This window comes from Camarhynchus parvulus, chromosome 9 (genome assembly GCF_901933205.1).
Source record: "Camarhynchus parvulus chromosome 9, STF_HiC, whole genome shotgun sequence".
Classification (NCBI taxonomy): Eukaryota; Metazoa; Chordata; class Aves; order Passeriformes; family Thraupidae; genus Camarhynchus; species Camarhynchus parvulus.
Window position 1 is genome coordinate 997548 of NC_044579.1, and position 68348 is coordinate 1065895.

Sequence of the window (68348 nt, forward strand, 5' to 3'; positions counted from 1 at the left end):
GCACGGCATTAACGTGTTAACTCCCTCACACTCCGGAGCACAGCGATTTTCCTCCCCCTCCCCCTATTTTTTTTTCTCTTCCTTTCCCCCATAATTAACCCATTTTAACAGCGGATTGCTGCCCGCTCTAGAAGACCTCGCCGAGCGATGCCGGCAGCGATTTTTCCGGGCGGATCTGCCTGAACGCCTGCCTTCCCTGCGAGCACAAAGGAGGCCCGTGGCTCGCATCCTCCCATCGCTGCCATCCTTGCCATCCTTCCCGCAGGCTCTGGCGGGGGATCCCGGGGCCGCTGCGGAGCCGCTGCCAGCGCTCGGCGGGCTGCCATGGGTGGGAGGTAGCGCTGCTGCGCCTGGGCGAACGAAGGAAGGAAGGAAGGAAGGACACCGATGGATGCTGCCGCTTCTTAGGGACGCGCGGCGAGGTTCGGGGCTCGGCTGTGCCTGCTCAGCACTCGGCGCTCCAGCGCTCGCAGGATGCTCGCGGTGATTTAAAAGCGGCGGCCGGGAGCCCGCAGCGAGGCAGAGCGGCTGCGGAGCGATCAGCATGAAGGAGCGGCGCTCCGGGAGCACCTGACTGGATGGATGCTTCTGGCTGAGCAGCAGCGTCGCCGCCGAGAGCCCGGAGTGAGCCCCGAGCCGCTCCCGCGGTCGCCGCCGCAAGTTCGCGTTCGGGGGCCGGCGGCAGCGGGGGCGCCCAGCGCGGCTCTCCCGGAGCCCCCGGCGCTCGGGGGGTGCCCGGTGCGGGCTTTGCCGGGCAGCTGCAGCCCGCGGGGGGCCGGGGGTCCGCCCGCCACCCGGCCGGGGCGCCGCGGGCGCGATGCAAGTGTCCATCGCCTGCACGGACCACAACTTGAAGAGAAATGGTGAAGACAGGCTCATCAGCAAGCAGAACACCACGACCCCGAACGTAGTGAATGCAGCCCGGGCAAAATTCCGGACAGTGGCTATTATCGCTCGCAGTTTGGGGACATTTACCCCGCAGCACCACATTTCATTAAAAGAATCCACCGCAAAGCAAACGGGCATGAAATATAGGTATGGGCACGGTCTCGGTCTTTGTTCCCTTGCAGTGTAATAGCTCTTTACTTTGCCTGCCTGGATGCACCTGGTTTTGCAGAGGAGCTCTCTCCTCAGGTTATTAATAGATTTTTGAACTCGGGCATAACTGGGAAGCTTTAGGGTGGTTATGTGTTTGCAGGCATATGCGTTCGTGGTTTTGTACCCAAAACCCGCTTGCTCGGGGAGATTCTGTGCAACGCCGTGAATTTGTGACAGTGGTGCTAAGATGGTTCCTATTAAGTGTTCGGTGTAACTAATATTGGTGCTAATGAGCAGAAGAATCGATTAGGCAGGCATGCCTGGGGCCGGGCAGGGAAAGTTGGTTTGCAGGGCGCTGTGTGGAGCAGAGGCGTGTGCCGTGGGTATCAGCCCACCGCGGGGGCGGCTCAGCGACTTCTCACCTGGTGCACTCGGGCACGATGAGATCAAAGCCAATTTTAGGCAAATGCAGAAAACCAAATCTCGGGCATTCTTATGGAATGCCTCCTGCCTCTCACAGGTTTTTATTCCTCCTAGCCTAGGCAGCAAAAATGAAGAATGTCTGTGAGTTGGGTCTGAGGTGCTGAGTGCGGGCAGCTGATCAGCTCCTCTGTCCTGCCTTTGGCTGCGAGTGAGAGGGATTTGTGTGCCCTTGGGGCTGGCTTTTGCCCCTTCAGGGTGTCCCTTCCAGCCACCAGTGGGGGAACAAGGGGACAGCCTGGGATCTCTGCACCCTGTGCCCGAGGAGGAGCTGCGCATGGGGCGGCAGCTGGTACAGGAGGGCTCCATGGGCAGACTGAGGGGCATGGGGCTCCAGGCAGCTTTATCCTGCTAGCTCCCAGCCCATGGGATACCAGCCAGAGCTCCCGTGCCCCCAGAGCTGCCCTGGGGAGCTGCGGGGTGCAGTTTTGTGTTAATGCTGGCTTTGGGGTCCTGGGACGGCTGCAAAGGCACTCTGGGCTCAGCAGGCACTCCCGGATCCAGGCGTGCTGCAGCCAGGGCAGGGGGATCCTGCAGCTCGGGAAATGCCAGTGCTCACTCCCCAGGGGCTGCAGGGGTTGGAAGCAGCGTGGATGGGGCGCTCAGATGTCATTTTCTGTGTTGTTTTGGAAGGCTGATCAATGACAGGGAGGCTTTGCCCCAGTGGAAGCCCGGCCTTTCCAGCTGCTGGTCCCTGTCCTTCAGCCATGACCAACTTCCAGCAGGGACGTGGCACCTCCTGCCCTGGTGTGGGCAGCAGAAATCCTCAGTGAGCCCGTGGCCAGGGCAGAGCTGCTGGTTAATAAATGTCTCCTGGGTGAGGGGCTGGGCTGGCAGGGCAGGGGCAGTGTCCAGGGGGATGCTGGCAGGGGCAGTGCCCATCCAGGGGGATCCTGGCAGGGGCAGTGCCCATCCAGGGGGATCCTGGCAGGGGTATTGCCCAGGGGGATCTTGGCAGGGGCAGTGCCCAGGGAGATCCCAGCTCCCAGGCCGTGGGGAGGGCAGTGCCTGGGGCATGGCAGAAGGCCTTGTCCAGAGACAGGACACACAAAATCAGTGTAACTTGTCTTTAACCATCTTCCCACTGGAGCAGGGGCAGCCAGCAGCTCCTGTGACCCCTGACCCCTCTGGCAGCCCCACCCTGCCTCAGTTTCCCCATCTGTGGGAGACAGGTCTTTGATGATGTCCCTCAGAGACAGCACCTGCTCCCAAGCCACGCTCGCTGGCTGCAGGGGCACTTTGTGTTAATTGCCAGCACTTATCTCCTGATTTCCCCGGGCTCCCAGCTCTCTCCCAGAGTACCAACACCCCGGAGAATCGCAATTCCTTGCTCCTGCAGCCTCCAGACTGGGGCCTTTGGGAGTCCTTTCTGCCGTATTCCTGGATGAGGTTTGGGAGTGAGGGTGGTTTGTCCCACCGGAGTTCTCACAGCCCCGGCTCCGTCTGCCCCAGACCTGGGAGCTGCACCAGGAATAGCAGCTCGTTGGCGACAAGGCTGAGGTTTTATCTTTATGACTAATCTCTGTTTCTGCTCGCGGATCTCTCCGTGCGCAGAGCTGATTTCTCCCCAGGAGAAGCAGCGCAGGGGGATTTGGAGGAATGGCTGAGTAACTCTCGGGCTGAGCTGTGCCCTGCCAGTCTCGGTAACCTTTGGGTGGGGAGGCGCCAGTGGAGCTGGAATTCCGTGCTCACCTTGGGACCCGTCCCTCAGCCCGAGGGGAGTCCAGAGCCAAAGGCTTTTCCCAGCGGCTGCAACGATAATTCTGTGAACTCCTCATCTCCCTCACATTTTGAAGCTGAAGTCCTTCCCAATTCATTTTCTGCCTGAATTATGTCCTTGATGCTGAGCTCTGCAGCGCGGGCTGCTCCAAATGCCATCCCAGCCAGGCTGGCCCTCGACTGACGCTAAAAATATCGAGAGCCGCCCCCCCTTGCCCCCGGTGCTCCAGGGCTGCCCCCAGCCCCGCTCCGCTCCGGGATGCTCCGGGCCCCCGAGCTCCAGGGCTGCCCCCAGCCCCGCTCCGCTCGGGGATGCTCCGGGCCCCCGAGCTCCAGGGCTGCCCCCAGCCCCGCTCCGCTCGGGGATGCTCCGGGCCCCCGAGCTCCAGGGCTGCCCCCAGCCCCGCTCCGCTCCGGGATGCTCCGGGCCCGGCCGCCTCCCCCGGTGCCAGCGCTCCCCATCCGCTGCCATTATGTAAAAGGGAGAGACAGCGACTACGCCTGTGACAGGGCTGGGGGCGGGAGAGGAGCCAGCTCGGGGGCTTTTCACCGAGTGACATGTTTCTGGCCCCGCTCCAGCTCGGGGAGCGAATTGGAATATGAAAGGCAAAAGTTTACGGGAATAAACGCGTTCGCCGGGAAACAGCTGCAAGTACGAGGGCTCAGGTGCGTCCCCGCGGCGCTCACCTGAGCAAACCTCGGCTCTGCCTTTGCAAAACGAGCTTTGCGCTCGGCACCTTCCCCGGGCGGCTGTGGCAGGAGCCGGACAGGGGCTCCCAGGCATCGCCATCCCCGCCGGGCACAGCCCCGCTGCCGCCCGCTGCACCAGGCGAACGGGCACAGGGCTGCTCTCCTTTATCCTTTGTGATGCCCCAGTTCGCTCCCACTGGGGGCCTGGCCGGGTGCTCGGGGGGAATATTTGGGATCACTTCAAGCCTTTCTTTGAAAAGGATGTAGTTGCAGCGCTCGGCTTGGGAAATCGCAATCTGCCGCACCGCTGCTGGAGACAAAGGATGAGCCTTTGCTCCCGAGGTGATGCCCGGCGGGGAGCAGGGACGGCAGCCCGGCTCTCCCCCTGCTTTGGGCCAGCCTGAGGGCACAGCCCCGGCTCTCCTCTCTCCTCATTCGCCGTATCTTCCTTAAAATTCTTAGTAGAATGGATCCAGCCCCGCTGCTGGTGCTGGGGGCTGTTTGAGACGTGGCGCTGCTACCGCAGGGAACAACTTCTCAAAGTGAGACTGGCACCCGCCTGCCTGTTCTCAGACTTTAAATTGCATCTCAGCAAGAAGTTTTTACAATGAGGCTGCGGATGCCCTGGCAATGGGTCTTTAAGGTTCTGTGCAGCCCAGGCCACTCTGGAATTCCCAGATTCTTTGATACCACCCGTATCAATCGCAGCCGCAGCGCTGCAAACCTTGCCCAGAGCACCCCATGTACCCAGGAGCCTGCTCTGTGCCCAGGGTGTGTCCAGAGCTGGGATGTGATGGGAGCTGGGCTGTGCTGGAATGTGATGAGAACTGGAATGTGCCTGGAGCTGGGATGTGCTGGGATGTGCTGGGAGCTGGGCTGTGCCCGGAGCTGGGATGTGCTGGGATGTGCTGGGAGCTGGGCTGTGCCGGGCCCCGCCGCTGCGGGGCCGATTTGGGGCCGTCAGCAGTTCACAAATAACCCTTTTTGCCGAGCCCTGCCCGCGCATGGGCACGAGGGGCCCAATTTACAGAACACAACTATCTATTTGTGCTCATCCATAATTGATGGAGGCAGCTTTGACCATTAACTGCGGCGCGAGCCTAAACAAAAAATTTTATCTGCAAAGGCGAAGTGGTGGAGTTCACATTCCGGGGAGCCTGGCCAGGGTGAGGAGAGGCCGGGCACCATCCCCCGAGGTGAAACCCATCCTTCCCACCCAGGGGGTGAGAATCTTCCCTCATTGGAGAGGTGTTACTAACGTTTGTACGACAAGAGCTGAGAAACACGGGAATAAAGCAGAAGGGAGGGCAGAAAAGGGTTGTGTCCCTCCCCAGCATTGTTTGCAAATCTGAGGGCAGCTGAGCGTGTGGGGAGGTGAAGGTACAGGAGGAATCTGAGGAACAGAAGCTGCTGACATTGGAATTACGTAAAGGTGATCTAGGCAGATAAACCTTGAGAAGTAAAGTTTGCTTTCTTCCTCGTCCCCTGGGGAAGAGGAGAGATTTAGAGAAGGTTTTATGAAGGAATTGTTCTCTGTGAGGGGAGGCCCTGGCACAGGGGGCTGCCCCTGGATCCCTGCAGTGCCCAAGGCCAGGCTGGAGCAGCCTGCGGCAGTGGGAGGTTGGGGTGGGTGGCACTGGAAGGGCTTTGGAGTCCCTTCCAAGGCTGTGATGGTTCTGTGGTTGCGCGGAACATCCCTGAGCCCTTCCTGGAGGGGTTCCCGGTGCGGCTGCCGAGCGCTGGCAGAGGAGGAGGGACCGCAGCCCGGGAGGGGCCCTGCGCAGCCCCGGGCGGGTCTGAGGGGCCGAGCACCACCGGCCTCCCCCGCCCTGAGCACGCCGGGCTCTCCCGGGGCTGGAGCAGGAAGGCTTTTGTTAAAATGCCAATTCCCGCTGGCATTGCGGAGCTGGAGGGGCCCTGCAGAGCACGCGGGGTCCCCAATCCCTGCCACGGACCGGGCTGGGGGAGCCCGGAGCAGCCCGGCTGAGGGGCTGGGACACGCACTCGGGTCACCTTGGGCTGCGGAATTCCTTTGGGAATTCTGGGCTAAGTCTTGTGCTTGCCAAGGGGTGTCAGTGGAAGCAGGTATTTCCTAGCAGTGTTCCAGGAGCTGTGTCTTCTTTTTCCCCGCGTTTCATTTTCCAAGCATTAACCATAATAACTACCTCACATATTTAGGAAATCGTGGCTTATTTAAGTCTTGCTGCAATTACGAGCAGTTTTAAACTCTCACATGCAAATGGCACAATTATTTTGGTATCAAGTTCCATATCGTTTCAGTACTCTCCACATCAGGCTGACTTTTATGGCTCATCGTCTGATCTTCATTTTCCTGCTGCAAATTAAGATTAATCCAGTGAACAGAATGGATTTACGCTGAATTCACAATGCTTTTCCCCCCAGGACTGTAGCTTATAATGGCTACAAAGGAGGCAGGAATAACTCAGAGGGGAAGGAAAAGGAACCATTGAGTAAACAAAATCTGCTGATTTGTGCTGCTTTCACCTTCCCAGGGGCTCCCGGGAGTCTGCAGCTCCCAGGTGAGGCTGGGGTTTGGAGGGGTCTGGATTCCTCTGCTCCCATCACACTGCAAGGTGAGGTTTGGACACACATTTATCCACCAGCTCCCCATCAAACCCAGGGCAGTGCCCGGGGCTGGGCAGGGCCCCTCTGGCTGGCACTGCTGCCTTGGGGCTGGCTCTGCCATCCCCCAGCTCTGCCCAGCCTCGGCAATTCCACAATTCCATGGCAAATGGGGCCTTCGCCGGTGCCTGCGCTGGTGTGAGCACTGCAGGAGGATCTCGTGTTCCAGGTGCCACGTGAAGCTAAGCTGGCTCTGCTGGGTGGTGCCTGCCCTGCCCGGCTGTCCCTGCCCTGCCCGTTCCCAGCCTGGTGTGGCCCTGGGGACAGCCCTGGGGGCCTTGTGGGTGGCATGGGGGGCACCGGGCACCACTGTGATCCCGAGGGGAGCTCGGGAGAGCAGGGCTGGGTTCCAGGGCACGGCTCCCATGCTCGGCTCTGTGTGAGGAAAACGATGGGATTGAAGGAAAGTTTAAATAACGAACTGGGGCTGCGGGGGCTCGGCTCTGTGTGAGGAAAACGATGGGATTGAAGGAAAGTTTAAATAACGAACTGGGGCTGCGGGGGCTGCGCCGTGGAGCCGCCCACGGCTGGGGGCACAGGCGGGACAAGGGCACGGCTGGGTGTCCCTGCCACCCCTGGGTGTCCCTGTCACGCCTGGGTGTCCCTGTCACCTCTGGGTGCCCTTGTCACACGTGGGTGGGTGTCACTGCCGCCTGTGAGTGGGTGTCCCTGTCACCCGTGGGCGGGTGTCACTGTCACACACGGTTGGATGTCCCTGTCACCCGTGGATGACTCTCCCTGTCACCCACAGGTGCTGTCCCCATCACCTGCAGCTCTCTGTCCCCATCCCCCCCGAGTGGCTGTGCCAGCAGTGCCGCTCGTGTGTCCCCAGCCCCGTGTCCCCTGTCTGGGCAGTGGCAGTGGCAGTGGCAGTGGATGGCTGTCCCCTGCATGGGGCACCTCCAGGACCTGCTGGGGCAGGTCCTGCCCCACGGCTGCTCAAACCCAGCCTGCTCCACCCTCCTTCCCTGCAGCCTGGTATTTTCCATCTAGAGGCTGCCTGACAGCTTTAATCTAATGCTTAAATGGATGGGAGAGAAGCTGTCGTGCAGGAAGGCTGTAATTTAATTACTTGGGAAGCGCACAGTTTAAGACATTTCAAATGTATTATTTTAGCCTGGCTGCTTTGGCAAAATCCAATTGGAATTTTGAGCGTGCTTATTTTTATTTCAGGCTAACGCTACAGAACGCCTCCTGTAGAATGTGTTTGTTAAGAAATTAATTGTCTTTGAGGAAAGGAAAATGCCCTGGGTGGGACTTGCTCCTCGAAGCATCCAAATGAGTTTGAATTGTTTCTCAAACTACATTTGTAGCACCATAAACCCAGCTCAGGCAGGAGGGGAGCAGGGCCTGGTGTCTGATCCCTCTCTGGGCTGGCCCTGTGCTCCCTCAGGGCTCTGCAAATGAGTTTTGGGAGATGTTTATTGGCAAAGCTCTGCCCAGAACAGAAATAATCAGTGGGACACGGGGTTTGAGGAGCAGGAGAAGCAGGAAGCTTATGGAAAATAAGGTCCTGAAGCGCCTGGATGCCCCCTTTGAAGCCCTGGTGCCCTGTCCCTGGCAGCTCCTCAAGAGGGAAGCTGGAGCAGGTTTATCCTTGGTTTTGGTTACAAAATTCAGGATTGGTATGAGAGTCTGTGCAGGGCCCACAGCAGCTGGGTGCAGCACGTGGAGAGCCTTGGCTGCAATGGGAGTATCTGTGCACGGAGGGTGCAGGGCAGGAGGGCTGGGCTGGGCTCCTGGATCTCCCCTCAGAGCTCCTGAGCCACCAGGGAAACGTGCCCTTCATGTAAACAAGCTGCTCTGGAGATATTTTGAGGATGAAGTCATAAAAATTCTATGGCATACCTATATTTTCCTTTTGGCATTGAATTCACCATAAAAACTGACACAGAAAAACAGCTTCAGCTGTGCTGGCTGGGAAAGTGCTGCAGCTGCTTCTCAGAGCCATCAAAGCAGCCCACAGCAGGCTGGGTTGGAAGGGGTGCCATGGGCAGGGACACCTCCCACTCTCCCAGGTTGCTCCAAGCCCTGTCCTACGTGGCAATTTTTCCCCAATATTCCATCCCTCCCTGCTCTCTGGCCGTGGGAAGCCACTCCCTCCTACCCTGTCACTCCAGGCCCTTGTTCAGCAATTCTTCAGATCTTTCCAAAAAAATTTATTTTCTCTGTTAAAAAGCAAAAGTGCCGTGCAGTATGTTAAATTCCATTCTTTTTCCCAGCGGTTCCCCTACCTCAGGCTGCTTGTTTTTCTAACAACTCCTGCAATTCGCCTTTACCCAAATATTGTTGCCAGGATAAATTGTCCCTCCAAAAGGGAGTGTCCCCTTCCCGGGCCATCCCTGAGGGTGCTGCTGGATGCTGATGGGATGGAGCTGTGCTGAGAGCCCAGAGTTACCCTGGGGCTGCTCAGATCCCTTCCCCAGCCCCGGGGTTGTGTCAGAATCAGCCCCTATGGACTATGGAGAAAGTTCCTGTTTCTCATTTCCAGCTGATCACCCACTTCAGCTGGGTGACTGATGCTTCCCAAGGTGGGCCAGGGGATGGGGAAGGCAGCCCCTGAGAGGCTGTTCCTGGTTTTAGTTTGGCTCTCTGGCTGTGAGGTGGCATGGAAAGCAGGGCAGGTGGCATTTCTGGTTCCAGCCCCTGGGGTTTGGTGGCTGTGCCCTCTGCACGCAGGCATGGCTCGGATACTGATTGCCAAAAATTGGGACGTGGTCAGCGGGCAGGACAGGGCGTGTCCCAGGGCTCTGTGTCCGTCCCCAGCAGGGCTGGGGACCCCAGGGGACACTGGGGACAGCAGGGACAGCGATCACCCCTTGCACGGACGGGATGGGATGGGATGGGATGGGATGGATGGGATGGGATGGGATGGGATGGGATGGATGGGATGGGATGGAGCTCTCCCTGCTCCCCTCATTTCTGGCAGTAACTCAATTCCATCAGGGGTTTTTTGCACGGATCACGTAATCCCCTCAGCCAGCTGAAATCCTGCACTTTAAAAGCCTCGCTGCAGAATGACAAAGAGGGTTTTATTCCCTCGCAGCCGGGGTCGGGCCGGTGACAAAGCACGGCGGGGGCAGCGCCGTGGGATGGGCTGGGATGTGCTGGAATGGGCTGGGATGTGCTGGAATGGGCTGGGATGTGCTGGGGTGTGCTGGGATGTACTGGGATGGGCTGGGGTGTGCTGGGGTGTGCTGGGATGGGCTGGGATGAACTGGGATGGGCTGGGATGGGCTGGGATGTGCCGGGATGTGCTGGGATGCTCTGGGGATGCACTGGGATGCCCTGGGATGCGCTGGGATGGGCTGGGATGTACTGGGGATGTGCTGGGGATGCACTGGGATGGGCTGGGACGGGCCCTGGGCAGGAGCTGTTCCCATGAAACCCCAGCCCCAGCACCTCCTGGTGACCCCACAACTCTGGGGGTCCCCGGGCAGCTGTGCCCAGCTGTGCCCAGCTCTGGGCGGGCTCGGTGGCCACGGGCTCGGGGCCATCTCCTCTGCCTTATCTACATTTAATGCGTCATCTGCAACTTGTGTGAGCACTGAGCCCAGGAGAGCGCTGGGGAATTGCAGCTGAGGCGCCCACCCACGCAGCCCGTGGCCCTGCGAGCTGGGAGGGGAGCTGGGACGTGGGGAGGGAGCCAGGGAACGGGGGCTGGATGCCCTTCAGGCACCTGCTCATCCCCTGTGCCATCCACGCCCGTGCTGGGTGCCCAGCTGGGTGCCCACTGCCGGGAGCCTCCTCCTGCCTCCCCCAGTGCCTTTCCCAGCCCATCAGCACGGCCCTGCAGTTATTGCATGAGGAGCAGTTCCCTGGTTTGTGTCACTGACCAACCCTGAGCATCTCTGTCCTGCCTGCAGCAGGGCCTGCGTGCCGAGGAGGATGCACAGAGGGACACCTGGCACTGGGCACGGGCTGGCAGTGCCCCAGGCCGGGCTGGACAGGGCTGGGAGCAGCCTGGGACACTGGAAGGGGTCCCTGCCCGTGGCAGGGGTGGAATGGGATAATCTTTAGAGTTCCTCCCGACCCAAACCCTTCAGGGGCTGTGTGATCCTGCCCTGCCAGCAGGAAGGCAGCGCTGCTCCAGCAGCTCCCTCCCTGCCCTGCCACTGCAGCACGTGAGCCACATCCAATTCCCTTTCATTTCTGTAACAGGTAGGAGATCACACAGCAGCGTGCAGAGCAGCAAACACGAGCACAGTCACACAGTGCAGGTGTCAGATTGAATGCCAGAGCAAAGTGAAGGATGCACGTGCTCAAGAAGAGCAGAAATCTGTGTTTTCAGCTTGCACAACTTGGGCCACCTACGCTGGTCCAGCTGCTGCAGCTTTGTGTGTTTATCTGTGCTGCTCATCAGTTGGGAACAGAGGTAAAAAAATCCCTGAAATTGATGCTCTGCATAAATATCCAAACTTCATCAAGCCAGGGGCATTTGCGCAACGCTGCCAGGGATGCACAGGTGGGATTGCTGGGGTGGCTGTGCAGAGCAGGGCAGGACGGGGTGATCCCTGTGGGTCCCTCCAGCTTGGGACATTCTGTGATTCTGGTTGTGTGTCTGTGCTGCAGCTGTGTGGCCTGGAGCTGTCCTCACCTCTGTCCACACAGAGCTGCCCGGGGTGCTGCAGTGTCCCGGGGCGCTCATCACCCCCATCCGTGTAGCAGAGGGGTTGGCAATCCCGGGGCAGAGCCCGGGGTTTGCAATCCCGGGGCAGAGCCCGGGGTTGGCAATCCCGGGGCAGAGCTCGGGGTTTGCAATCCCGGGGCAGAGCCCGGGGTTGGCAATCCCGGGGCAGAGCTCGGGGTTTGCAATCCTGGGACAGCCCAAAACTCAGGGTTTGCAATCCCGGGGCAGAGCTCGGGGTTTGCAATCCTGGGACAGCCCAAAACTCAGGGTTTGCAATCCCGGGGCAGAGCTCGGGGTTTGCAGTCCCGGGCCAGCCCAGAGCTGCGGTTCCATCACTGCGACCCCCCCGGCACGGGCGGCGGTCCAGGCGAGCTGCTGTGTGCCTTGGGCAGTGTTTTGTTCCCGACGTGACACAGAGAGCTTTATTTGCCTCTCCTGCCACCCACGGCACGCAGACAAGCTCCTGCCACCGGAGCCTGGCCCGGGGACAGCTGCTGATGCCCGGGAGCCGCAGGGCTTTGGGAGCCAAGGGAACGGAGGGACCCAGCGCTGAGAGCAGGAAACCACCCAGGTTAATTAACGGCGGCAATTAGCACCTCCGTGGGGCCCAGCCTTGGCTCCCTGCGAGCCTGAGCCCGGTGGATGGTGACAAATGGATGTACCCGAGGTGTCAGCACCCGCTGAGCATCTTCCAGGGTAAAACAAAGGGAGAGCAGCTTTAGGCACAGGCAGTGATGGGACACGGGGGAACAGTTGGAATGAAAGGAGGAGAGATTTAAATTAGATGCTGGGGAGAAATTCTTTACTCAGAGGGTGGGGAAGCCCTGGCACAGTCTGCCCAGAGAAACTGGCAGTGCCCAAGGCCAGGCTGGACACTGGGGCTGGAGCAGCCTGGGACAGGGGGAGCTGTCCCTGCCATGGCAGGGTGGCACTGGAGGGGATTTAGTGTCCTTGCAACCCAAACTATCCTGGGATTTGGGGATTCTGTTATTTTCCCCTGCAGGAGCCAGGGATGGAGCTGGGGTCAAGGCCAAGCCAGGTGTCACTGTCCCCACTCCACAGGTGACAGGTGAGGGACATCAGACGAGCTGCAGCGGGAGAGGGAGATGGGGAGGGTCCCTGCTTTCATCAGGATTTTTGTGTCTCTTGAAACAGTCTCTTTTTTCAGGGAACAAATTACATATTTTATTCATTTTCTGCACAGAAAGGAGCGGTTCTGGAGCCCTGATGGGGATGTTTCTAAGCAACGTTGTTTTCCCACCACCAGCGTCAGGAGCAGTGACTTTTTTACTTCTTTTTTTTCCATATTTTTGTAGCAATAAGACAAACTCTGTGCAGTTTATATCAGGAAAGCTGTGCCACGATTTCCCCAGTTTGGCTGTATCCCCCACCTGCGAGGGGGCGTGTGAGGGGTCCCCTGGGGGTCACCTGCCCCCGGGTTCCTGCACTGGGACCATCCCCTCAGGTTTTATTTTGGTAGAGTTTGGCTGCTGTGGGCACAAGCACAGACACAGGGCAATGAAACCAGGCTTGGAAGGAGCCAAAAGCAGCTTTATCTGAATTCCGTGGAGCTCTCCCAAGCCTGGAGGTTCTTCTGTGGGTGTGGACTCAGAAATGTTTTAGTCATTGTATGTGTTATTGCAGAGATTTTATTTAAAACTTCTGGTTTTGCATAGGGGGAAAAAACCCTCTCCTTTTCTGTCTCATTTCTGATAGACGGATGGGTGAATAAATGGGAGATGGATGGATGGATGGATGGATGGATGGATGGATGGATGGATGGATGGATGGATGGATGGATACACAGATAAACAAGCAGATAGGATGGTTATCCTGATCCCTTCCAGCTGGGAATGCTGCAGGGGAAGGGAAGGTTTGGGCTGATTTGGGGGGTGTTAATTGGAGAGGCCAAACCCAAACTGTCCCTGCTCCAAACAGAGAAGGAAAGCAAATCCCCACCTGGGAATGTGTTGTGCTGTAATTGCTCTGTCCCTGAAGGACACAGGAACCGTTGTGGGTTAACGAGGTAATTAAGCAGCACAAGTGTCTCAGGCCATAAATCTCTGCCAGGGAAAGAGGTGGCTGTTGGTTTTGTGCCTGTGTGGGGTTTGTGCTGTTGCTCCAGCTCCGTGTGCCCTGCAGGAGCTGGGCTGATGCACGGTGGGTGTGGGACATAGGTGAGGAGGGTTTCCCGAGGAGGGGAATTGGAGCTGGATGGTGAGGGTTTCCCGAGGAGGGGAACTGGGACATGGACGGTGAGGGTTTCCCAAGGAGGGGAATTGCCTTTCCCCACTGCTGGCTGAGGGGTTTGCCTGGGGCTGGACCGTGTTTGGGAGGATGGAGGTGGCCCTGCAGGGACAGGGACAGCCCCTGGGACTGCTCCTGGGTCCCTCAGCCATTGCAGAGCACTCGGTGCCACTGCTGGGCTCTCACCATTCCCCTGCTCCAGCGTTAACTACAGCCCCACAATCACAATTGTTCTCTGTAGCACGGGGTGCTTTGCAGGGATGTTTCACCTCTGTATTTTCTCTGTTTTTTGGTTGAAGAGCCTCTTGGCTGTGTCCCCCTGCAGGGCTCTGCTGTCCCTGTGGCCTCAGCGCTGGGTGGTCACGCAGATGTCACCATGCTGGGTTTTTTCTCCTAAAGCCTCGATTTGTCTGCCAGAGCTGAGGCTCATGCTCCCACAGCGCTGCTCTCCAGTTCTCCTGGCTCCCCAGGATCCTGTGCCTGCTCCCCTGGGAGCTCTCTGCTCCAGGCTCATCCCACATCTCTATGTACATATATACATTACAATTCCTGTAGTTCTCCTTCAGCTCTGCCTGCACGCTCAGCACTTGCCCTTCCCAGGGAATAATTCAACTCCAAACTCCCATGAAAACCATGAGGGAGGCATGGGGTGAGGAAAAGGCACAAGGAGGGCTGGGAATTTTCCATGTCATGCTCAATCCCCGCTGCTGCCCTGCACTGAGGGAGGTTTGGGCTGGGCACTGCTGGTTTAAGGCAGGATTTTGTGCACATCCACTTCCCAGGAGCAAGGGAAGGTGAAACCCAGTCCCAGGGGATTTTTCCTTGTAATGTGGCCCTGGTTGAAGATTGGATTATGAGTGTAACATTGACTTCAGTTAAAAGACTCTTGAAAACCTGTGATATTTCCCCCTGTCTTTTTGCTGTCAGGTTTTATCCCAGACACCTCTGAGCTGCTGCAGGATGTGTTAGTCCTCCCGTTCCCTTTGTGCCACTTTTGACTTTCTGATGTTGGACTGCAGGGCTCCTGAAGCCACAAATGGTCACCTTGCCCTTTAGCATGCATGTTGGACCCTGGTGCTCTCTTTGGCCACAGAATGAGCCCTCCTCACCAACACTCCCAACCGGGTGCATCTCTGTAGGATTCTCCTTGGTTTTGCCCGTCATCTCCTCACAGTTAGGTGGCTGACAAGCAAAATGGGGAAACGAGATCTGGATTTTCCCCCAGATTTGAGGAGCTGGAGGCTTTTGCAGCTCAGGGCTGGATCTGGTGCCTCCCTGTCCTACACAGGCTGGTGTCAGCCCCTGAGCCCCCTACATTTAACAAAACAATTAACTCCGGCTTTTCCAGCTCTGCAGCAGAGCCAAAGTGTGTGTTCTGAGCAGCATTTCTGCCGTGTGGGTGGCTTTGGGCTGTGGTGTTTCTGTGGGGGCCAGGCGTGGTCCCCATGGGGGCTGAGGAGCCGTGTGCCTGCTGGGACTGAGCCACGGGCAGGGTGGGGCAGAGCTGTGAGCCCAGACGTGATCCCTGCTGCCAGGGAGGGCTCTGCCCTCTGCTGCAGCCTGGCCAGGGCTCTCCAGGTCTCTGTGCGGCTGGAATGGCCCCTCCATTTGCCCCCACCTGGGCCAAAACCCTGAGCTCATCCAGGGAAAACAAACCCCATCAGGCAGTGGGCATGGAGGGCCCGGTGTGGGTGAGGATGAGGAAGGAGCAGCATTGTCCCAGGCAGAGGGGGTGACCAGCCCTGGGGCTGTGCCATCCTGGGGACCCTGTCAGCAGGGAGGTGCCACCCAGGCTGGGCTCACAGCTCCTCGCCAGCCTTTTCCCTGCCTGGCACCTGCTCTGCTGGGCTTGGCACAGCTCCCTGTGGGGACGCTGCCCCAGCTCCCTGCAGGGCTCCTGCCCCAGCCTGCCAGGATCCCTCGGGGCGAGGAAAAGCCTCATCCAGGGAGATGCCAGCCCTGCTGGGTGCCCCGGGGTGTTTTCAGTGGCGTGCCAGGCTCCAGGCTGTGTTTGCTGTGACTCAGAGCTGGCTCTGCTCGCCAGGCTGTGCTGCAGGGACCTGCTGCCAGCCCGGGCTGCTGCCGGGCAGGGAAATGTCACCCTGGGCTGCTGCCGGGCAGGGAAATGTCACCCTGGGGTGCTGCCGGGCAGGGAAATGTCACCCTGGGCTGCTGCCAGCACAGCAGGGCCCGGCTAAGCCCGGCCTGTGGAGCGGGGCCTGGCTAAGCCCGGCCTGCGGAGCGGGGCCTGGCTAAGCCCGGCCTGCGGAGCGGGGCCTGGCTAAGCCCGGCCTGCGGAGCGGGGCCTGGCTAAACCCGGCCTGCGGAGCGGGGCCTGGCTAAGCCCGGCCTGCGGAGCAGGGCCTGGCTAAACCCGGCCTGCAGAGTGGGGCTCTCGGGGGCTGAGGTCCCCTCGTCCTTGGCTGTCCCCTGGTCAGTGCCAGGCACCAGCACAGACACTGTGCTCACCTGTCCCAAGGCTGCTCCCTGGAGAAGGAGGCTGGAAAGCTTTGAAGTGAAGCTTAAAATGCATCTTAGGGCTAGAAGCAGCAGAAGGACTGGGCTGTCCCTTCTCTCCCCAGAATAAAGCAGTGCCCTGAGGCTCTGTGGGCTGACGTGGCTGCAGCTGTCCTTTTTTGGTTTTAGTGGCCTCAGGAGGTTTGTACAGCTCTGCCATGGGCACCGAGAGGGGCTGTGCCCCAAACCCTCTCCTTGCTGCCCCGTTCCCTGCCCCATCCTCCTGGGAGGCCTCTGCAGGGCCAGGCTTGGCTCAGCTGGAGCCCAGCTTTGGGCACACAGCAGCGTGGTGCTGCTTGGCTTTGGGCTCTGGCTTTAAAACAGCTCCAAGCTGAGGGGCTGAGCACCTCCAGGCCTGGCGTGTGGTGCAGGTTTGGGGTTAAGGCAAGGAAAAGGAGGCAGTTCCAGACTGGGAGGTGGGAGCTGTGCGAGGGGGAGCGGGGTCCTGCAGGGCTGGGGCCCAGCACAGACAAACCCCGTGTTCTGTGTGTGCTGGGCAGTGATCTGTGGCAGCAGAGCCATCACAAAGCACAGGGGGCTCTCGGCAGCAGCAGCAGCACGACGGCTGTGCTAATGGAAAGCAGGAGAGGATGGATCAGAGCTGACTTTCAATCAGCTGCTTTGGCCAGGCAAACTGATCCTCAGAGACCAGAGGCTCCTGCTTTGTCCTCTCTAATAGCTGCTCTCTCACAGCGAGAAATTCCTTCCCAATATCCCACTGACCCCCTGGCAGTGGGAAGCCATTCCCCCTTTCCCAGCTCTCCTGGAGCCCCTGGAGCCCAGCAGCTGCAGGTGAGCACCCTGAGCTCACTGGCACGGGCACCCAGAGTTTCCCAGGAGGATGCTCAGCTGTGCACAGCCAGAGCAGATGCTCCTGAAGGGCTGGGGTTTGTTCCCATCCCCATTCCCAGCCCCTCCCAGGCCCTGCTCCCAGCACAGCATCCTCGGGGAGCTGTGGGGCTGCTGCCAGCTCAGCTGCAGGCACGGAGCTGCCTCTTTGTCCCCGAGCCCAGAATTAGTGCAAGGCAAGCACAAAGAGCTTTCACTGCCCCGTTACTGGGAGACAGCCCATTGATTGTCCTTGGCAATTGCGCAGCCTCAGGCACGTGTCTGTCTGTGTGTCTGTCTGTCTGCTCTATCTCCATCTGCATCCCCCTGGGTGCTGCAGGATGGGTGTAAATGAGATATATGTGAGTATTTGCTTGGTGGGTTTGTGTGGGTTTGTTTCTTCTCGTTTGGGAGGCAGAGGAGAAGCAGATCCTGAATGACAAATTCCTGCTGTGCAGGAGGAGCCAGGGCTGGGCTCAGTGAGCTCTTAGACAGCCCCAGGGCTGTGCTGGGGCCAGTTCCCCCGGTGTGGCCAGTTCCCCGTGCTGGTGGGGGCTCTCTGACACCTGGGGGTGTCTCCAGGCTGCCCCATGGGCTCAGCAATCCCCCTGCCCAGCACCTCCCGCTCCCTTTGCAGAGGGACCTGGCCCTGCAGGGATTTGGCATTTCCAGCGTCAATTTCCCAAATATCCGGGTCAGGTGTGCACTGAGCAAATGGCAGAGCTCTGAAATCCAAACACAGCATTTCTGCCCGGATTTGCTGGCTGAGCAGGCTCCTCACAGAGCTGGGTGTTGCTCCCTGGAGCAAACCTGGTGTGTTTTAGCCCAAAAGCTGCCTGGAGAGGGGAGGGGGCAGCCCTGGCACGGGGGAGCTGTGGGGAAGGACAGGACCCTCACTGGGGTCTGGGCTGATCCCACTGCCAGGGGTGGTGAATCCCATAAATGCAGGGAAACACCCCAGAGATGCACTCACACCGTGTGCTCCTACAAACACATTGATACAGGGATATATAAAGGGGTGTATGGAGAGGATCTGTATCTGCACATAGGCACTGGGAATATCTCTGTGTGTAGATATAAAAGGGATGTATATAATGGGTGTGTCCATGAATATATAGATTTAAAGGGTATGTGTGGGTATGTCCATAAAAGGTTACACACAAAGGATAAGTATATGCATAGAGCTGAAGGGCAGATGTGCAAAGGGGGTATATAAAATATATATATATGTGTAAATATATATAAAGGGTGCATGGGTAGATGTGTATTTATATTTATGTGGAGAGAGGAGTTCATGGCTGAGCTGTGCCCACAGGCTTTGAACTGCAAAGATCAGGTTGTTGAGAAATAGGATTAAAAACCTATAAAACCCATAAAATAATTGGAAGCTGTGAGGGAATGAGCAGCAGCACTTGACTCCAAGGGGTGTTTTGGGGTGGGTGGGCTGTGTCCAGAAGGAATGCTGAAATCCCCATCCCTTGGGTCTGGGATTCCTGCCCTTGGTGCTGCAGCTCTGGGGCTTTGCCTTTGAACCTCCCAAGGGTTCCAGTTGTGCTGGGGAGGATGGGGGAGGATTTGTGCTGCTGGTGGGCAGGCTCCAGCTGTGTTTGCACTCAAAAGATGAGGAAAAAAAAAAAGAAAAAGGGGAAAAAAGGAAGGAAAACTAGAAAAAGAATAAAGAAGAAAAAATAGAACACACAGACAAAAAAAGAGGTCAGTGCCTGCCCTAGCTGTGCTGTGAGCCTGGGGGCTCGTGGGGCTGGAGATGCAGCTGCAGCTTTTCAAACAGACCTGCAGGTCAGGTTCCTGTGTCTCCCAGCATCTGAAATCCCCATTAGCAGCACTAAATTTTAGGTGCAGCAGTGCATTAAGGGGTCCTGGAGGGGTGGGAGGATGGGCAGTCCTGCCCCCGGGTCTGGCTGGTGCTGGGCTGGTCCTCCTGCAACCCCAGGATGCTGCTCAGGGAAGTGGTGCTGTAGGAACGAAAACCTGAAACGGCCAGGAAACCCAGTGTGGAAAATGGGATGGGCTGGAAGCACAGGTCACAGCCTGGGGTGCTGTCCAAGGGCTGGAGTGTTTGGGTTTATTGCCAGCCCTGAGCACTCAGGGAGGAGGAGGAGGAGGATGTCAGCCCATCCACCCTTCCCCAGCCTGGGCACCCAGGTCCCACTGTGGCATCTGTGTCCCTTCTGGAGGAAAACCCAGCATTTGGGCAAAAGCTGCGGCTTGTCCCCTCCAGCTGCTGGCTCCCCATGGGGTTGTGTTGTGTGTCCCTCAAGGGCTGAACTCCATTTTCTAATTATTTTCTTTTCCTTCCAGAAACCTTGGCAAGTCTGGGCTGAGAGTGTCGTGCCTGGGGTTGGGTGAGTACCTCTGGCCTCTGTGCCCAGCCCAATCCTCCAGGGGAGCTGTGGGAGGGTTTGTGCTGTAAAACCCTCGGGTGTGCCCTGGGACAAGCAGCCTGCAGGGATCCCAGGGAGTGTCCCCAGGAGCCCCGAGGGCCAGCTTGGGCTGGGGCAGAGCTCCATCCCATCCCATGGATCCCATCCCATGGATCCCATCCCATCCCATGGAGTGTCCCTAGGAGCCCCGAGGGCCTGGGCCAGCCTGGGCTGGGGCAGAGCTCCATCCCATCCCACGGGTCCCATCCCATCCCACGGGTCCCATCCCATCCCCTGTGTGCCCAGTTTTCCCCTGGCTCCAAAGCCCCCAGTTCCACACCAATGCTTTATCCCCTCCATGTGCTCTTTCCTGGGGAAGGGCTCTGCTCAGCTCCTGCTGCCTTTACTCAGAGCAATGCTCTGAAGTGCAGCCCCTGGACACAGACTGGGCTGTGTGATGGACACCCAGCCCTGCAGGGAGGAGGAGGAGGGTGAGCTGCGCTGTATCTCCTGCAGTGCCAGGCTGGGCACCAGGACCCTGCAGGAGCCCAGGGATGGAGGCTCTGCCCCAGCACAGCCCCGTTCCTGCTGCCTGGGGGTCACAGTGCTGCCACAGGGAGGTGGAGGCACCATCCCTAAAGAATAGCTGAGAAAAGCAGCAGCGAGCCCAGGCTGAGTGTGGATTTATAAAATCAGAGTTTGATGGCACACTTTGGTTTGTTGCTCCGTAGACAGAGCATGTGGAGGGAAGTCAGGTTAAAATCAGGTTGAAATCAGTGTGCAGTGGCTGGAGGGGATGCTGGCCCACAGGAGGAGGGGTGCAGAGCAGGAGGGAGACCCCCCCTCGAGCCCCAGGGCCAGGCTCAGCCTCAGCCTGAGCAGTGCCTCCGGTCTGGGGGGTTTAGCAATGCTCCATCAACACCACAATAGCAGGGCTTAATCAGTTGACTAATTTAACATTTCTAAAGTGACTCAATAGGATTTGCTATAAGCACAACAGTCACTTAATTATGAATCTAAGCTAATTACGAATCTAAGATGGCAAGGTTCATTCTACACTTACTCAGAGTATTTAAATCAATTGATGTACCCACAGATCCAAGGAGTCTGCAGCAAGCTTTAAACCTGTGAAACACTTCAGGGAAACACTGCTGTCTGGAGACTCACAACCTATGGCATGCTTGGCTTTAGTCATCAGGAAATTTCCATCCTGGGTGCAGTTTGGGTTGCTAGTTACTGGAATTTTCTTTGAGAAGTCCAGTTATAATAATAATAATAATAATAATAATAATAATAATAATAATAATAATAATAATATTGTTTAACAATTCTATTATTATTATTAGGTCAGAGCAACCTGGTCTACTGGGCAGTGTCCCTGCCCAACAGAGGGGTGGAATGGGATGAGCTTTAAGGTCCTTCCAGCCCAAACCATTCCATGATTCTGTGATTATTCTGCTCAGGCTGTTCAGACAGAAAAATAAGGCCTTGGGGCTGTTTGTTGGAAACCAGGAGGCTGATGGAGCACAAGCTGTGTTTGGGATAAGTTCCAGGGGGTCACCTGCCCAGGTGAGCATTGCCAGGGTGAGGAGGTGCTGCTGCCTTGGGGCAGGTGAGGGCCTGGGGGCTCTGCTGATCATCCCTGCCAGGGATCCTCCCAGGGCAGCTCTCAGCCCGTTGGGATCTGGGTTTAAACTGGAAGGAATTGTGAAAGTCACCCTGTAGCACAAGTGGGAGAAGCAGGGCCCGTTCTGCCAAGAGCTCTTCTGGTTAAAATAGCCCCAGCCTTGGAGAGGACTTGTCTGGTCTGTGCAGAGGCTTTATTTATCAGTTTTATTTATCAGCCTCCCAGCTTCCCCAAGTGCTGCTGCTGGGGTGGAGGAGAAAGCCACGGGAAGGAAGTAGCAGCAGGAAAAGAGAAAAAAGAAAAACCAGTTTTGCAGAGCTTTTCTTTGATTTGAAGTGGAACTGCAGCAGCATCTAAATATGCTGAGCCTTTGTGAGTGCAGCTGTGCAGGGGCTGGGGGAGCTGCTGGCACCTCCTGCTGCTCCAGCACAGGGAGCCCTGAGCCCCTGCCCTGTGCAGGGAGAGAAGGGGAGCTGGGGAGCCTGAAACCCAGAATCCAGAAATCCACATTCCCTGGGAGGGGCAGGTGCTCCTCCTGCTGCACAGCACCTTTTCTTTTGGATGGTTGGGTTGGGTTGGAGGGACCTTGAAGCTCATCCTGCTCTCTCCCTGCCATGGCAGGGACACCTCCCACTGTCCCAGGTGCTCCAGCCCCAGTGTCCAGCCTGGCCTTGGGCACTGCCAGGGATCCAGGGGCAGCCCCAGCTGTGCCAGGGCCTGCCCGCCCTGCCAGGGAATTATTTCTCCCCAGTATCTGATCTAAACCTCCTCTCTTTCAGTTTAAAACTCTCCCCTTGTCCCTCCTGCCCGGTGTCTGCTCCCAGCTCTGCTTTATCTGACTTTCCTAAATGCCTTCTCTCTTGCAGCTCCCCAAAAGATAAATGTGTTTCCCTGTGCTCTCTGCAGCATGAAAATCTAATTTAGGGCTCACTGAAGTTTCTGAAGGCTCAGCAGTCTTCCTCAAAAGCCTTGCAAAATCTCAGCAAGGTGGGAGAGTTCTTTATCCTGTGGGATGGGAAGTGGAGAAGGGGAAATGGGGCAGAAATCCGCGGTGGGCAGGGCTGGGAGCAGGGACCCTTTGGTGACACCCTGCTCCTCCTGGCTCGGGGGAACGAGCTCCTCTGCTGGCAGGGCTGTGACCGTGTTCTCAGGGGTCCCAGGATGAGGGAAGAGATGAGGATCTGACTCCATGGTTCAGAAGGCTGATTTATTATTTTATGATATATATTGTATTAAAACTATACTAAAAGAATAGAAGAAAGGATTTCATCAGAAGGTTAGCTAAGAATAGAATAGAAAGAATGATAACAAAAGTTTGTGGCTCGGACAGAGAGTCTGAGCCAGCTGGACTGTGATTGGCCATTAATTAGAAACAACCACATGAGACCAATCACAGATGCACCTGTTGCATTCCACAGCAGCAGATAACCATTGGTTACATTTTGTTCCTGAGGCCTCTCAGCTTCTCAGGAGGAAAATTCCTAAGGAAAGGATTTTTCAGAAAATATCGTGGCTACACAGGGCTGTCAGGGAGGGCCCTGAGCCCCTCAGAGCAGAGCTGAGCATCATTCCTGGGGCACTGAGCTCCTGTGGAGCTGGGACTGCTCAGCCAGGCTGAGCTTCCCTGGGAACATCCCAGAGCTGGGTCCTGCTCCTGCCTGGGCTGAGCTTTGCCCTCCTGCCTGGATGAGTTTGGGCTGAGCTTTGCCCTCCTGCCTGGGTGAGTTTGGGCTGAGCTTTGCCCTCCTGCCTGGATGAGTTTGGGCTGAGCTTTGCCCTCCTGCCTGGATGAGTTTGGGCTGAGCTTTGCCCTCCTGCCTGGGTGAGTTTGGGCTGAGCTTTGCCCTCCTGCCTGGGTGAGTTTGGGCTGAGCTTTGCCCTCCTGCCTGGGTCAGTTTGGGCTGAGCTTTGCCCTCCTGCCTGGGTGAGTTTGGGCTGAGCTTTGCCCTCCTGCCTGGATGAGTTTGGGCTGAGCTTTGCCCTCCTGCCTGGATGAGTTTGGGCTGAGCTTTGCCCTCCTGCCTGGGTGAGTTTGGGCTGAGCTTTGCCCTCCTGCCTGGGTCAGTTTGGGCTGAGCTTTGCCCTCCTGCCTGGGTCAGTTTGGGCTGAGCTTTGCCCTCCTGCCTGGGTCAGTTTGGGCTGAGCTTTGCCCTCCTGCCTGGGTGAGTTTGGGCTGAGCTTTGCCCTCCTGCCTGGGTGAGTTTGGGCTGAGCTTTGCCCTCCTGCTTGTCCCCAGTCCCACGGACAGAAGGTGACAGCTGGCTGCAGAAATGGTGTTTTGTGAGCCCAGAGGGGCAGGTGCTGCTGTGCCCTTGGTCCTGGCTCTGGGGTGAGGTTTGGCACAGGCACCGTCCCTGCCAGGAACAGCAGGGGCTGGGGCTCAGCCCTGCCCTGCACAGGTGACACTGGTGCTGTGACACGCTCAGGTGGGCTCTGCTTTGGCACCACGCCCTGCTGGGCTGCACTGGGAGCCAAGGCTGGGCCTGGTGCAGGAATTCCCCTTGAGGGCGAGGAAATCCACTTGGAAAATCTCTTCAGGGCAGGAGGGAGGAAGGTGATGGGCAAGGGGCAGTGGTGGAAGTCTGTCTGTCCTGGGGCAGGGGATGCCTTTCCAAACCATGAGCTGGGCTAGGGGAGAGAGAGACAGTCACTTGGACAGGGGAAAGCAGCAATTTAAAAAAATATATATGTCTTTCTCCAGTATATTTTTCTTCCCAAATGAGTGTGTTGGCTGAGGTTGTGAATCATCCTTGGCTGTTGTTTGAAATGCCAAATGCGCCTTGTGCTTTTTTTTGCCTTTTTTAATGTGCAGAGGGAGGGGAGCAGCCTCTGCCTGGATGGGGGTGCCCTCCCTGCTGCTGGTTCCTGAAGCAGAGCCCTTCCCTTCCCCAGCCACACCTGGTGCTTTCAGCTCGCCCTGCTGAGCCCAAACCCACGTCCCTGCCTGTCCAGTACCGCAGATATTTATTCCCTGCATTTCAGGAGCTTTCAGGTGCCTGTTGTTGTGATTTGAGCTCTCCCTGTGCCCCAAGCCCCGAGCACATTGTCACTCAGTGGGATGTGCTTTGTGTCACAAGGTGAATTCTGAGAGGATGTGCACTCTGTGGGGAGGATGAATAATCCTCTTCCTTCTCACCTGTGCACCTGTGTGCTGCTTATGCAAAAGGGGAAAAAAAATCACCTTGAGATAAACAGTCTCAACCCATTTTTTGGTACAAACACATTTTAATGTATTCCTGTAAAAATAACACCTCTGAAGCTTTAACATGGAAATCAGGCTTCATTTGGTTATTTTTTTTTATCTGCATGAAGAAGCTTAAAGATAAAATGAAAAGAGGTTTCAGTTTTATCTTTGTTGTGCAGGACCAGAGCATTTAAACTCCAATAATCAGAGAAAATACCTCTCCTGAGGTCTGTAGCCAGCAAGGTGCAGCAGGGGTACTCCTGTCCCATTCTTGTCGTCCTTACAGAGCTAAAGAAAATACAAAATTAGCCAGAAATTGTGTTCTCTTTGCTCATTTGTTTAGTTTCCATTTCGTCTCTGATCTGTGGCAAACTTGGCTTTTCCAGCTCGGGTTGTTCTGCAGGAAACCAGGAGTTGCAGTTTGAACTCACACTTTGTGCATCTTTAAATAGCTTTATTTGCACTGAGAGAGACCTGACGTATTAAAAAATTCAGATTGGCCTTTTTCTGAGGGAAAGGGAGCGAGCTGCTGCTGCCAGGGCTGATGAGGGGCTGTGTTCTGAGCAGGGCTGATCAAAGCTGCCCCAGCCCTTCCACCCTGCTCAGGGTCCATGTCCTGGCACCCAGGGGCCCCATCCCTCTTTGATGAGGGTCTGGGAGCAGCTTTTGCATCGTTTCAAGTGCAGGCAGGCAGGGAAGCTGCAATTCCTGTCCCTTTGGCAGCATCAGAGCTCAGCCCTGGCCCTGCAGTCCCTGTCCCATCCTTGCATTTCAGATGGGGTGGGAGGGACTCCCCCAGTGCCACCCTGCCCTGGCAGGGACACCTCCCACTGCCCCAGGCTGCTGTCCAGCCTGGCCTGGGACACCTCCAGGGCTGGGGAAATCTCACTGGATTTCCCAGCTGGGAGCCTGAGCCCCTCTGTCAGTCAGAGCTTTCAGTTCTGGGGCGTTGGGAGAGCCACGCGAGCTCTGCCCCATCGCCCCATCGCCCCATCGCCCCATCGCCCCATCGCTCCATCCCTCCATCGCTCCATCGCTCCATCGCTCCATCGCCCCATCGCCCCATCGCCCCATCGCCCCATCGCCCCATCGCCCCATCGCCCCATCGCCCCATCGCCCCCATCCCCCATCGCCCATCGCCTCCATCGCCCCCATCGCCCATCGCCCATCATCCCCCATCGCCCCATCGCCCCATCGCCCCATCCCCCCCCTATCCCTCCATCCCCATCCCTCCATCCCTCCATCCCTCCATCCCCCATCCCTCCATCCCCCCATCCCTCCATCGCCCCATCGCCCCATCGCCCCATCGCCCCATCCCTCCATCCCCCCATCCCTCCATCCCTCCATCCCTCCATCCCTCCATCCCTCCATCCCTCCATCCCTCCATCCCTCCATCGCCCCATCGCCCCCATCGCCCCATCGCCCCATCGCTCCATCCCTCCCTCCATCCCTCCATCCACCCATGCAGGGAAAGGCTGAATTTGGCATCTGGGTTTCTGTGGGGCTCTGCAGGAGCAAGGAGGGGCTCAGAGGGACCTTGGGACAGGCTGGCAGGAGGCCCAGGGCTGGCACAGCCCTGCTGAGCCCAGGGCACCAGGGGTGTCTGACCTGCTGCTTGCCCAGGCCCCTGCTGCCTCTTCCCAGTGCCTGAGGAGATCTGTATTCCCAAAATAAATACATGCATGCAAAACCTAGATACAGAAATCATGTTCCTATGGGAATTCCTTGGGGTTGGACCAGCTGACCTTTAAAGGTCCCTTCCAACCCAAACTGATTTATGATCTGGTTAAATCCACATGCTGCTTCCACCACAGGATTTTTTTAAATTTTTTTTTTTTAATTAAGCAATGATCATAAAGAGATAATGCCCCAAGTTTTCCTAATAATAGACCAGAGGCAGCAACTGAGCCTAAACTGCAGCAGCTTTAGGGGCCAGCCTAGGGAAGGCAGTGCCCTTGGGCTGGGCTGGCACTGGACATTGGCTTCATGGAACAGCTCCCAGGGAAAAGTCACTGTGAGTTGGAAATCTTTCCTGTCAGAAGAAATATTTCTCTTTTTTATGTCTTCTTTTTTTTTTTTTTTTAATTCTCATTTTGACTTTCAGGATGCTAAATGCTGAAGCACATATTTAAGGAGAGTTTCATTCCCCAAATGATGTGTTGTGGCAGCATCACGGGTTTTTTCCAATTTGTCAGATTGAAGCTTTGGAGAATGATTTCTGATTTGGAAAGAGCTTCAGATTTCAGGGCCTGGAAGGGTCCCAGGCCAGGCTGGACAGGGCTGGGAGCACCTGGGACAGTGGGACGTGTCCCTGCCATGGCAGGGGTGGCTCTGGATGGGATTTAAGGTCCCTTCTGACCCAAACCATCCCATGATTTGAATCCAGCTCTGTATTTTGGCACCACAGCATCCCCTGGGTGCTGCCCTGGGCAGCTGCCTGTGCTGGCAGCAGGTGCCCTGTCCTGCCTGGCTGCAGGAGCTCTCTTGGGGCTGCACCACCCCCTGAGCCAGCTCACCCCCTCTAAAACCCATTAAATCCCAAAGGGAGTTCTGAAGTCTCATTTTTGATGTGGAAACCCTCTTGTAGTAACAGATTATTTTGCTTTTTCCAGGGACCTGGGTGACTTTTGGAGGTCAGATCTCAGATGAGGTGAGTGCATGGAACAAACCACACTCTGGGGGGTTAATTTCATTTTTAAGAGAAATTGTGGCTCCTGGAGCCTTCCTGCACGGAGAGACAGCAGGGAGTCACTACACAGAGCTCTGCCACAACCCCCTGATGAGCCTGACATTTCCAGAGATGGACTCTCACAAGCCCCATCCACCCCTCAGGGCCATCTCCTGTCCTGTGCTGTCCCCAGCAATGTCCCCTCCTTCCCCTGGGCACCTGCACTGGAATTGGGAACTATTTTTGTGTGTGGACATAACAGGCAACAGTCCTAAATACAGTCATGACTGGCCTTACAAAGGTGATTTATTTTGGACATAATAAGCTGAAACAACTGAAAACGAGCTCGGGTTTGCTCTGTGCTTTTCCCTGGAGCAGATGGCTCTGATGCAGGGAATCACCCCTGGAGCCCTGGGCTGCACGTGGGCTCCTCTGCAGCCCAGGTGTCCCAGATGTGAGCGCCCCAGGGACAGCAGCTGCCTGCCCCCGGGTGTGGAACAACCCCAAAACAACTCTGGCGTGAGGAAAGAGCCCAGGAGCCTCCATTCCAAGGGGCTTTCCTTTAAATTCACTCAATCTGTCATGGTATCACTGCTTCTTCTGGATCCCCCAGGATTTGGTCCCCGTAGATCCCCCGGCTTTGGTCCCAATCGATCCCTGTCTTTGGTCCCTGTGTATCCCCCCAGCTCTGATTCCCATTGGATCCCCCAGCTTTGGTCCCAGTGGATCCCCAGCTTTGGTCCCTGTAGATCCCTGGCTTTGGTCCCATGGATCCCTGGTTCTGATCCCATCTCCTGGCGCTGTGGGATGATGACCAGTCAGGTGATGGTCAGCTGAGGCCAGTTTTGATGTCCAGTTTGCACTCTGGTCCTCCTGCCCCCCTTGCTCACCATAATTCCATGCAAAGCAGGACGAATTCCATGCAAAGCAGGACAAAAGCACAGCCCTGTCTTTGGGAAGCTGAGCCAGAGCCTTCATCCCTCGGGGGCAGCAGGAGCCCCAGGACTCCTCTGTGCTCCACAATGCCTGAAGGGCATTTCCCCACCCCACAGCATCTCTGGGGAGCTGCAGGGAGGCTGGCAGGCAGCCAGAGGAACATTAACCCCCCCATTCTGTGTTAAACCCCGTAGAACTGCAGAGCATCTCCTGTGACCCTGTTGAATTCCTGGCTGCCTTCCTGATGGGAAGCACCTGTGAGGGGAGATGAATTCCTGCCGGGCTGGCTCGGGGGGCGTTTGTGTCAATCCGTGTTTTGGTGTCCCTCCCTCCCTGGTGCCCTGCCGGGGGTGTCCCCTGGGCAGGGGCTGGGCTTGTCCCGCTGGGGGGCTTTCCCTGCCGGGTGTGGTGTCACCTGCTGTCCCCCGTGCCTCCCCAGGTGGCCGAGCAGCTGATGACCATCGCCTACGAGAGCGGCGTGAACCTCTTCGACACGGCCGAGGTGTACGCGGCCGGCAAGTGAGTGCCGGGGGGGACAGGGTGTGTCTGGAAAGGGCTGGGACAGAGCCACACCTGGGGCACAGCCACACCTGGGGCACAGCCACACCTGGGACACAGCCACACCTGGGCACAGCCACACCTGGGCAGGGCTGGGGCACAGCCACACCTGGGCACAGCCACACCTGGGCAGGTCTGGGGCACAGCCACACCTGGGGCACAGCCACACCTGGGCAGGGCTGGGGCATAGCCACACCTGGGCAGGTGTGCCCAGAAGGGCTGGCAGAGGTGCACCTGCCTTCCCGGGGCTCTCTGCTCCCCCTCTGGTGGGCTGGGCTCTGGGTGTCCTTGGAAAGCCTCTTTGTCTCTTTGGGGTACCCATCAAATAAACCCAAACAATTAACCCAAAGCCTCTTGTGCCCAGCAAAGGCTGCAGTGCAGCACTGGTGCTGGCACAGGGAGAGAAATACCCTGGACACATGGGAAGGGAGTGTGGAGCTCAGTGGTGCTGGGTGGCTGTGACAGCTCCAGGCAGGAACCCTGGGGACAGCCACTCTGGCTGCTCTCAGAGCCACTGTGGCGTGGGGGATGTCACCCGTGGGGTGGGGGACACCACCCGTGCTAAATGGGGCTGGGGTGACCGACAGGGCTCCCAGCTGGGCTGGGACAGCGTGTCCTGCTGAGGGACCAGCCCAGGCTCAGGCACAGGGGACCTGGGCAGGGGCAGGGGGGGACAGGAGGCTCTGTGCTGGATGGATCTGCCCCACCTGGGGGTCACTGTCACCAGGGAGGGCAGGGGCAGCTGCAGCCGGGCTGGCTGGGGGCACTGAGCATCCCCTGCCCCCCTCACACCGGGCTCTTCCCGCACAGGGCCGAGGTGATCCTGGGCAACATCCTGAAGAAGAAGGGCTGGAGGTACAGTATGGCACTCCCTCTGACTTGGGGAATTTCCTGGGTGGGTGCCCTGATCCCACAGGAGCAGCCAACCCTCCCAGTGCCCAGGGAAGGTGTTCCCCTGGGATTTGGGGTGTCCCACACCCTCGGGGCTGTCCATGCCCTCCCCGGTGGGAAGCTGGCTGTGGCACTTCATCCCTGCTGGGATAAGGGATGCAGAGCTGTGCCAGCCCGGGAGGAGCTGACACCTCGTTTAAAGGATGCACATTAGCATATGTTGTGGGTTTTAAGGGATTTGCATAATCTTCAAAGTCCTCCCCTGTGTGTGTGTGTGTGTGTGTGTGTGTGTGTGTGTTGTGTGTGTGTATGTGTGTGTGTCTAGGCAGGCTCAGCTGGAGGGGGGTCTAGCAGGGCTCTCTCCAAACCCAGCCTGGGAGATTAAGGGGGTGCGTGATTACTTGGCATAAGAAATACTCTGGGTAATGTGGAGGAAATAAAATGAAGCCCAATAAAAGCTGGGGAAATTGTGTTGTACGTGTCTGGTTATGCAGCAAGGTAGCTGGAGGATGATAAATCTTTGATTTAATATCGTGTAGAGTTTACAGGTGAATTCAGATGTCTCACTCTGGAGTTGAACAGCTCTGGGAGTGCTGCCTGGCAGTGAGGGGCACAGGGAGCAGCACTGCAGGCCTGCAGAGAGGGCTGGGTGCTGCTTGCTCAGTGATCACAAATGTCAGGGGGTTTGGTCCCCTCACTGGGATTACCTTTGCTTTCTATCCCAATGTCCAATCCAAACTTCCCCTGACTTCATTCCGTTTCCTCGTGCCCTGTTTATGGGCATATTTGACCAAAACACCTCGGGATATTTCACTCTCCATCTTCTGAAGGAGCTGAAGCTCAGCTGCCCTGTGCTGCTCACCCCACCGGAGCGGGACAGCTCCCTGAGCACAGTGGTGCCATTCCCTGGGCACCTGGCAATTCCTGGGCTCTGCCTGGCTGCCAGAGTTCCATTTGCAGGCAATTCCCTCCCAAACCAACACTGGAGTCAGTGTCTCCTCAACATTTCACAGCTGATTTGGCTGTTTGAGCATCCCCAGCAGAAACCCTGCTCCCAGGTTTTACAAGTTGCTGATGGACAGCATCTGCTTTGTTACTATTATTGTTATTAAAATATTATTATTTTTAAAATTATATTAATTTTCCTGTTCTTTTTGCAGGAGGTCCAGTTTGGTGATAACCACAAAGCTATACTGGGGTGGCAAGTAAGTGTGACAGTCACTTGTCCTGTTTGCTGCCCCAGCCCTGCAGCCAGGGGCGGGTAATGACACCTGGGGGTGCCTCGTTGCTGTCATTGCATTTCTGTTTATTTTGCCAAGTGTTTTAAGGAGTTGGAGTTTCTCACCTGGAGAGGAGGAACTCCAGGGAGAGCTCAGGGCCTGAAGGGGGCTCCAGGAGAGCTGCAGAGGGACTGGGGACAACGCATGGAGGGACAGGGCACAGGGAATGGCTGCCAGTGCCAGAGATGGATGGGAGATTGGGAATTGGGAATTCCCGGCTGGGATGGGATTCCCAGAGCAGCTGGGGCTGCCCCTGGATCCCTGGCAGTGCCCAAGGCCAGGCTGGACACTGGGGCTGGGAGCACCTGGGGCAGTGGGAGGTGTCCCTGCCATGGCAGGGGTGGCACTGGATGAGATTTAAGGTCCCTCCCAGCCCAACCAGTCTGGGATTCTGTAATTTTGGGGGTGTTTAAATCAGAACACAGCTCAGTGCTCCGGGGCTCTTGACACCTCTCCCAGCTGCTGCTGTTTTTGTTTTTCCCTTGCAGAGCAGAGACGGAGCGAGGCCTTTCCAGGAAACACATCATTGAAGGTACCTGGGCTGGGGTCTGCCAGGGGCTGGGGCTGCCCTGGTGGGCTCTGTGCTGCTGGATCCCGGTGCTCTCCATGGGCTGGGGCTGCCCTGGTGGGCTCTGTGCTGCTGGATCCCGCTGCTCTCCATGGGCTGGGGCTGTTTGATGCCACTGCCCCTGTGCCAGTCCCATGCAGGGCAGTTCCCAAACTCATCCTGAAATGCCCAAAATGCACCCAAGGACTGTTCTGGCTCCCCTCAAAAAGTGTCAGCGAATGGATTGCACTGGCAGCCCCCTCATTCCCTGGGGTTCTGCTGGGTTTGGGGAGCTCTCTGCACACCCCAGCTCTTCCCCGCGGGGCCAGACATGGCCGGGGTGCCTGGCTGCCTTTGGAGCTGGGAGGGGTGAGGATGAGGATGTGGCATGATGTCAGCCTGCAGAAACAGCCTCTGGAGGGCTGCCAGGCTCCACTGGCACAGCTGAGCTGTGCTCCTGGTGCTGCTGCTCCTCAAGGGCTCAGTTCTGCTGCCCATTCCCTCACCTGGCTCCATCCCATGCCGGAGTTCCTGACCCCATTCCCTGCTCCCCATCCCACCCCTGGGGTTCCTGACCCAACCCCTGCTCCCCTCCCCTTCCCTGCTGCTCTGCCATGTCCCTGTGGCCATGTCCCTGCAGGAGAGGGGACAGCAGGAGCTCTGTGTTCTGTTTGTCCACAGCACAGCCTTGGCCGTGTGTGCCTGGGCTGGACCCAGAGCTGGCTCTGCAGGACTCAGGGTGTCAGGGACAGAACCAGAGCAGTGCCAGGGACAGAACTGTGCCTGGGGAGCTGAGGGTCACACCCAGGATCAGCAGTGTCCCCTGTGACCTTGTCCCTGTGAGAGGAGCCAGCCCGGGCTCTGGAGCAGGAGCATCGTGCAGCTCGTGGGCTGGGAATGCTGTGGAGGGGCATTGCAGGGCAGTGCCAGCCCCCAGCAGGGCAGTGCCAGCCCCCAGCAGGGCAGTGCCAGCCCCAGGGGAGGATCTGTGCCACAGCTCCTTTGCTGTGTGCCCCGTTTGTGCCTCCTGCCCCCGGGGGATGTGCAGATCCTGCTGCTGGGGCTCAGGGGTGGGATCCTCTGGGCACAGCTCCTCCTGTCTGTGCTGCACACCTGGGAAATGGGGGCCCCAGGGCCGTGCCCAGCTCAGGTGGGATGGGTGGGGGTCAGCAGCCCCTTCCTGGGGTGCAGCTTTGGCTCCCTCCATCCTCCTCCTTCCTGCTCCTGGATTTATCCAGGATTCCCTGCAGAGTTTGATCTTGGAGTGTTTGCAAGATCCTGGGACTTTCCCAGTAAGGTAATGCTGGAGAAAGTTTTTCTTGCAGCAACGTTTTGTTGGATTTTCATCTGAATAATCTTCAGTGAGGCGGTGGCACTGAGGGAGCTCAGGGAGGTGGCAGATGTGTCACAGGCACTCCAGACCCATCCATTTTCCATTTCTTGTGGAGCTGCTTCATGAAATGACAGAAAAGCACTGGCAGGAGTTGGAATAATTTCACAGAACACCCAGCAAACAGCGTTAAGGTCAATGAGAGATATTTTATATTTTTATATATATATATTTATATATATCTGTGTGCGTGAGAGAGAGAAGAGGATTTTGAACAGTTATTTTCTACAAATCTTCCCAAGAACAAAATGTTTTTATGAATGTTCATGAAGAATGAGTCAAAATGGAGCAGGCTGGAAATGTTTGCTGAATTTTGAGCTGGATAAAATGCCCATCCTCTGCTCGCCCTCTCTCATACACTCATACATGGATATATAAATATATCTGCAGGGGTTTGATGCCATCTCCCATCAGATCCTCACAGGAAAGCTCTGAAAACCTGGACATTTATGGACTGAGCTGCAGAGGGCTGGGGCTTGCTGTGCCACAGCCCCTGTGCAGTGTGGAGGGCACAGCTGTGCCAAAGCCCCTGTGCAGTGCGGGTGGGCACAGCTGTGGGCACTGCCTGTGCAGTGCGGGTGGGCACAGCTGTGGGCACTGCCTGTGCAGTGCGGGAGGGCACAGCTGTGGGCACTGCCTGTGCAGTGCGGGTGGGCACAGCTGTGGGCACTGCCTGTGCAGTGCGGGAGGGCACAGCTGTGGGCACTGCCTGTGCAGTGTGGGAGGGCACAGCTGTGGGCACTGCCTGTGCAGTGCGGGAGGGCACAGCTGTGGGCACTGCCTGTGCAGTGTGGGAGGGCACAGCTGTGGGCACTGCCTGTGCAGTGCAGGTGGGCACAGCTGTGGGCACTGCCTGTGCAGTGTGGGAGGGCACAGCTGTGGGCACTCCCTGTGCAGTGCGGGTGGACACAGCTGTGGGCACTCCCTGTGCAGTGTGGGAGGGCACGCTGGGCACTGCCTGTGCAGTGGGGGTGGGCACAGCTGTGGGCACTGCCTGTGCAGTGTGGGAGGGCACAGCTGTGCCACAGCCCCTGTGCAGTGCGGGTGGGCACAGCTGTGGGCACTGCCTGTGCAGTGTGGGAGGGCACAGCTCCCCTGGCACAGGTTGGTGCTTTACCTGTTCCCTGCTGCTTTACCCGCTGCCGGTGGCACCAGCCCCCCCCAGTGCCACCGCCCTGCCCTCTGGGGCTGCACCCCTGGGGTGTCCCCTGGCCTCAGGAGCTGGGGCTGGAGCACGAGAGGCTCTGTGACACAATTCAGAGTGAATTCCCTGGCAGTGCCTCTGCCAGGCTGACAGGGACAGCTCTGAAACCAGGGCTGGTCAGCACAAATCCTGGAGCTCTGAACCACATTCCTGGGGAAGGAGGGGCTCTCTGCATGGCCAGACTGGTGCTTTCCTCTTCAGATGGCTGCAGGGACGTGGGACAGCATCATTCGGTGTCCCTCTCACATCCTAACTGCATGTATCTATATAAACGTGTGTCTATATAAAAATACACCTATTTAAATACCAGCAGCTGTGTTTGATCCCATTCTGGCCCCGTTCCCTGCCTCCCTCTGACCCTGCCTGTCCTTGTCTCTGCTCTCCCATGCCCAGGGCTGAAGGCTTCTCTCCAGAGGCTGCAGCTGGAATATGTGGACGTGGTCTTTGCCAACCGGCCGGACAACAACACGCCCATGGAAGGTTGGTGGGGGCTGCTCTGGAAGGGGTTAACCCTCAGTGCCTGCTCCTGGCCTAAGGGCTGACACTGAGGAGGGCAGGAAAGGCAATTTGTAATCACTTGTTCAGGTGGGGCAGTTTAAATGTGAACTATCTCATTTTGGTAGCCAGGTCCATGGAAGGTGTCCCTGCCCACGGCAGAGGGTTGGAATTAGGTATCCTTTATGGTCCCTCCCAACTCTTTAAGCTTTCTATGTCTACCCTGCCACGACACAAATCTGTGTGTTTTGGAAGGAAATGGAAGTTTCCTTCAATGGCTGGAGTATTTCCTTTCCCAGTTCCTTCAGACAAAGAGGATTTGTGGCTGGATTCAAGGCAGGTGTCCATGGCAGGTGGCACAGGAGCCGTGGTGGACGTCCATGGGAGCCAAACAGAGCTGGAGCTCCGTGTCAGGAGTGGGGCACCTTGCTGGATGTGGGGCTGTGCCACCCAGGGTGACCCATGGGTGCCACCCAGTGAGGGTCAGGGCCCAGCCTGGGATCTCAGGGGCTTCCCCAGGAGCTGCTGAGGTCAGGGCAGGCTCTGTGCTGTGTCTGGGAGGGAGGTGAGCCCTCTGTGCTCGCTCTGCTGTCGCTGAGCAGCGTGCAGGGGCTCCCCTGCCCAGGGCACAGCTGATCCCACACCCCAGGGCCAGCCCTGGCACCAGGCATGGGCTGTGGCGCTGGCTGAGGCGGGAGCAGGGTGAAAAAAGGGACATTCCTCTTATGAATGGCATGCTGGAGATACTTCCCATCTTCTTCCTGCCTTTTTTATGGATCACCCACTAAGGCACTTCCATCCCAGAGCATCTGCTGGGCCATCTGTCAGTGCTGCTCGCCGAGCCACTCCATCCTGCTCAGCACCACACACGCCTCGGCTTCTCCCACAGGGAGCCTTGCAGGGCACCTTGGAGCTCATCCCTCTCCCTGCCACTGTCCCAGGTGCTCCAGGCCCTGTCCAGCCTGGCCTGGGACCCTGCCAGGAGTGGGGCAGCCCCTCCTGAAGGAGGAGGTGACCTTGAAGTGTTCCCTGCTCGTGGCAGCACCTGTGGGTCGGGCTGGAGCAGCCAGCTCGCTGTGAGCAGGGGGCACAACCAAACCAAAACCTGCATGTCCTGTTTGTTTTCCCTGCCTGCTGCTTCTAGAGATCCTTCTGTGACCCCAGCCAGAGCAGACCCCTCTCCCCAGGCTGCCCAGGCTCTGCTCCTGCCCTGGGCAAGCAGCAGATGAGCATCCGTGGGGATTTCTGTGCTGGCAGTCACTCGGGCCTCAGGGCACCTGGCAAAGCTGCTGAACCTAAACCCCCCAATGTATTTCATGTTCTTAAAGGTCTCTGAGCAAATTAAGATAGTTTCCTTTGTAAAAGCAGCGAGTGTTGGAGGCAGGGAGCAGCTGGAGAGGAGCACCTCGGGCAGCTCGTGGCACGTGGGTCTGGCTGTGCCCCTGTGCCCCAGAGCCAGGCTGGGGCTGAGGGCTGAGGGCTGCCCACCCTCCCTGGGGCCGGCTCAGCCGTGTGTGGGTGTCCCTGCCACCCTCTGCCAGCCCAGCCCTGGATCAGGGACCCTGGGGATGGCTGGTGGGACAGACCCGTCCTCTCCACAATCCCTGTGTGCTCTGTGCCTTGGGATGAAGATCTCACCCCACAGCTGGGCAAGCAGGGCTTGTTCTTCATGCCAAGGGGCTCTTCCAGCAGGGCAGCTGGACAGGAGGGTCCCTGGTGTGTCCCCAGTGTCACAGAGCCAGGTGCCCACGGCGTGCCCAGCAGCCGCACACAGGGAGGGAAGGTGGCAGTGTTCCTACCAGGGAGCTTTAACCTAATTCAGAGTTATTATTGTTGTGGTGCCAGGGGCTGCTATTTGGAATTTGAAGCATTGATTTATATTTAAAAAAACCAACCAACTCCTGTTCTTAAGTGCTGCCATTTGGGATCCAGCTGGCAGGACAAGAGATGTGAGCCTGTGCCCATCCCAAATCCCATTGCTGTCCCCTGGCTCTCCCAACAAGGACATACATATATAAATATATATTTATATACATTTTCTGAGTTGACTTTGGGGTCTTTTTTTGAAAGGAGTAGAGGCTGGAGAAGTGAAAACAACCCCGGGCTGAGACGTGTAAGAGGCGTGTGACGAAATGTTTTCCAAAACTCTGAAATGGTGGCAGGGCAAAAATAGAAAACTAAACCCAGGGAGAAGCTGCTGAGGAGGGAGGGAGGAAGGGAAGGATCACTTACAGGCTTAGGCTGATGGTGGTAGGAAATGAAAAACAATTTTTGATTAAATATTCAGATGGAGCAGCTTGAAATTGCTCATAATTGAATTCTGGAGCCCTGGTCAGGGGTGGAAGGTGTCCCTGCCCACAGCAAGGGTTGGAAGAAGATCTTTAAGGTCCTTTACAACCCCAAACAGTCTTTGATTCTATATTTACACTTCACTGAAATGAATGGGTATTTTTTCAGGAAGAGCTGGAAGTTTCCTTTACATGCCAGTGCTGGCTTTAAGGCTCTCTGGGGTTTTTATTTCCTTTCCCTCATTCCCTCGGATAAAGTGGGTTTGTGTTTGGGTTGGAGGCAGGTCTGTGTGCCAGAGCAGGGCTGTGGCTGCTCCTGGGGGCTGTGACACAGGGCAGGGATGGCTGGGATATTGGGAAGGAATTCCTCCCTGGGAGATCAGGAAATCCCTGGCACAGGTGCCCAGAGCAGCTGGGGCTGCCCCTGGATCCCTGCAGTGCCCAAGGCCAGGCTGGACAGGGCTTGGAGCAGCCTGGGACAGTGGGAGGTGTCCCTGCCATGGCAGGGGTGGCACTGGATGAGTTTTAACATCCCTTCCAACCCAAACCAGCCTGGGATTCCTTTAAACTAAAGTGTGTGAGGGTTTTTTCACCCCCAGCCAGGCAGGGAGGTCTGAGGGGTGAAATCCAGGATCCTGTCCTGGTGTGTGTGGCCTTGCAAGCTTCCATATCCCAGAGAACAGCCATGGGGACCAGGGCACAGCCATGGGGACCAGGGCCCTGCTGTGCTGCAGAGGTGACACCTGAGGGTGACAGGGCCCTCGGTGGAGTCAGGTTCAATCAGCCATTCTTGCAGCTGTCTCCCTGGTAAAGACAGGCAGACCCAGATATGTGCTTTCAGGAAGCAAATTTAAAAAAAATTAAAAAAGGAATTTATTTTGAAGTTTATTTTTCCGCTGTGCTGCCCTCTTGTGTTCCGTTTTGGAGGAAATGTCCTCCTAAGGCCATGGTAGGCAGGAGCCGGGTGGGAAAAGCAGTTTTCACCCAGCTGCAGGGTCAGTGTCTCGATGTTGGCACTGAAAATGCTTTTCCAGCCACCCCTGGGCAGGAGAGCACAGCAGGAGCGTGCTCAGGACTGTCAGTGTGGGGTGTTTGGGAGTGGGTTTGGTGGAAATGTGGCCTCTGGGCCCTTCTCATGCTCCTTTTCTTGCTGTCCCTCAGAAATCGTGCGGGCGATGACACACGTGATCAACCAGGGCATGGCCATGTACTGGGGCACGTCCCGCTGGAGCGCCATGGAGATCATGGTGAGGGGCTTGGGGATCATGGTGAGGGGCCCAGGGGCCATGGTGAGGGGCTTGGGGATCATGGTGGGGCCATGGAGACCATGGTGGGGGGCCTGGGGGCCATGGAGATCATGGTGAGGGGCTTGGGGATCATGGTGGGGCCATGGAGATCATGGTGAGGGGCCTGGAGACCATGGTGGGGGGCCTGGGGGCCATGGAGATCATGGTGAGGGGCCTGGGGGCCATGGAGATCATGGTGAGGGGCCCATGGGGATCATGGTGGGGCCATAGAGACCATGGTGAGGGGCCATGGAGACCATGGTGGGGGGCCTGGGGGCCATGGAGATCATGGTGAGGGGCCTGGGGGTCATGGTGCGGCCATGGAGATCACAGCATGGCAACCCTGGGCATACTGGGTTTCTCTCCATCCAGGCTTTCCACCTCAAATAATTTAAAATGCTGTCCCAGAACGAGCCCAGTGCTAATTAGGAGAAGATGGGCTGACGTGTGGGGGTGTGGGTGGTTTGTTTGGGTTTGTGTCACTTTGGTTTGACCAAAGTCCTTCAGTTTGCTATCACCCATGGCAGGGGGTGGAATGAGATGGGCTCTAAGGTCCAGGCTGTGAGTCCAGGAGATGCCAGGATTGCAGCATCCTGCTGTCCCCCTTGCCCTGGCCCTCTCCTGTACCCTCAGAGAGCGTGGCCTGGCGTGTCCTGCGGCCATTTCCATTTCCTGAAGGGTTTTCTCCCCGGTTCCCCTCTGCAGGAAGCCTACTCCGTGGCCAGGCAGTTCAACATGATCCCCCCCGTGTGTGAGCAGGCCGAGTACCATCTGTTCCAGAGGGAGAAGGTGGAGGTGCAGCTGCCAGAGCTGTACCACAAAATCGGTGAGGCTGAGCCTGCTGGGGCATTCCCAGGGAGAAATGGAGGCCAGCATGGCCTGGGGCTCCGGGTGGGACCAGTGACAAAGCCAAGCCTCTATCTAATAGTGACCCAAAAGAAAAACCAGCTTACTGTGCCTCTGATGAAGGATTGCTTAATATTATCTGCTAATAACTAAACTACATTAATGAACATATTAAGTATTAATTGGCTTGGCTGCTCCTTGCTGTCTGAGATTCATGTGGCCCATTAAGTGAAATAAATCCTTCGGGGCATCAGCAGCACATTCCTGCAGGACCAGCTGAGCATTGCTGCCTGTGGCAACAGAAACAAGCAATCAGTTTGCTCTTGGTTTTGTTTTTGAGTGAAAGCTGTATTTTTGCTGCAGCTCTGACCTGTCCCACTCCCCTCAAAGCCCTTTTTGTGTTCCCTCTGCAGGGGTGGGAGCAATGACCTGGTCTCCCCTGGCCTGTGGGATCATCTCAGGGAAATACGGCAACGGGGTCCCTGAAAGCTCAAGGGCTTCACTCAAGGTATTTCTGGGGCACCTTTGAGTTGTGCTGCTTTTGTCAGGGCAGGAAAACAACAAAGGGGAAAGAAAGGGCTCCCTCGTGAGAAGGAGGGCTCTGCTTGCATGGATCAGCTCGGTTTCTCTGGCAACCACACTCCAAAGAGCAGCAGAATCTGGGTTAGAACCAGCCCAGGCTCCCCACGCAGGGAGCTCAGGGGGCTTGGGGCAGGTCTGGGGGCTGCAGGGGCCTGCTGAGGGGCATCACCATGAGCCAGGGGCTCTGTGGGGCTCCTCACTGATGTTAACCCTGGAATTTTAAGTTTAGAAAGGACCTCCAAGGTCACGGAGTCCAATCCTGAATGGATGCAGCTGCTGCCACTTGCAGCCCCCAGAACCATGTAGGTCCAACAGGCTTGAACATCGTTTCCCTGGGTGCCAGCCTGGGCCATGGGGGTGCTCAGCCCCCCAGTTTTCCCCCCAGAGACCCCCAGGCCAAGGGCAAACCCACTGAGCACCAATGGGCTGCTGGGGGCTGCCCTCCCTAGCAGGTTTTGGCATTCTGGTGTCACCACAACTAATTGTGGCTTCTCCACAATTATCCTGATTTCATTCTTATTGAGGGTTATGGGGTCCAAAAAGAAAGCTGGGGAGATTCCAGGTTCTGAAGTGAGAATAAAGCCAGAGAGCTGAGGACAACAGGAGACGTTCTGGTGCTGCCCTAATTGCTTTGGGTAGCCCAGCTTTGTGTTACTCAGCCCCCACGACCTTCTGTGCTGGACGTGGCTTTTCAAGTGCTGCTATTTATAGATATTTATAGATTATAATTACAAATCGCCTTAAACTCCCCACTTTGGAGGCTGAAAGCTGACAGCCTGATGTGCTGTGATTGCCCTGCAGTGCTACCAGTGGCTGAAGGAGAAGATCATCAGCGAGGAGGGCAGGAAGCAGCAGGGGAAGCTGAAGGACCTGTCCCCCATCGCAGAGCGCCTGGGCTGCACGCTGCCACAGCTGGCTGTTGGTGGGTGCCTCACAGCTGCCAAGGGCTAACACAGCAAATGTGCTCTCTTCCCACCGTGGCTTGGGCAGGGCCTGCAGCTGGAGATGTGTTTGTTGTTTAAAATGTGTGAAAAATTAATGATCCTGCAGTGGTTTGGGGTAGAAAGGAACTTAAAGCTCATTTTGTTCCAGCTCCTGACATGGGCAGGGACACCTTCCACTAGCCCAGGTTGCTCCAAACCTGTCCAGCCTGGCCTTGGACACTCCCAGGGATCCAGGGGGACCCACAGCTTCTCTGGGCAGCAATTAATTAAAACAGGATTGTTTCCAGCAGCAGCACCAGGCTGTGACTGACAGGGTCAGAGTGTCCTGGGCATCCCCACGGGTCCCAGCTCCCCGTTCCCCTGGACATCCCTCCCCCCATGAAGCCATCACCTTTGTGGTGCTGGGCTGGCAGACAAGAGAATGCTGTTCAAAATGAGATCTGGGCTTTTTTTGCTAATAATTATCCCTATGCTGCTGAGAGCTGAGGCTGGAAAATACCACATGTCTGTCAGAAAGGTGATCCCTGGTTCAACACCCCAGCAGTGCATCCTTGTGATGGGGAAAATCCAAACCCCACAGCCAGGAGAAGTGCTGGGACAGGGAGCAGGCTCAGGTGGGATCCTGGAAGATCTGTGGGGTTTGATATTTGATCTGTGCATCCTCCCCCGGGGTAGAGACAAAGAATGGGATTATTGCCAGGCAGAGACAGAGGCTCTGTCCAACACCAGGGACTGGAGCAAGGCCCTGTCAGCCCCCCTGTGTCCTGACCACCCTGTGCCTTTGTTCCCAGCATGGTGCCTGAGGAATGAGGGGGTGAGCTCTGTCCTCCTGGGATCCTCCAACCCCGAGCAGCTGATCGAGAACCTCGGAGCCATCCAGGTGAGTGCAGGGGGTGGCACCCCCAGACACCCCAGCCCTCAGCACCCCCCTTCTCTTGCTGACACTCGGGATTCTGTCTCAGCTCCATTCATGCGCCCTCATCAGGCCCATCCCTGCTGTCACCATGGCTTAGCACCTCCTGGGGCATTGCAGACATGTCCAGTGACACAAGGGTGGCATCAGCAGCTTTCATGCACCTGAAAATGCAAGTGAGTCCAGGGCATGTTGTGACAGATTCTGTGCTGTCACATGTCACCTGCACCCACCTCAATTCCCTGTTGTTTTTCCCCAGTCAGAGCTTCCTCTGCCTCTGCAGTCCTTGCCACCAGCTCGTGTCCCAGTGCAGCCAAGCAATATTCCACACACAAAGCTGAGACTTTGCTGTGATTCTCTCACTGAGTAAAGATCCTCCAGTGGTTTTTCCTTTAAGGGAGAAAGTTATTAGATGAATGCTTAATATCTGTCACACAAAAAGCCCAGAGGAAATGTACTTTGATAAAATCTAGGTTTCATTTTGGAACTATCTCGATTAAGCATCGCTTTCTTCCACCCCAGGTCCTTCCAAAGATGACATCCCATATTGTAAATGAAATAGATAATATCCTGGGCAACAAGCCCTACAGCAAGAAGGACTACAGATCCTAATGCAATGCATGAATTTCCTGGACTGCATGGTTTAGAAGTGCTCTGTACTCCAGTACAGCCCTGAATTACTCTCATGAGAATCATTCAGCACTTGCTGCTCGGTGTCTACTGTCACTGGATCCTTCGAGATGTGTGCTCTTGCTACTACTCTGCAGTGAATTTAAAAGCACAGTTGATCTCTCTTCTAACCAGGAATAACCTTGTATTTTCTTACCTTCTTGATCGAGTTCATTAATTTTTACTTTACTCTTTGCACCTCATGCTTGTGCTGTGACAAACACTTGTAAAGCAAAAAAAAAAAAAAAAAAAAAAAAAAAAAAGAAATAATTTATAACCTTCAGGTACTTGGTAATTAAAGAAGGATGTACAGATCTATTTTTTCAATGAAGAAAAGCCAGATACAACTTCAGGTTTTAATAAAACCATGTTTGGGAAATCTCAACTATAAAGTTTCTTCAGGTTAACAGATGGAAGGGGCAAGCTCAAACGTTGCTTTTTTATGCTGAATCTAAGCTCTAGGATTTCCTTGTAGTTGAATAAAGGCTGTGGGACAGAAAACTAGTTAGCAATTAGATAGTTCAGCTCCTAATTTTACAGCTGTTCCAGCTGTGGAGTGCTCCTGGAGCAGTGCTAGGAAGCCCAAACACGCATGTCAGGTTACTGAGCACGACAGCTCTGCAAAGTTCTACTTCTCCATAAACCTTAAGCCAAGAAAGCCATGATTAAATATTGGGTTTTGCATCTATAGAAACCTGCCTCTACTTCTGCCTGCTTGTAGACAGAGCTACTGCAAATTTCAATATTCAGGAGCTTTTAAGGATCTACATACTATAAATATATACAATATATAGCTGCTGAGAGCTGCAGGAACAATCAGGTATGTACTCCAAAAGGCTACACCTGCTTCCACTTGCTTTGGAACCGGGGATAAGTAAATGCACAGACACATTTTAAACAGATTTTTGTGAGCATTTACAGGAGTTGACAGGAAGAATTTATATCTGAATCTGCCCAGCTCAAGCCCACATTGTACCTTCCCAAGGATTTGCTCTGTACCATGCTCCTCTGATTTCAGTCTGTATTTCTCCCGTCCCTGCTGGGACACAGCTCTGTACAGTATTTGTAGGACCCCTGTACTCCCCCCTGCTGCACTCACCTGGGCCAGGTGAGCAGCTCCCCACACCCGAGTGCTCCCCTCCTGTATTTGAAGCTGTGGTGTGTGTAAATGACTCCTGCTGTACATGAGAAATGCAGTCTGACTGGAATTCTGCTTGGACACAATAAAAGCATTTTGTGCATCTACCCTGAGAGCTGCAGACCTGTTACTGACACTGGAGCTGCTCTAGGCCAGCAGGGCTTTCTGCTGAGCCCGGGGGTGATGTTCCACAGGGGACATTCCAGCCGTGCCCAGGAGGGACAGCAGGGAGCTGGGCTGGCCCCAAGGTGCTGCTGGCAGTCCCCAAGGAGCACAGCAGTCCCAGGTAAGGTCTGGCCTGGCCTGGCAGGGATGGATGGGATTTTGGAATTCCTGGGTCAGATGGGATTTTGGGAAGGAATTCCTGGCTGGGAGGGTGGGCAGGCCCTGGATGCCTGGCAGTGCCCCAGGCCTGGTTGGACACTGGGGTTGGAGCAGCCTGGGGCAGTGGGAGGTGTCCCTGCCATGGCAGGGGTGGCACTGGACGGGGTTTAAGCTCCTTTCTAAGCCATGTTCTGTGATTTGGCCTGGAATGAGCCCAGTGCAGCTGTCCCCAGCCTCCCCAGGTGACACTGGCCAGTCCACCTGGCCCTGCCCTGGGTACATCCCCAGTGCTGCATTACCACTAACTACTGTTAATTTTTACAGAGCTTCAACCATTTCACGGTTAACAGCTTTATTAATTTAATATAATTATCCTCCCAGTAACAGACTAATTCCTTTTCCTCCCCCTGGAGGTACAATTTAATGTTCTCTCTTCCCCTTCTCATGTACTTGGGAATCCAGTAATGTATTAAAACTAGATCAATTCCCAGCTTTAATTGAGGAGATGGCATTGTCCCTTACAGGCTCTGAGGGCAATGTGGGGCCAAGCAGCAGCCCTGCTTCAGGTTAACCCTCAGCACTAGACTAGAGAAATATAATTTCAGTGTTTTATAATGAATTTTTTATTTATCATTGCAGCTCGTAGTGGGGATTGCAAGGGAAAAACCAAACACTGCCTCTGAAAAAAAAAAAACTGAAAAAGTGAACAAAAATCCAAACGCCAACCAAAAAAAGGCCCAAACTTTTCTGTGAAAGCTCAAGATTAGGTTTTTTGCAGAACACATCCCACCCCACCCACCTGCTTTTGTTTCAGGCTGTCAGTGCTCAGTGTTCCCTCTCCAGGAAAATTGTGACACGCTAAGCTCCAGGCCTCAGCAACTGTCAATACCAAATAATCCCTAAGAGAAGATGAAAAGCTGGTAACAAAAGACTCAGTGAGCTGACAGTAATGGCAGAAGTGCTGCTCCCAAGCACTTTGCAGACAGCAGATTTCCTGGGGAATACACCTGCTAAAGCCCTGCCAGGAAAGTGAGTATAACATTGTCTGTTGAAGGGTTTCAGTTCAGCTCTGGGGGCTCTGAGAGCAACAGAGCAAAAACAGCAACATCAAAGTCCTGCTGCTCCCAGAGGAGCCAGCCTGGCTGAGCTGGGCTCTGGATTTTGGAGAGGGCTGTTAAAAATCTGCTTTATGTGAGCTAAATACTCAGCTAAAACCCATCAATTATATCCCTTATAAGAAGTGAGGCCAAGGAAAGGGAAACTGTCCAAGGCAGGCAGCAGCTTTAGGGAATGTGTCCTTCCAGTGCTGAATAGTCAGGCAGAAGGGATAAAGAAAAACCCATGTATTTTGAGAAAAAACAGTTAATTAAAGAGTATTTAACGACCAAAAGTACTTGAATTTGTCAGAAATAGAGCCATTACTGTCTCCTGCTCATCACATTCTCTCCATTTTACTCTATTTTCCATTTAATCTTATTGAAGCCAAGATTAGCAGGGTAATTGTTACATTAAATCTGATTTAAAACTTTCTCTTTCTTCTCTCTTCAGGATCCCAAGTCTGTAATGGCAGGATCTGTAACTAGAATTCCATTAATATCAGTACAGTTTGCCATTTAAGTGAAGAGCTGCTCCAGTGATAGCCAGAAAATAAGGCACAGGATTGTCTGATAAACCCATTATTAAGAGCCAGCTAAAGCATTTTTGTTAAGCCGTGCAGGGAGACCGGCAGGGTTTTTATTTATTTACAACTTTGAAGATTAATTTAAAAGTAAGTGCATTCAAACCACTTCAAAAGTGTTTTCCTAGGAGATTCAGGCTTTGTCCTAACTCCACATTACTCAAAAATGAGGAGTGCTTCCAAGGAATATATTAGCTTGTAGATGTCTCCTCTCTTCTGGAAGCAGAAAGAGTTGACAAACCTAGATATGAAAATCCCTGGTTTTTTTTTTAAATGAAGAATGAAAATACAAGGAATCAAATGGCAAAAAAAAAGCTCCTTTTAATTACAACTTTTCAAGTTACAACGATAAATGGATTGTCCCCAGGGTGGAGCTGCAGAAAGATGATGTCTGCTCAGAGCTCACACACCCCACTCCCTCTCCCTGCTAAGTAAAAAAAAACTGAGTAACTCCAATATCAAACACCATGTAAAGATACCAAAAGTAAATACAATTCAACCGTTTTGGATTCAAACCCTCCCCACGTTTTCCTCATGCTAAAAAGCAAAAAATATTCCTATTCCACCCTTAGGCATTTTCATGGCAGCTGAAGCCTCTCTCAGGAACTGCTGAGGGTTTTGTGTCTACTTGGATCCTGTGGAGAGCAGAGCAATCAGTCCTGAGGAAGCACTGATAGAAAGGATGTAGTTTCTGTAGGGAACAGGTTAAGGAATTGTCAAGATCTTTCTTTAGTATACAACATTTGGTAGGAGTTTTATGAAAAGGAAGGAATTGAAATGATCTTTGGAGTTTTAAAACTGGACTATTGCAAGCTGAAGCACAGCTTAAGAACTCACCTTCAGAATTAAGGCACCCATAAGGTTCAGCCTGTTCTCTTCAAAGTTTTATAAATACTGATCTTGAATTAACTTCCCCGTTGGCAAAACTAATATCCTTGAGGAACAAAACATTTTACTTGTGAGCTACTGGAGCTGAAGCATCCTGTCAGGGAAGAGCTCCAGGCAACCAACACTGACACAGTGTTTGCAGGAAAGTGAGCCGTGTCCTCACTCCAAAATCACAATGGAAATGGCAAAGCCAGGAGAATTCCTGTATACTGTCCAAGCCATATCCTTAAAACATCTCCTGTTCTAAGGGACTTTAATTGGGAGAGTTTTTTTTTCTTATTTTTGTTTCAACATTCTAAGCTGCTGTACTAACCATGAGCTGCAGGTGCCAACAGAGGAATGCCACAGCCCACAGGACAACCACAGCCAGGGGTGACAGCTAACAGGAGTGGGGCTCTGGGGCTTTCAGGGTGGGGATAAAGGATACACAGTGGGGTTGAAGTTCTTCAGCACGAAAAAGGAAGCGATGATAACCAGCACCAGAAAGAGGGTGTTGTTGTAGAAGATGGAGAAAGTTGTTGCTTCATAGTCTGCAACTTCATTTTTCTTCCACAGAATCCTAGGAGCAAGTGGAGATAAAATTTCAAATAGATTTAAATCAATGGATATCACAGAATCCTGGAATGGTTTGGGCAGGGAGGGGCCTTAAATCCCATCCCACTCCACTCCTGCCATGGCAGGGACACCTTCCCCTGTCCCAGGCTGCTCCAAGCCCTGTCCAGCCTGGCCTTGGGCACTGCCAGGGATGGGGATATCCTGGACACCCACAGATGAAGTGTGCAGTAGTTTTTCCAGAAGACAGAGAATTTGGCTCCCAAGCTCCCCTCCTGCATGGTCCCAGTGGGGATCCCTCTAACACCGAGTGCATCTGAGACCTCCCCTTGACAACTCACCTCTACAGGGCTTGAAGCTGAACCACGAGCTAGCCTGCAGCTGCTGCTTCCCAGAATACAGAAAAACAGGGACAAGCACAGACCCTACTGCCCCACCCAGAGCCTCAACGACATTTAAGGCACTCCTACAACACGAGAGAGAAGGAGGAGGACAGAGAGATCACCTTTCATCCTTCTCCTTGCGGGACATCTTCCTGTTGTCCGCCTCGGACAGCTTGCGAGTCACCTCCTTGGAAACAGCATCTTCTCTTTTCTGGGCTACTCTGTAAGTACCACCACTCATGTCACACTTCAGAAATGGAAAAACCCCACAGCCCAGCCCTGGCGTTACAGGAAGTTTTATGTGCAGTGAAGAATACAACCTAGCCAAGATACTCGACAGTTTTGTCAAGGTGAAGGGATAAGAATTAATAACAGCAATTACTAAAAGTAATATAATTCACATCCAATAACTAAAATAATTTACAATTTAAATATGATTTGTGGTGATACCCAGGGAGCATGATGGTGGTGGATTTACTATTTCCCCATACTCTTAGCTGGCAAGATTTGACTATAATTATAAGAGAACAAGAGAAACCAAGTAGGAGATACTTCTGTGCAAAATATTTTTTGAGTAACATTTCTTATTAATAAAAAACTACAGCCGTAAATGGCAGTTTTTTAAAATTATGAAATGATAAATTCAAAGAGGCATAAAACTTACTTGTGTTTGAGGACAAACTTGACATTTTTATACGCAAAAGCCACAAGATAGGTACTGATGAGGGTCATGACACTGTACAGGACTGCAGACTGAACAAGATCCATATGCCATATTCTCCAATAAAGCCCTTAAAAAAAAGGAAGAATTATATTTGAAGCAGTTTCTCTCCAAGCAAAACTCCCCATACTGGAAATCCATGCAGGATCTGAGCTCTGTAATTCCAGTCTCTGCCTGAGCAAAGCCAACTCCTTCAAAATCACTCGGGCGTCTTTCAACTGCATTGAAAGTACTTGGGAAGGAGCTGTGTGAGAGCACGGCCGAGCCTGCGGGCAGCGCTGCGGCGCTGACACGTCAGTGATGCTGCCCTGCCGGCCGGAACCGCGAACAGACACGGCCGGAACCGGGATCTGACAGGGCTGGAACCGACACTCGACACGGTTCGGAACCGGGACCCGACACTGCTCGGAGCCAGGATCCGCCTGGGCTCGGAGCAGCAGCCCCGGATCCGCCGCGGGCAGCGGGACAGAGCCCGCCTCGGGCGGTGAGGAGCCCTGATCCCTCTCCCCAACCTCCAGATCCCCTCAGGGTTGCTGATCCCCCTCTTCCACGGTATTCTGCTCCCCACACGGCTGCTGATCCCCGTCTTCCAGGGCATTTTGCTCCCCCCAGGGCTGCTGATCCCCCTCTCCCCTCAGAGCCCGCCACTCCCCTCACGGCTGCCGCCCGCCCTCGCCCGCTCACAGATAGGGATGGCGGAGACGATGAAGGCGTTGCCGAAGAAGAGCGCAGAGGACTTGGCCGAGAGGTTGCGGCTGAAGTCCTGCAGCAGCAGATCCTCCTCGGACTGCTGCCGGCCGCCGGGGCCGCCCTTGGGAGCCATGGCGAGACAAGGCAGCGTCAGCGCGGCCGAGCGGCTCCGGGTCAGGCGCCACGGGGCGGGGCGGGCCCGGCGGGCCGGGAGCGCTTCCGGAGCGCGGCCCGATCCCTCCCTCAGCCCGGCCCCGAGCCCGGCCCGATCCCCTCCCTCAGCCCGGCCCCGAGCCCGGCCCGATCCTGTCCCGATCCCCTCCCTCAGCCCGGCCCCGAGCCCGGCCCGATCCCCTCCCTCAGTCCGGCCCGATCCCTTGTCTCAGCCCGGCCCCGATCCCAGTTCCGATCCCCATCCCGATCCCAGTGCCGATCCCATCCCCACCCCGATCCCGTCCCGATTCCATCCCGCCCCGATCCCAGTGCCGATCCCATCCCCACCCCGATCCCGTCCCGATGTAGCCCCGCTGCCCGCGTGGCTGAGGCAGGTGAGTCCCCGGCGGGCCGGGATCACTCCGGGCTGTGCCGGCTCTGCTGGGAAGCACTGGAAATGGGCCCCGTTTTCCCCCTCTGTGAAAAATCGCACCCTGCAGCTCCCACAGCAGCGTGTCTGTCTTGTTGTGGGCTTTCAGAACCATTGCTGCTCTGCCCAGCTCCAGCCCAGCTTGGGGGCAGTGCAGAGTGCCCTGTTTTTCACGGTTTTTAATGTCCCCTCTGCAGTTTGTGGTGACAGATTCCCCGCAGAGGTTTTGGGGATGAACATCAGTGTGCAGCATCATGGGGAGCACTTGCCAGTGGGGTACAGGCATTGTCCCGATGGCCTGGGCTGGCTGCAGCACTCCTTGTTCCCTGGACTGCCAGTTCTCTTCATCTCTTTAACATTTTGGTGTCAACTTCATTTAGCAAAACATGTATTTCTCTAAAATTTAATTCAAGTAATCTCCCCCATCTATTTCCCTCCAGTTACTCGTGTTCTCTGCTTACAAGAAAACACTTCAGGTGCATGAGGAAATGTTCCATGGAAATGAGATTAAATATGATCAAAAGGAATGCATTATGATAGAGCTTTATACAACACTTGAGTGCAGTAGGACTCTGCTTTTTGAGCTCATAATAAGTTTCCAGGACCAAACAGAGCAGGTTTTCAGATTCAGAGTGTGTTGATGCAGTGTGCTAACAGGATCTGTTGGTGTCATGTTATCTGCAGCAGCTATGGGAGTTACACCTCTGCTAGCCAGACCTTCCTCCAGGCTTGGCAATCTGTCTGCTGCAGGGATGCCCAGGCTGGGTTTGAGGAGGCACCAGCCCGTCAGATGAAGCTCAGGAGCTCTGAGGAGCAGCAGCATCACCTGTGAGTACCATTGTGGCCACACCTGTGCACAGAAGGCAGGTATGCAGCTCCCCTGCTGCCACAGCAGGCAGGCAGCCCTCCCCTCAGCACGGAATCATGGAATGGCCTGGGCTGGAAGGGGCTTTAGAGCTCAGCTCATTCCAGCCCTGCCATGGGCAGGGACAGCTTCCACCATCCCTGCCCAGCCTGGCCTTGGACACTGCCAGGGATGGATGAGCCTCTCCTGAAGTGCTTTCAGCAGTTCCTGGATTCCACAGGTGGGAAAGGCAGTTTGCCTCTTAGGTGGCGTCCTCAAATGTGTGCTGAGGATGGTTCTTCAGCAAGAGTGGAGATCAGGGTTGGTTTCTTTGTAAAACAGGTTAAACCCACAAGGTCCCTGCCCATGGCTGTGGGGTGGAACTGGATGGGCTTTAAGGTCCCTCCCAGCCCAAACCACTCTGTGATTCCAGTAGAAAACATCAGTAATTAATCAATGCTGCCAATCATGTGATTTTTTTTAAAGAGCATGCTTAGAGTTGTATAAAGTAGTTGGAAACTGTGGGGAAAATTAAGTTTAAGATGGTTTCAAGATTTAGATTAGTCATTATCTCTGCCCTTGCCCAGATTTCTTCCTTCCTCTCATCTGGGTAAATTTGTTTTGTGTTGTGGTGGGATGCAATTAAGTCTTTTTGTTCTTGGTTTGGCTTACATGGGAAGGATGCTGTCATTTTGGAATGAAATCTGCCCAGTGACCATCTGTCTCCCCACTAGGATGAAGCAGGACATTGATTTAGGCAGTGGAATGATGAAAGATTTTCTTGAAAAAACAAATGAGCACTTTGCTTTTTTAAAGCCCCTGGCACTGGCAAACTGTGGCTCCAGGCAGAACTCTGTGTACTGGAGCTCTATGAGAGCTTCATACCCTGAGTGTCACAGATGCTTCCCCAGAAATAAACAGGACCACCACTTTATTTATTTGACAATAAATTAAACAATTCCAGGCTTTGTTTAAGTGCCTAAATTTGCATCTTGGCTGCATCCTCATTCAGAAGCTGTTGGAAATGTGAGGCATCAAGGTCAGAGGAGCAATGGCTCCATAACCCAAAAGCAAAAGTTCTCTTGGTAATAGGAGAATGAATTCTGTTGTCTTTATAACTTAGTAATTAGGTTTCTTACCAAATTTCTTCTGAAGCACAGCAGCAATGGTAAGTATTCTGAAAATACATGGATTGTCTTCACTGCTCTCACTTTTTCTCCAAATTTATAGGTGGACTAAGCTGAAAAATTTAAATGAGGGCAGTGACGTTTCCTGGCAGGATTTGCTTTGTTTGTTTTATTGTTTCCACTTATGTGTGTATAGACTCAAAGCACCTTTGTGTCAGATTACTGCAATTTATGATGCAGGAAGGGATTTGTGTGCTGAGTTTGGGATCAGCTGATGGGGAATTGTTTAAATACAAAGGAAAACCTCCTTTGCATGAGCGTGACACGAGCTGAGCAGCTTCTCCCTGTGTGTGAGAACTGGGTGAGTGAGAGGCTTTCCAGTTCTCCTGTGTGCTGTGCTTTCCCTGAAACATTCTGTGGTGTCTGAGGTTTAAAATTGGAGCCATAATCTGGCTGTGTTATTTTCCAGACAAATCAGTCCCTCCATGTGGTTTGGAATCCCAGAATGATTCGTGTTGGAGGGGACCTTAAAGCTCAGCTCGTTCCAAGCCCTGCCATGGGCAGGGACACTTTCCACTGGAATGTAGCCCCCAAAAGAGGTGCCAATCGTTTCTAAAAGCTGGGAATTGCTGGATTTCTGTGGCATTTGCTGTCAGTGAAGGCAGCTCAGCGTGTAGCATATGTGACCCATTTTTTGATGTCTTGAAATGGTCTCATCTGCTCCAGTTTCCTTCTTTAGCATTTTTAAGGTTCTTGTGCCTGTGGACCACATGAATGAAATCATGTCTAGGAATAGATTCAGCCTTGCTCAGCATTTATTCTGGGAACACTTTGGAACTGGCCACTTTTGAAAAGCAGCATCAGAGGCACTGTTTGGAAAATAACCACAGCACAGAGGCAGTCAAGCAGTCGTTTCCATGGGGGACAGTGAGCTTGTGTCCCTTGAGCAGCAGCCCCACAGTGGCTGTCCGTGGTCCCACGCTGGCGATGTGCGAGGTGAGGTGAGGTGCAGTGGGATGATCCTGGTGCAGCTCAGCAGGCTGGGTCCCTGGCAGTGGGAGGGAGCAGGCAGATGGGATTTCTGAGGCAGGATGTGTCATCCTGGCACCCGCCCACGGCTGTGCTCCATCCCTCAGCAGTGTGGGATGGAGGGCTCGGGGTGCTGCTGCCACTTCCCACCTGTGTCTTCTCCAGCCTTCCCCACTCCTGCAGCCTCCAGCTTGGCAAGCACCTGGGCTAAGCCACAGGAACATTTTGGCCTGTGGTGTGTTGTCAGAAGAGCTGACCACCCCTGTGCTGAGTGCTCCTAAAATGCTAATACCTAAAGTAGGAAGGATGAGCTAAAGCTGAAGTGCCACGTGAGGAATGTTTGGCTGAGGGAATAGAAGGGGGTGTTACTGACTGCTTCATCTCCTGGAACAGTTTGGGATTCATGCATCCACAGAAAATTTGTGTTATCCAGCTGACCAGTCATGGCTCAACCTGAGCCTGGTTAGAAAAAATTCTACCAAGTTTATTTCCTAATTTTAAAAACCTCGGGAAATGGGAAAGACAAAAAGTCATGAACAGAATGAACACAGCAAGGCAGTATCCTGTACCCTTCAGGAATGCTGGATCCAGCAACACACAGATGGATGAATCCCAGGAATAAAGCATTTGTAGTGTGCTCCCACACAGAATTCTTGTGGAAAGAAATGTCCAAATCCAGATTCTCATTTGCAGAGCAGAGCATCTCCTACTCCCAGCGCTTCAGGCTGTTTCCAAGAACAGCTGCTGAGCAGAGCAGGCATTTGGCTGTTTCTGCATCCATCCTAGGGCTGGTTTTATTTAGGTGTTCTGCAGCCTGGGCCCACCCAGCTGCTCCCTGAGCCTCACATTTTGGTTCTTCAGTTCCTGCATCTTACAAGAAAAAAGTGTTGTTGGATTTAGCATTGGTTTTGTCTGTTCTGGTTACTCAGTTTAAGGTTTTTACACTCCTGTTTCCCTCCTTGCTGTTGGAGTCTGCGGAGCCCGGGAGGAATTCAAATTTACAAGGCCTCTCCCTTTTCTCTTGTAAGGTTTGACCTTTTCCAGGGATATCTACCGAGATCTTCACTCACACCTTCAACTTCTCCAGGAGCAGCTCTTAGCTGGTTTTCAGATGTAAAACAGGCCAGTGCTGTTACCTTCCAGGCATCCTTTTGTTAATTTGATGGAATTTTGGGTTGGAGAATGAACTTTATTTGCATGTAGATAGTAAATTACCTGTTAGGAGCTAAGTGTTAATTACATTATTTATTTGAATGTAGATAGTGACCTGTCTGTGTGCTAGGTAGAACTAGCTGGTAATTTTAGAAAATAATTTGTGTTCAGTTGGCCAACACTGCATTGTAAAGGAACATTCCCATTTTGTTTAGTTTGAAAAGAAGTTGGCCTAAAGGAGAAGGACAAAACACTGCCATCCACACCTTACTGCCCACGTGGTGGCAGGATCCACCTGGGAAGTGTTCCAGAATCATCATTATCCTTAAAAAGTTTCCGAAGTTCAGTGGTGTTTTATGAATCAGTTTGTGTTTGTTAAGGATTGCTAAGCGTTGCTTTGGCCTTGAATAAATTTCCAGGGTTTATAAGGATTTAAGAGACTTCCACGAGAGGGTGCAGCAGTTCAACAAAATCCCATCTAAACCAGATGAGCCTGTCCCCACTGTGGGCATATTTTGACTAATTTAATGTATTAATTTGGGTATTTACATCAAGTTTCAAATCGGATGGGTGCTTCAGCAAATCAGTTCCATGTCCCAGTGTGTCCCTCCAGTCTGGTACTTTTTGGTGTCCAGTGTTACCTGGTCTCAGTCTATCCCTGATTCCCTGCAAATGCTCACTACATGCATTTTAAAAATAAAGTGTAGGAATTTTTTAAAATATTATTGTTTTAGTTTGGAAACATCGTTAATTTCCCCCTCAGACTGGTCCAGCTGCAGAAGGAAACTCCATCTAGGAGGCTGAGTTCTGGAGAAACTGCGGACCTGAGTGTGAGTGATAGAACAGAAAGAGAAAAAAGCTCTGTGCCAAATAACTTCTTGTTCCATGAGATAGTCAGGAGTGACCCAGCTCTCTGGTGCTGCTGTGCTGACATCCTGAAAGCACAGAGGTGGTGTCTGCTCATGGCCAAGGGTCAGGGTCCATTCCTCTGCCTGGGCCACTAAAATACCTCTGCAGAAATGATTAACTCCTGACAAATTTGCAGGAAAAGGACCCACCTTGGAAACATGTGTTCCCTGTCCAAATTCATTTATCCTAATCACTTCCTGAGATAAGATTATTTGATAGTGACATAACCAGAGGTGTGGTGATACCCATGTATAATACATGACAGATAAATGCTGTTTTCACCAGACTTGATGTTCAGTAGGAGAAACAGCATGCTGTGCTTTCAAAACTTTTAATCACTAGTACAAGATGTTAAAAGATTGAGAATTTGAGACCAAAGAAATTACTTTGGTTACTGCCAGCTGCAAATGTAAAAGTTGGGTCTGAATTCAAACGGTTTCATTGATTAATTGGAACCACTCTAGTTTTGGGACTTTTCTTTTGAGCAGTGTAAAAAAGGAAAATATGAGGTTTACTAAAAAATCCCCAACACCCAGTGAATATGTAACCAGCAAGACAATTTTTGTTTCAAAGACTAGCACCACCTTCTTCCATTGACCTGCTCTAGATTATCATGTATAAACAGATAAGGTCTGGAGATTAATAGAATGAATGAACAGAGCGAAATGAATTAATAGAAATTCATTAAAAATGAATTTAATGAATAGAGAATTTCATCTTGACATGTTTTGATTGTGACATTTCTGCCTTCCTTGTCTTGAGGACCGACCAGAGCAGGGTGAGCCCAGTAGGTGTCAGTCCAGCCAAGGCTTCCTGAGTACAGCTGTGAATGAACTCTGCTGCCCTCCTGCCCCTTCCTTCCCATCAGTGAAACCTGGCTGGCATCATTTCCCATCACAGAGACACAGCCAGCACATCACAGCTTCCCTTGTCCCTCCTGTTAACTTTTAATTAATGTCCCTCCTGTTAACTTTGAATTAACGTCTGCATTGTTGACCTTTCCTTTCCCTGGGTGCTCTCCTCCCCTGGCCGGCTGGCAAAGGGTAGAGCTTGGGGTGGTGTTTGCAGGGGATTAGTGTTTGCCATCAAGCATTGGGATGGAAAAGCACAAGTGCAGGCACTGGGAGCTGCCCTGAGGAGAAGAATTTGGGAGCTCCACATGACCCAGCCTGGCTCAGAACCTTCCCTGCCCCATGGCCTGGGCTGAGCCCCAGCGTGGGCAGCAGGGATGGGGAAATTCTGCCCCACTCAGGTGAGACCCCACCTGCAGAGCTGCCCCCAGATCTGGGGAACAACATCAGGAAGACGTGGAGCTGCTGGAGAGAGGCCAGAGGAGGCCAAGGAGATGCTCTGGGGGCTGGAGCCCCTCTGGAGCCAGGCTTGGAGAGCTGGGGGTGCTCACCTGAAGAGGAGAAGCTCCAGGGAGAGCTCAGAGCCCCTGCAGGGCCTGAAGGGGCAGCTGTGGCTGCCCCTGGATCCCTGGCAGTGCCCAAGGCCAGGTTGGACATTGGGGCTGGGAGCACCTGGGGCAGTGGGAGGTGTCCCTGCCATGGCTGGGGTGGGAATGAGGTGAGATTTGAGGTCTTTGCCACCCAAACCATTCTATGATCCCTTTGTTAGTTGTCAGCACGGTGCTCTTTGTTGCCTTGTGTGAAACACTGGAAAGGACAATGAACTTTCCTGTGCTGGGATGTGTTCTAGGAAGTGAAGAATGTTCATTGTGCAAGAGTTGAGGTGGAAAAGGAGTTCTGTCATTAGAAAAAAATGTGTTGGAGCCTGAGAGCTTTGTTGTTTTATCACAAACATTTAAGTCAGATGTTTCCCCTCTTTTCATCAGCGAATCCAAGTGTGCATACTGATGATCCTGTATTTGCAAGTCAGAGTTGTAAATTGCTGTATTCAGCTGGGGCCGTTTACCATCTGAAAGAAATAATTAAAGCTTTCTTTCTCTTGCTTAAGATTTAAACATGTATTTAAAGATGAGATCATGCTTTTGTGGTGGTCAGAGTTTCTTTCTATATTTGTGTGGGGTGGCCTCAGAAATGGGTGTCCGAGGCTCTGGTGTGCTGTTTTCTTTAATTATATATTTGTTTGGGGAAAGATGGTTATTCCAGCCTCTGTCTTTGCCTGGCTCCATCCTCCCAGCCCCAGTGCAGCGGGAGCTGTGCCCATCCCAGTGTGCAGATCAGCCATATGTGCCTCTTATTTATAGCTCATGCGTGAAGGGAGCTATTCCAAAGTAGTAATTTCTGTTCTGGTGGTGGCACATAAATACAAGTGTGTGTGAGCAGCTCCTTCTCCCTGAACGAGGATGTGACACATCCCAATCACCCTGCTCGGGAACGCTCCAGTCCAGACAGACTGGGAGGCTCTGTCTGATGCTTCAGACACTCAAGAGCTCAATTAATTTATAGATGATAATTTGTTTTCAGCTCCTGCAGATACACATGCCACCTTTACTCAGCCTCTCTTGAGTCATTCTGTCTCGCTGCATTGAAGAGGGACTATTTACAAGGACATTGTGGGACAGGACAAGGGGGAATGGCTTCAAACTGACAAAGAGTAGGTTTAGATTGGATAGAATTCTGCCCTCTGAGGGTGGGGAGGCCCTGGCATGGAGAAGCTGTGGCTGCCCCATCCCTGGAAGTCCAAGGCCAGGTTGGATGGGGCTTGGAGCAGCCTGGGACAGTGGAAGGTGGGACTGGATGGTCTTTAAGGTCCTTCCCAACCCCAGAAAGTCTGTGATTCTATGGAGCTCCATTTCTGTAATTTGTTGGGGAAATGGCATGTCTTACCTGCACTCTAAATGCAGCTGTGCAATATTTTCCAACTGTGCTGTACAGTTTGTGCCACCTTAAAACAAGTTTCCTTCCAGCTGCCTTTGTTTTCTGTGTGTGTAATTTCATAAAGTCACTGGGCACAAGGAATGAAAGACTGGCTTTAGAAAGAAAACAAGAACACGAGTTGTGGGAGGGAGCCCAGAGTGATTTGGGATGGAAGGACCTTAAAGCTCATCTTGATCCAGCCCCTGCCCTGGGCAGGGACACCTTCCAAAGGTCAGGTTGCTCCAAGCCCCGTCCAACCTGGCCTTGGACGTTTCCAGGGAGTCACAGACTCTCCGGGCAGATGATACAATAGGTGTCATCAACACCAGCGTTGCATTCTGAAGTTATTGCCTCCTTTCTAAGTTATCTTATCTGGCCGTTACTAGCGCTGTGGATGCATCGGCTGTGGCTGGTGTCCGTGTGAGCGGCTGGCCGTGCCCCGCTGGGGTTTCTCCGGGAGCAGGCAGTGATTCAGCAGGGAAGCATGCCAGGCCGGCACGGACAGCTGAACCGGCCGTGCTCCCGCACACGTACAGCCAGACGGTGACAGCACGGGCACGGCTGGGACACGGGGAGGCTGGCTGCTCTTAACCAATCCCACCTATAAAACAATGTAAACAAACAAGAGCTGCCTCCAGTGCGTTATCACAGCGCGGCTTGGGTTGGGAAGAGACCTTAAAACCAGTCTCGTTCCACCTCCCTGCCATGGGCAGGGACACCTTCCGTAGACCAGGTTGCTCCAAGCCGCGTCCAGCCTGGCCTTGAGCACTTTCCGGGCTGGGGCAGGCATAGCCTCTCCGGGAAACCTGTTCCACTCCACGCTCGCTTTTCCGGAGTGTGTCACCGGCCGGAGCAGAGCCCCGATCGGGGCAGCGCCGTGCCAGGGGCTGCGTGTGGGTAGCACCGAGTGAGTCAGGCTGACTTTGTTCCGGGACGGGCTCCCTGTTTGTCTCTTACTCGTTAATTAGCGCGGCTGGAGAGCTCGGCGGCGCGGGGAGGCTCAGAGTGCCGTGCTCGCCTTCCGTGAGGACGGTGTGTTCCTCCGTGCTGCGTGACTGGAGCGCCCGGGCTGACACGGCTCGTTCCCGGCGCGGTCCCGGCCCGTCCCCGGCTCGCGTGCGAGCCCCACGCACGCAGCGCCGTGCTCGGGGACATCGCTCCCTCCCCGCCGGCCCGAAACGAAACGCTCGGTGCGTGATAAATGAAACGCGAAGGGGCCTCTCGTCCTATCGCTCTCGGGAACGGCCTCGGGCGGCGCTTTCGGTTCTGGCCGCTGACACCGGCGCGGGGCGCGCTGCAGCCTGGCCGGCGCCGCTGGGGGACCGGCCCCAGGGCGGGGAACCGGCCCTGCCCGCCCGCGCTCCGCCCCGGCCGCGCTGCCCTCGCGGCTCCTTGGCAGCGCTATTTAAACGGGCGCACAGCGAGCCGCGGGAGCCGGGCGAGGCAGGGGGGGATGTGCGGGCACACGCGGCTCTCGGTGCGGACACGGCGGTGCTGACCCCGCGTCTCACGTGTGCGGACACGGCGGTGCTGACCCCGCACCGGCCGCGGGCACGGTGTCCCGGCACCGGCCGCCGCCTTTATTGCAGCTCCCCCCACCTGAAAAGTGATTTCGCTGTGGAGTTATCGTGGATTTGGGTCAGAAGGCGGGAGCAGCGCCGAGGGAGCCCGCGCCGGTAGGTCCCAGCTGCGCCGGGCTGGCTGCCCGGCAGCTCGGCCGTGCTCAGGTTCTGTGTCTGGGCTCCGCGTCCGTTGTTGGTTGTTGCAGCGTGTCTGACCGGCGGAGCGGCTTTCTGTGCACAGAGGTGCGGCTCGCGTGCGATGGCGAGCGCCCGGGGAGCGAAGCCCCGGCGAGAGAGCGGCGGCTGCGGGAGCATCGCTGCGGGAGCGCTCCCGCTGCTGCTGCGGCAGAGCTGAGCCTCGTCCTTCCTGCCGCTTTATTTTTAGAGCCGTTGGGGGATCCGGCTCTGCTCACTGAGGCGCTTCTGTAAAAATAGCAGCCAAACTTAAATGCTCGTCGAGCGAGGAATACGAATGTTGAAATGGCAGCAAAGGTGTGGCTGAAGGAGATCAGAAGTCACTTGCTCAGCACCTTGGCGCTGCAGGGATCCTTGAGCCCTGGCGGATCCTCTCGCTCCTCGCCAGGGCAGGGAGACCTGGGCTGCAACTACGGGAACGTCTCATTCTCTCCGGAGTCGAGAATTTTTAAACCTTTGGAGTTACCTGAAGGTGCCTTTGGTGGTTTGGAGGAATTGCCTGGTGTCTGTGGAAGAATGACAGATACGCCGATGACTTTGGGCTTAACTGCCAAACAGATATACCAGTTGCTTTAAATTTAATCTAAAAATGGGAAAACTGGAGAGGCACAACTTTTTTTTCTTTTTCCTGGCAATTCTGACGTGCTGTTTCCCAGAGAAATGGAAAAGCCTTCTAAATGAATGTTCCAAAATACCGAAGGCTCAATGAGAAATTTTCCAGGGCAAATCATCAGTAGTAAGAGATTATTGCCAAATTTTCTCTGGTGTTTTGGATTTTGTTTTGAAGTGAGGAGTAACTTTGCTCGGAATGCATTTATCCAGGAAGTAATCCTTAATGTGCTCCACTCTGAGCATTGAGCATGCATGCGAGATTGAAGAAGGTTTAATTAAATGTAATCAAATATTACAGGATTCCTGATTAAAAGGCGTAGCACTTGCTTTTGGTGACGTGCGAGACACAGTGCTTATTTGTGCTTTAAAATAATACAATTCTGCAGCTTGCAAGCAATGCCTTTCTCGGTTCCTGAGTAACCATCACCCTTCTGTTTGCTTCCCTGCCCAGTTTTAATTCCTGGTGCCCAGCGTGGCGAGAGGAGCTGGTGTGTCACGGCGGGTGCCACAGGGCGGGGACAGGGCAGGGACGGGCTGGGAGCGATCCCGGGAGCCCGGCAGGGACGGGCAGTGAGCTCTGAGATCCCGGGAGCCCGGCAGGGACGGGCAGTGAGCTCTGAGATCCCGGGAGCCCGGCAGGGACGGGCAGTGAGCTCTGAGATCCGGGAGGCCGGGCAGGCTCTGCCATCCCGGGGCCCGGCAGGGACGGGCAGTGAGCTCTGCCATCCCGGGAGCCCGGCAGGGACGGGCAGTGAGCTCTGCCATCCCGGGAGCCCGGCAGGGACGGGCAGTGAGCTCTGCGATCCCGGGAGCCCGGCAGGGACGGGCAGTGAGCTCTGCGATCCCGGGAGCCCGGCAGGGACGGGCAGTGAGCTCTGCCATCCCGGGAGCCCGGCAGGGACGGGCAGTGATCTCTGCGATCCCGGGAGCCCGGCAGGGACGGGCAGTGAGCTCTGCCATCCCGGCACCCAGGCAGGGTGGCACGGTGCCGTCCGTGGGAAGTTGGCCGTGGCTCTCCGCAGCCAGCGGTTCGGTTCCGCCGGGCCGTGGGAGGTGACACGAGGGAGGACACATGCCAGTGGAACGGGAACGTGTAGGTTTGCTCCTCCGGTGGGAGAGGAAATGGTGCAGGAATGTCTGAAATGCGGGGGGGGACGTGTCTCATGCTGCTCAGGTCTGTGTGTGAGGGAGGCACAGGAATCAGCGCTGTCGTGTTCTCTTTTGTGGGATAGAACGAACCCAAGCGCTCCCGTTTGTTGAACATCCTGACAGGGAGGAGGCGTCGGACCATCCCCCTTTCCTGCCCACCCTCGGGGGATTGCGTGTGCGTGCCGGAGTGTCTCAGAGCCTGCATGTGCGGGGAGAGGAGGAGTGTGGGTTTGCGATTAATTAGCCTGAGTTTAGCTGTTTTCATGCTTTACGTGCCTAAGGGCTACCCGCAGTCACAGCGAGGGGAGGAGTTTGCTGTTGCTGGCTCAAAATCCTCTCCAGGGGTGATCTTGTTCGTGTCAACCATGAGCAATTAGAGAGATTAACTGTCTTGTTTTCCTTTCTGCCCTAGGTTGGTTCCTGGGAGGCTCTGGGACGTTTGAAAGTGATTTGGAGAGAGCAAAGTCTGTGTCCGATGGACACCGAGCCGCAGCCGGCGTGCGTGGTGCCCCAGGCTCCCTGCCCAGCCATGAAGTGCTCTCCTTCAGAGGACTTTTCTCCCCAGGTGAGGCTGCCTGAAAAGATCCCCCCGGTGAAGCCTTGCTTCAAGAAGAAGCAGCAAGTGCAGAAGAGACTGGACACGCAAACTCTGCGGGCTCTGCGGCCCATCTTCACCAGCCTGCTGGGAGCTGGGGCCTTGGACAGGGTCTTTGTGCCCCGAGGCCAGCGGGGTGGCCATGCTGATTTATGTGAACCTGCTGTGAAAAAGACTCTGGACCTCGGTACCTCTTGCCCTCAGACAGAAAATAATGTGACTGTGCTGATGCCAGCAGCTCCAGATGTGCAGGGTCAGCTGCCAGGAGCTCGTCCTTCCCCCGGGCATCCTGAGCAGGACGTGCAGTCGGGAGAGCAAGGTTTCTCCCCAGAAACTCCTGGAACTGCTGCTGATAATGGTAATGAATCATTCCAGGATCATCCTTTGCACCCAAGTGCTGGTGATGGTGCAGCTTGTCCTTTGTTCCCTGACAAGGTTCTGGAAAGCTACACATCTGGCTTACTCCAGGAGAACAGCTGTCCAATGCAATACAACTTGACCCCAAGCAATAAATTCAGTGCTGGGATATTCCAGGACAAAAGTGAAGAAGCTTCCCTTGACCTGGTGTTTGAGCTCTTGAACCAGCTGCAGTATCACACCCACCAGGAGGACGGGATTGAAATCTGTGTGGATTTTCTCCAGGGCACTTGTGTTTATGGCAGTGATTGTCCCAAGCATCACACAGTGCTACCCTATCACTGGCAGGTGAGGAGGACAGCAACCCAGAGGTGGCAAAGTGTGACCAACGATTCCCAGGAGCACCTGGAGAGGCTTTACTGCAACCCTGACAATGACAAGATCAAAGTCAAGTATCGGTAGGTAACTGAATTTACTCCCTTGCTGGGAAGGGTGCAGAAATATAACAGAATGTGCCTTTTTTTTCCCCTGGTACTGTATCCAAGCATGTTATAAACTCTGGCATGATGTTTCTTGATTGATATCCAACAAGTTTAACTGGACAAAAAATTTTTGTACACTTGTAAAATTGTTATTTAGCATCTGGAATGTGTTCTTTGAAGCTGGACGACTTGGAGTGTGTGAAATAAGAAAACTTCAGCTCTGTAGGAATTCAGAGACTGTTGTGGAATGCTGTGCTTGTTCTTGGCGTTCCTAATTAGTGTTTCCTCTGTGTTGGACAAAGTGGCAGCATGAAAGCCTTGGCAGCGCTGGGGACAGGGATGACAGAGCAGTTGCTGTGTGTCACTGTGAGCACAGGCTGGCCGTGCACTCCCAGCACAGCCTGCATCCTTCCATCCCCAACAGGGTCCTTGGGAAGGGTCACATCGCTGTCAGGAAATGGGGGTGTTCCAGCTCATTCCCTGGGAGCAGCCTGAGCCACACGCTCAGAAATGCTGATCACCTCCGCTGTTACAGCAGTTATTGAAGTTATTGTTTTCTCTGTACAGAGCTTGTTTATTGACTCATTTTCTAAAATTAGCCAACAGCTGTTAGGTTGATGTGGTTGTGTGACCTGTGTGGGCTCCTGCACCCCCAGAGCTAAAACTTCTTCAGCTTCTCCCCTGCAGGTTGCAGTGTGAGGAGCAGTGGGGAACAGTGATGTTTGCAGGGTCCAGTTAGTGCAGGCTGCAGACTGGTTTGGTTTTTTTTGGAGGAAGTGTGTGGTGCACGTTGTGGTAGGGCAGATAAGAGAGGAGAAGTTAGCCAGGCTGGCACAACTCTAGTTCAAAGTGACATTTCTGGAGTGAAAACTCCACACTGCCTTTGCCACCTGAATCCGTGGGGGCTCTGTTCACTGCCTCTTCTTCCTTTCAGTTCCTGAAGGAAGGATATCCCTGCTTTCTCAATATTTTATTTTCATTTATTAAGCTGAGATTTTACATTTGGCATCAGACCAAATCTAGTGCTTAAAGTCAGCGTGAGTCTTTACTTTCACTTAATTTGACATTGGATTAGACACTGAATTCAGCCTTTGTCATAGACTCAGACTGGTTTGGGTTGGAAGGGACCTTAAAGATCACACAGTGCCACTCCTGCCATGGGCACCTCCCACTGTCCCAGGTGCTCCCAGCCCCAGTGTCCATCCCTGGGCACTGCCAGGGATCCAGGGGCAGCCACAGCTGCTCTGGGCACCCTGTGCCAGGGCCTTTTTAGTGATGGCAATATCACAATATGGATGCCCCACACTGAAAATGAAATCGGATATGTAGTAGGGAACAACTACATTTTATAGAATTGTCTTGAAGAAATGTGCCAGTCTTTAATAAAAATTGAAAAATCTTCTAAGTGCATAGCAGATAAAATTTGCTGTATTTTACAACAGAGGAACTTCTATTTCCCAAGTGTTAGAAATGATTTCTGAAAACAAAGCAGCACAGCCAGAGACATGCCCATTAAATGATTTAACTTTGAATTCTGTGTAAATGAGCAAATGGTTTTCTTTTAGAAGTTGTGTCACCGAATCCATCAATGCACATGAGCTCTGTGTCCTAAAGGATGGACTTGGGAATGATTAATGGGAAAGGACACGGTGCTTGGTCATGGCTTAGTCACCCCGGGCTGGGAGGCTGCTGTGCAGTGACATCTCCCTGCCCTGGGTGTGCAGGTGCCAGCCTGCTGGGGCTGGTGGCACATGCATTTCTGCCTGTGTGATCCAGCTGGGGACAGCTGTGTGCCAGGGACAGGACATTCCCTGAGCGTGAGGGAAGGGACAGGAGCAGCCTGGGCTGGGCACAGCCGGGTGGGACACTGCCCTCGGAGCCTGGGACACAGACCTGGCCTTGCTGGCCTGAGTGGGTTCTGCCAAACTGCAGATTCACACTGGCTGTTGGGGAGAAATTCCTCCTTGGAGGGTGGGCAGGCCCTGGCACAGGTGCCCAGGGAAGGTGTGACTGTCCCTGGATCCCTGGCAGTGTCCCAGGCCAGGCTGGAGCAGCCTGGGACAGTGGAAGGGGTCCCTGCCATGGCAGGGGTGGAATCAGCTGATCTTTAACATCCCTTCCAACCTTGGAAGAGCTACATGGCTGGGTATGTGTCAGTGAGACCTTTGGAGTGAAGCTCTATTTAAGACCAGAGCTTCTGGTTTCAAGCTTTGAGTCTGATCCTCCTTGGATCTTTGGCTTGCCAAGGTTTAAGCCAGGTTCTAAGCCAGGTTTTGAGGCGGGAGGTCAATGTTTTAGTGTGCATCATCACCAGCTGCTTCTTATGCAACATCACCTTGTGAGGAGCACCTGGCAAGGTGTGGGGAGCCCCAGGTCCCTGGCGGTCACTCAGGCTGGTGGCAGTGTCCCTGTGCCCAGTGTCCCCGAGCTGTGTCCCCTGGCAGTGGCAGCCCGAGCCGTGCCCGTGCCCCGCCAGCGCCGCGTCCCATGGTTCCAGCATTATTTGTTAAAGCCATTAATCTGCCGTGGTCAGACGGGCTTTGCAGGCCTGTCTGCTCCCTGGCAGCCGGAGGAAACGCCTGCTCAGCACTCTGCCTGCCCTGTTTGTGCTGCTCCGTGTCCCACAGCGCTGGGGTGTGGTGAGTGGGGATTGCAATGATCCTGGCACCGGCGCTGCCCCCAGGGAGCTGGGCCCTTCCACTAAGTGTTGGCCATCAGCTCAATTAGGGAATGAGCTCTAAATTAGGGTGTTCTTCAAGGAGCTATTTATATAAACCTTCCTTCCTCTTAATTATTGGGATGAGTAATGATGGAGATAAGTTATTGAGATGAGTAATGTAAAATACACATTAAGTTGTTGCCTCTCACCTAAGGGAATGTGATCTCAGAGGAGTGGTAAACCTTGTTTAGTTACTTTGTAATGCAACTCCTTCAGCTGCTTCTTGCAGTTTGGCCTCAAACTAGTATCATAAATTACTTATGTGTTTTTTTTGTATTCTTGAGTCTGCCAAGTATGTCGAGCCACATACCAAGCTATCTAAACAAACGGGGGAACATCAACTTAAGCAGGTTAAAGTACTTAGAAGCACTCAGTTTTCTTCATGGATGTGAGGAGAGGCCCTGGGAGAAGTTCCAGCTTTCAGCAAAGAAAGAGAGCAGTGCCAAGTGCTGCTTTCCAGCAGGAGATGCCCACGTTGGGATATTTTAAGATGCTCTTTGCTAAGAGGAAATACTTGGCTGAGGAGCTGAGCAGGTTTCCCCACACTCACACACCTGTCCCATCATGCACACATTGCTTTTCAAAACAAGCAGCAGCATTAGAGATTACAGCAAGATTTGTTTAAAACAACTCTGCAGTTCCTGACCCATCAGTTCCCCCTGCTTTGGCTGAAAATTTCCACTTTTCCTCTTGGCACAAAGGGCTCCCAACTCGCCTGACACGGCAGCTTCTTGCTGTTGCTTTGATTTCTTTCTTTTTCTTTCTTTTTCCCGTAATTTCTGTAAGTTTATGGGATGGCTCCTTGTAGCTGGGAGGGAGGCCAGAATGGAATGGCTGCAGTGGAGGGAAAGCAGGTGGCTCTGCAGTGGGACGTGTCCTGCTGGGAGCTGTTCTCCCTGTGCTCTTGGGGGAAGTCAGGAAATGACAGCACAGGAGGAAACACGAGCTGTCCTGGGAAGGGTCAGCTCGGGTATCAGCAGGAATGTTTCCTGGATAGGGTGGCCAGGCACAGGAAGGGTCTGTCCAGGGAGGTTTGGAGTGCCCATCCCTGGAGGTGTCCCAGGAATGATGAACGTGGCGCTCAGTGCTCTGGGCTGGGCTGGACTCGGTGTTCTTGGAGGGCTTTTCCAACCTCAGTGATTCCATGACTCTGTAAATACAGAGTGTTCCACTGCAGTTATCAGGGGCATGTGAAGGGACTGGGAAGGAGAGGCATGGACACAACAAAATGTACAGGAAACTGGTTTTCCTTCATTCCTCTGTGTGTGGGATGGCTGCTCCTCTGGTGCTGACAGAATGTGCCTGACGTGTTAAAATCATACAGAGCACAGTGGAGGCATTTCAGGATGGAATCATGGAATCACAGTGTGCTTTGGCTCGGAAAAGACCTGAAAGCCCATCCAGTGCCACCCCTGCCATGGCAGGGACAGCTTCACCATGGGTGGGACAGAGCCCCAGCCTCTGGGGCAGCAGCTGCTGTTTGGGGAGTTCTGCAGGTCGCTGGGCCATCAAACAGTTAAATTTCAGAAGTTTTCCGTGTGATCCACCCAGTGCCACAGCGTGTGAGATAAGGCATGTGTTAGTGATAACAGGGAGACGGGAAACCAGCTGAGAGTCCCTGTGTCGGAGTTTGGGGGAGGTTCTTGGCTATACCCTCTGAGTGGCTGGGAGCTGCTTTTCATTCCTTTCCAGCAGGAATGCAAGGCAGAGAGCCTCGAATGAAACTCCTGGGAAGTGCTTTTGGAAGTGTTTGCCTTGCGCTGTGTGGGTTTCTCTTTGCTGCACTTCGCAGCACCATTTCCATATGAAATGGAACTAATTGGCTCGGAGCTGTACAAAGGCAGGGAGGCCCTGAGCATGAGGAGCCGGCAATCACGGCTATCCCTGCTCTTGTTTCCTGTCAATAAACAGATTGCACTTTGGGGAACAGCTGTCACCTGGCTGAGGTCAGGCTGTCCTGGTGACAAAGCAGCTCCTCCTGACACTGAGATCGGGGCTTGCTCTCAGGAGCTGCTCCCAGGTGAGGCAGCAGGCTCGGTGCTGTGACAGCACTGCCCTGCCAGGACCCAGCGACACAAAGGGGCTGTGACAATGCTGTGCTCCGCAGGAGCAGTGATCGGGAGGATCCTTCCTGCTGGGTGCTCCGAGTTGTTGAATCAGGAGGGATTTGAGCTGAGTAATAATTGGGAATCTGATTCCTGTAGTCACGTGTACACAGGAGCGGTTTCTCTGGGGAAGTTGGTTTTGGAAGGTGTGATGGGGAGCATTCATTTTCAGAAAAAGCCTGGAATGACAGGACAAGGGGAATGAATTTCCACTGCCAGAAGGCAGAGATAGGTGGGATGCTGGAAAGGAATTCCTCCCTGGGAGGGTGCCCAGAGCAGCTGTGGCTGCTCCTGTGTCCCTGGCAGTGCCCAAGGCCAGGCTGGAGCAGCCTGGGACAGTGGAAAGTGTCCCTGCCTGTGGCACTGGGTGGGCTTTAGGGTCCCTGCCTGTAGCAGCTCTGCAGCCACTCAGAGCTGTGCTTATGCTCCTCTAAAACAAATAGTTTAGGTTGGAAAGGACCCTTAAAGGTCATTGAATCCCACCCCTGCCAGGAGCATCTTCTACTGATTTAGCAAGGAAACAAACAAAGCAATCCCTCCCAAACACATCCACATCCTGAGCCCCTGGAGCACAGCAAGCACAGGACACTTTGTGCTGCCCTGCAAACAGCTGGGGTTGGAATTAGGAAATAGGGTGCCTGTGCAACCCTTGGGAGAGGGGGATGTGTTCAACATCCTCATTGCTGTGGAGTTTGAGAACTTACCCGTGCCTACACCCCAGCCCTCCTGACCCAGGACCTCATGTTCAGGAGTGGGTTCCTGGGAAGAACAAACAACTTCTGGTACAGCCTCTTCTCCTCCAGCAGCTCTGCAGTCCCACCCTCCAGCAGTCCTCAAGGACTTCCTGATCCACAGCTGGGGGGTTACATTATTATTATTATTATTATTATTATTATTATTATTATTATTATTATTATTATTATTATTATTATTATTATTATTATATTTTCTCTGCCAGGCGTTCATCCAAGCTGTACATGTACACACACTCATACATATGCAGGCCAGTGTGTCAGCAGTTGTTTCAGGCTCACAAGCTGCTGCCCCCCTGGCTGTGAAAATTCCAGAAGATTGCTTTTGCAAGCACCCCAGTCACCAGTTGTAAAGGCAGGGGGAAACAGTCTTTCCAGCCTTGAAAAAATAAACACAGGAAAAGCAGCAAAGTCGCTGCTTTTGGGTTCTTTGGAGGAAGAGCCTTTGAGCTGAGAGGGAAATGTCTGCAGCATCTTTCCCCAGTGTGAGGTGTCACCTCCCACGTGGCCCAGGGTCACCACAGAGAGCAGCATGACTTGATGAGAGGGCAGATGCAGTAAAATCTGAAACTCACGTGCTGCCCTGGCACTGGTGCCCCTCTCTGGGGTTTGAACTGAGAGGCCCTGATAAGATCAGGTTCACAGGGGTTGTTTGTGCTCATGCCCTGCTGCAGAGGTTCCTGTGTGCCTGGCACAGCACAGTCCTGGTTCCTGCTGTGCTCCCACTGCTGTGTTGGGAAGAGCTGCTGATGAACATCCCTCGGGAGTGTTCCCTGGCCTTTCCTCCTGCTCTGCCTTTCCATGGGAGCGCATTTGGCTCTGCTGTGTGAGCTCTGCTGTTGCTATTTCAGTACCTGTGCTTCCAAATGAAACTCTTGGTTGGGTGCCCAGCCCTGGCACAGGCTGTCTGGTGGAGCCCCATCCCTGGAGGGGTTTGACAGCCTTGGGGAGGTGGCACTTGGGGACATGGGTCAGTGGTGGCCTTGGCACTGCTGGGGATGGTTGGACCCAATGGTCTGCGGGAGCTTTTCCAATTTAACCAAATCTGCGATTTCCATGATCTTTTGAAGCCAATATCCTTTAAGTGGTGTTTGGTTTCATACAGGAATTTAAACACTCAGCCCCCCACCCAAAGCTGGGCCCATCTGTGGGAGAGTCCTTCCCCTGCAGCTTCCATCAAGTGCACCAAGGAGATAAGATCTGCTGCCTTGGTGTCACCAGAAGTGTCAGTGCCTTGCTGTGCAGTGGCTGAGCCCAGCCTGGCTCCCCCAGCCCTGAGTACAAAGCTCCTCGTGCCTCGGGGGCCCTTTGAAGCCCCTGGGGCCGCCGGGTTGTTGCTGGTGCAGGGAGGAACTGGTTGAGTCAGAGAGAGAAGCTCAGCAGTTTCAGCAGGCAGGGAGCTGGGCTCTGAGCCGTGCTGTGTCTCACAGCTGTTCTGCTGGGAGCAGCTCTCATTTCCTGCTGGGCCCTGCTGCTCGCAGCGTTTCTGTTTTTCT

The 68348-nt window shown here is 54.4% G+C and overlaps 3 protein-coding genes and 1 long non-coding RNA gene across 5 annotated transcripts in view; 3 read left to right on the forward strand and 1 right to left on the reverse strand.

Annotated features, from left to right (window-relative positions):
- The first annotated feature begins 648 nt into the window (after nt 1–648).
- Nucleotides 649–42725, forward strand: KCNAB1 (potassium voltage-gated channel subfamily A member regulatory beta subunit 1). 2 transcript variants are annotated; one of them, XM_030954245.1, is made up of 14 exons: nt 649–1035; nt 19112–19155; nt 26597–26634; nt 28028–28107; nt 28957–29001; nt 30198–30242; nt 30806–30849; nt 33852–33938; nt 37403–37488; nt 38233–38353; nt 38787–38881; nt 39757–39877; nt 40691–40779; nt 41335–42725. In XM_030954245.1, the coding sequence occupies exons 1-14, from the start codon at nt 818–820 to the stop codon at nt 41422–41424; spliced, it is 1203 nt and encodes a 400-aa protein (XP_030810105.1). In that variant the 5' UTR covers nt 649–817; the 3' UTR covers nt 41425–42725. The 2 variants fall into 2 exon arrangements, with proteins under 2 accessions (XP_030810105.1, XP_030810104.1); XM_030954244.1 differs by lacking the exon at nt 649–1035 and adding an exon at nt 17127–17154.
- Nucleotides 42726–44917: 2192 nt separating this feature from the next.
- On the reverse strand, nt 44918–48099 carry SSR3 (signal sequence receptor subunit 3). The gene is made up of 5 exons (XM_030954210.1): nt 47850–48099; nt 47109–47235; nt 46567–46665; nt 45937–46068; nt 44918–45312 (listed from the first exon to the last, which is right to left on the reverse strand). The coding sequence occupies exons 1-5, from the start codon at nt 47986–47988 to the stop codon at nt 45246–45248; spliced, it is 564 nt and encodes a 187-aa protein (XP_030810070.1). The 5' UTR covers nt 47989–48099; the 3' UTR covers nt 44918–45245.
- Nucleotides 48100–48154: 55 nt separating this feature from the next.
- On the forward strand, nt 48155–52533 carry LOC115907149. The gene is made up of 3 exons (XR_004060976.1): nt 48155–48403; nt 49123–49266; nt 52467–52533. It is a non-coding gene; the product is annotated as an uncharacterized LOC115907149 (long non-coding RNA).
- A 7506-nt stretch (nt 52534–60039) lies between these two features.
- TIPARP (TCDD inducible poly(ADP-ribose) polymerase) overlaps nt 60040–68348 on the forward strand; it is a 14034-nt gene continuing 5725 nt past the window's right edge. The window contains 2 exon segments of the mRNA XM_030954318.1: nt 60040–60066; nt 60255–61252. Coding sequence (XP_030810178.1) covers nt 60046–60066; nt 60255–61252 — 1019 coding nt within the window. The 5' untranslated portion in view covers nt 60040–60045.

What these genes read in the sequence shown, in the direction of transcription:
- KCNAB1 (XM_030954245.1), top strand. Translation starts at nt 818, where the DNA reads ATGCAAGTGTCCATCGCCTGCACGGACCACAACTTGAAGAGAAATGGT. An exon ending in AGTGTCGTGCCTGGGGTTGG is followed by an intron (nt 19,156 to 26,596) that starts GTGAGTACCTCT and finishes TGCTTTTTCCAG; the next exon opens with GGACCTGGGTGACTTTTGGA. An exon ending in GGAGCGCCATGGAGATCATG is followed by an intron (nt 37,489 to 38,232) that starts GTGAGGGGCTTG and finishes TCCCCTCTGCAG; the next exon opens with GAAGCCTACTCCGTGGCCAG.
- SSR3 (XM_030954210.1), bottom strand. Translation starts at nt 47,988, where the DNA reads ATGGCTCCCAAGGGCGGCCCCGGCGGCCGGCAGCAGTCCGAGGAGGAT. An exon ending in CGTCTCCGCCATCCCTATCT is followed by an intron (nt 47,236 to 47,849) that starts GTGAGCGGGCGA and finishes CTTTTTTTTAAG; the next exon opens with GGCTTTATTGGAGAATATGG. An exon ending in CGCAAGGAGAAGGATGAAAG is followed by an intron (nt 46,069 to 46,566) that starts GTGATCTCTCTG and finishes ACTTGCTCCTAG; the next exon opens with GATTCTGTGGAAGAAAAATG.